At 39.3% G+C, this 72,089-nt stretch overlaps 1 protein-coding gene across 1 annotated transcript; it reads left to right on the top strand.

Moving 5' to 3' along the window:
* Nucleotides 1-42,541: 42,541 nt before the first annotated feature.
* Nucleotides 42,542-48,412, top strand: IRX1 (iroquois homeobox 1). The gene is made up of 4 exons (XM_085220587.1): nt 42,542-42,875; nt 45,199-46,213; nt 46,865-46,931; nt 47,312-48,412. Exons 1-4 carry the CDS (start codon nt 42,612-42,614, stop codon nt 47,367-47,369), a joined length of 1,404 nt encoding a protein of 467 aa, XP_085076713.1. The 5' UTR covers nt 42,542-42,611; the 3' UTR covers nt 47,370-48,412.
* The last annotated feature ends 23,677 nt before the right edge of the window (nt 48,413-72,089 follow it).

Genomic DNA, 72,089 nt, shown 5'->3' on the forward strand with positions numbered 1-72,089 from the left:
CTTTTTGTTGGATGAATTTTATAGATTCATTTTTACCACATTTTTCTTCATCCCCTTCCTTCTTGGTACTATTAATTCCCACTTTTCATTTCATTTTTTTTTCCCTATATCTTGTCAACTCAAAGAGAAATACAGAAGTTCTGTGTATAATATTCTCACTGAAGGAGATTTTATCAGGCCATTCTCTATTCCTATCAAGATCACTTTAATCTTTTCCGGCTTCTTGTTCTACCAGTTGCTCTTTCTTCAGATGATGAGCCCAGAAAACTTGGATGGACTACTCATTTTAGCTGACACAAGATTCAGTGCTTTTTGAGTTGATCTATAATCAATAATTCTTAATTTTTGAAAGGGATAAAAAATATTACCTGATGAATCATCAGACGAAGTTAGCTTAAGATTTTTCAGAAAAATTCACATCTGTATTCTAACCCTCCTTGGAAATTTTTAGCACCAAAATTAAATGAATAGTCCAAAATGAAAAACTCAACTAATTTCAACCAGAATTTGTTAATATATACTATAAAGGAATACATTCTCTTTGCTATGTTTCTTCTCCTTTCTACCACTAATTCTTTTCTCTTTTCTTCCAAACCCTAGAGGTCCTCTCCCCTAGCTGCCAGCTATTAGACTTTCCTGGGTGAATCTTCTGTTGATCCCATTTTAATTTTTCTTGATTCTTACCACAGGGAAGAAAGCAGTTTCACCTTTGAGGTCAGCTACTGAAGCGATATATTCAACAGAAGAACTGCATGAGCATAATATGGGTGCTTCAGTGACCAACTTTGAGGTCCACAGCTCTGTATGTGGCATTCAGAAAGCCAGAATTCAATGTTTGTCTTCTATGTGAAAAATGGGTAGAGGAAAGGAGAGTAGACTGAGGTGGGGGAAAAGAGCTAGATTTGCAGAGAAGCAGTGCATAATGGGAGAGACTTCTAGATCTGGTTGCAGAGCACAAGACAGGAGGTAACTAACCTACTAGATAAGATGTGAAGAGATGACACATTTCTATCCTCCACATTAATTCTGTGTTATATGAACTCCTTTATGGTAGCAGCTTGGGGTACATGATCACTCAGAGAAAGGCAATCACTAAGGAGGCTTTCTTTCTCACAGGATTATTTTTAAGTCAGCATGATTCCGACTGGATGATTTGGCCTAATGCACATTAGCTAGGCAGATGCATTTCTCTGTTCAGCCACTAAACTCATCTTTCTTACCTCAACAACTTTATTTTCTATTGCCTGGATAGCACTTCTTACCGCTTCCTTGCTACATTAGCACTAGAAACTGACTGAACTGAATCTATCAGAATTGGCGAGTCTTTTGTGCTGTTGCTTTTTTAAAACATGAGCACAGCATGCAAAACCACAGCTCAGGAACAGGAATAGAATTAACTGCAATTCCACAGATTTCTACATGGGGCCTACTAGTAAAAACCAAAAAACACTAGAAGTAATTATGCAAGTCATTCTCAATTCATTTTTGTGTGCTTTCCGTAGAAATGAACAAACAAACAAAAATCCCATCTAAGTGGGAACAATGAAGTCTCCCCAGAAATGTAGTAGCCAATAGATTATCAATGATTGTGCTAATGCTAGCATTCCTTTTCTTAATCCTTCTATCATCCAAGACCACAAGGTACAGAAGTAAATCTGGCAAAACATAAAATGGACTTCAACACCCAATTTTGCACAGTCCAAAATTTTGTTTTACATATTAATGGACAACTGCCAAACTGCAGGCAGCCAGCTTCACTGACTCAATAACCTGCTGGAAAAATATCCCCCATGTGGATGACCATCTGCACCCACACAGCTGAGGCGCTAAATTATTTCATCATCGTTCCTGTCAAAATTTTAGCTTCTTGACCTCCACAAAGAAATCTTGTCCCATCCCACCTAAAATCAGCCATCAATTTGTTCAAAATGCTGCATGTGAAGCACTGTGATAGCTAAAAATCTCTCATTAGGCTGAGAGGCTTTCCTGTTTGTCCTGTATGTGAGCTCTAAGAAGCTAAGGGAAGAAGAGGACGGAAGCAATTCTGAAATGTAGCTTAGAGCTCTTCACTCCATCCAGGGATCTGTCTGCAAAAGTTTCCCATCTGCTGTTCTCCATGCAGAGAACATCTAGTTGTTTTGTGTTTGTATACCACCATCACTTTTCTTGATTTACTTCATTGTTTTTCCAATAAATACATACCATTTATTTCCTCTCCTAGTTGTTTGGGTTTGTTTTTTCTAAGTTTTTTTTCTTCTCCTTTTTATGAATATCCTCTCCAACACAAAGAATTGGTTCATTGCCCAAGGTCAGATAAGTCATTACCTTGGGAATCACTTTTTATTCAATGTTTTCTTTACAGCAGCATGTTCAATCTGGATCCAAATTTTACCTCCTGCACAGCTTTAAAATGTTGATCTTTATTCTACTGTTCAGGGGGAAATCATTCACCATTTCATATCTTTTCTGCAAAAGAAGTGACTGCAAACGTTCTCCAACTCTACTATATTCAGTATGATGCTATTCAGAATTTTTGTTCATTAACTTCATAAATGTCACCTCTTTAGTTCCTCCTCAGATTCTTCTTCACCCACTTAACATATAAAGCTTTACATGAGTTTAAAGTTTACCAAAACTAGTTCTATTCTCCCTATTTTTCAATTTATAAAGTTGGCTTCTGATTTTACTCTGCCAGCAACTGAAGCCTGCTCAGACCAGTCAGCCTCTTCTTTAATCACTTTAAGGTTTTCTCCTGCATAACCTTCTGGCCTAGGTAAAAAATAGGAAGCAGACAGGTTATTAAATTCTTTCCCTATCCTCCTCTAAAACTAGTTTTAAATCTAACTTTGTAGTCCCAATGCCTAATAAATCTGATGAACGTGACCCTTCCATATTTTCTCACTTCTACAAAGTCCTTTATTCTTGCTACTTTTTATACAGCTTTCAGTTCCAGTCAGAAGAAAATCTCAATTGATGCCTGCCAACCTTGGCTCATCATAGTCATTTGTGTGCTATTTCATCTTTGCTGTTGTAAGGATGGATATATTACTTGTATTATGACAGAATAAAACAGTAACAAGTTTCATTTTATACCATCACCCTACATTTCAATCTACTTATTACTATGTGTGTTGATTTTGTTTTGGTTTGTTTTACATTCTAAGGATTAGAATTTGCAATATCTTGTCCCTATACAATAATGATTTCTTGAAAACGTCAATTAAAAAAAGGAAAGTACCAGAAGTGGCAAAAAATGTCTTGTTCCTATAGTAAAAAACTTTCCACCATTTTTATTAGATCTGTCACCAAAGCAGAAGTTGTATTTTTCTTGTCACTCATACTTACATTCAAAAAGGGCTTTAATAACAAATATATTTAACTATGTTACAAAAATTTAGCTCTTACATGTTTCTCCATTTTAGCATTTCTGAGCTTCATTTTGGAATTTTTACCCTTACTGATGAGGCTAAATAACTGAGAAATAGTAATAATAGCTCTTATGAGGTAAGAGTAGAAATCAGTTCTGGATTTCAAATGTACTAATTATTCCCTTAGAACATGTTTCTAGGAAGGCTTACTCAGTTAACTTATCCTGAGTTTGAAAATGCAGCCATGTCTCAAACAGCGTGTGAATACTGTCAACACCGTAAGAGCTATACTCTTGTAAAGAAGAAACTCTCACAAACTTACCTGAAATGTCCTGTAATTATGACACAACCAACTAATAATCAAAGTTTCGATCAAGCCAATCCAAAACTGTGGCAAGATCAAAGATTATTAGAAACAAATATACGAGTTCCCTAGTACAGTATCTCTTGCCCCCAAGTTTATGGAAAGACAAAGTACCTGCAGTTCCAAAATATTTAGAACTGTACAACTGTGGAATCTGCTTGTTCCTTTTCAAAAGCTGCCTACTGTGCCTATAGCAACACATATGATATCCCATTATCTGAGGCCACCTAGAGCAGGCTATTTTTTTTGCTCCCTGATTACATTAAGTTGCATAATTCTAATTCTTCCCCAAACAAATTTAGTTCCAAGATTAAACTAATTTTGTTTCCTGATTAAATGTGTCTTGGCTGTGAGCCTGAAATTCACTTTCCATGAATACTAGAAAGAACAAAACTTAACTTGCATGAATTTTCATTAAATGGTAGTGTGTAGAAATTGGAACATAAGAAAAAAGGAATTTTATGCAAACTCCTCAGAGATGTTTGGGAGAAGCATCTCTATTTGCCCTGCTTGAATGTTTCTACATATTTCCCTCCGGGTGTTTCTCAAGATTTTTTGTAGTTGTCTCATTTATATTATTTAGTGTATATGCAACAGCTAGAATAATGCATTAACTACAACAGAGCATGAATCAAAATTATGTGCAAAAAATATATTATGTATAAAAATATATATAAATTAAGAGAAGTAATGGGGCATATGCTCACAACCAGCAAAACATAACTGTTCAGAAATAAATGTATATGATATGTGTTTTAAGAGCAACCGGTACTGTTTTTATTCTGAAGCCCTAGGAAGCATCTTGCTTATGAAAGGAAACCCTTTTTGGAGTCTGCTTCAGCAGTGTCAGCCTTTAAATGATGTGAATCTGTGCCTAGAAGTCTAACTGAAAGCCAAAGAAGTCAATGTGGGTTTCCCAGCTGTCTTAAATCAGCTTAAAATCACAACTGTAAGTTGCGAACAACAGGGTTGATAAGTTAACAGAAAAGGAAATTTAAAAGTAATACACTCGTTACAGTAACACTGGTGTATCAGTGGACCAGCCCACGGTACAGAGAAGACAAATCCTATTAAACTTGGTGGATGAGTGAAAGGAGATCAGTTTGTTTCCTCTCTGAATCCAAATTATTCTCACAGCTGGAGAAGAATCAGTGGCTGATAATGGCCTAACAACCTCTACCACTAACAGATATGACCTCAGGTGGAGTGATAAGAATATATAATTCTGTATTCCCTGAACTTGTCTGTGTCTCCTGGAGAGTGGGAACTCTGTGCCACTCTGAGCAGTAGAATGCTTTAAAATTTAGAAGAGACTGAATATGACTACTTATAGGCCTTTAAAATGCATATTACATTATATGTTGCATTACTAAGGAAAAACTGAAAATAGTTTAATGTGTGTGTTACATAACAGGAATAAAAATTATGCATTCAATTTCTTACTTTGTCCATAATATTACCTATTCTAAAACTATCACACTGACTAGAAGAGTAGGAGTTTTTTTTGGCATTTTGTTTTTCCTGAGAAGAGAAAGAGTTTTGTGACTTTGGAGTCAACAGCAGAACTTCAACTGACTTCAGGAAAATGTGGGCCAAGATCCTGCCTAGATGCATTCAGCACACACTTATGGAGTATCACAGGCTATTTTCCAAGTCATCACCTGCCAGTAGACAACAATTACATCAAATTCACAACAACCATATCACAACAATCTCATCAAGAGGCAGCAGAGAGAAAAACAATGGTCTTTTCTCATTTAGAAACAATAACTCTTAGGTTGTACATATTTAGCTATTTTTAATTAAAATCCATTACAGTTTAAAGGCATGCTTGGTGCTTCCCTAGGGAAAGCAATCACAGCTGTGATCTAGAGCCTAGATAGAAAACAGTAATATGGAGAACGCCCTTTATATTTTAAACAATCCTTCATATATAAATTATTTGCCCCTGCAGAGCAATTAGTAAAGCAAGCTGAATACTTTTATTTCCCATCTTTTCCCTAAATAGGATGGCAGCAAGTGAAATATATATCTATTTTGTTAATATTATCCTTATTTATATTCTGAAATGTTATTGTATTTAAAAAAAAAAAAAAAAAAAGTTTTTCTAATCTTAAAAAAACTAGAATGATCTCTTCAGAGAATATCAATCCTCCAAGGCAGCGACAAGCTGTGGGAAGCAATTCCCTCATGAGTTGCAGGGTTAGGACTCAAAGATTTCTTGCACAGGGAATGTTGCAGCCCTCTGGTGCAATAATTAGACACAGGATGACACAGATACAGTGGCTGAAATCATAGCAGCTGTGGAGAGGCTGTGAAGATGATCTCTGCCTGCCCTTGGGCAGCTGGATGTGAGACATTTGCTGCACAAGCCTCATTGTTCCAGCTGTGCTGTGTTCACACAAACACAGTCTGCCGGAATGCATGCCCAACCAGACTTTCCCATGCTTGGTCTCAGACATGGGATGAAAAGCCTTACAAATGCTGCTGAATTATCATTTGGTTGCTGCGTTTGAACTTCGGGAATGAACAAATGAGTGGAAGGTAGACCCTAAGTCCTAAAATAATTGAGATGATAGAATCACTTTACAAAGCAATATTTCTAATTTTAACCCTAACAATGCTTCTAGTCAGTATGATAATAAAACTGAAGAAAGAAGGGAATGACTGCTATGTCACCTTTTCTTTTTCAAATGCCGAGTCCCATTCAGAACACATCCCTTTAATTTGAGAAAAGCATCAGCTGAAGTAAATTTTGGTAGCCATTAATTCTTACTATCTGTCACCAGTTAGTTTCATCTGCATGAGCAAGTGTAAAGACCTCATGATCTGAATCCCTGGGCTCCTACTCAGAATTATGAACGCAAGCACTCTCACAGGCCTGGATATTTGCAGTGAGATATTAACCCTCAAGAGAGGGAAATCCCTATTGAGGACACTGTAATCTGTGTTGTTCATTAGAAGTAAGTAATCTCCCTTGAAATGTGTTTTCTTAAATCTCATTTACACTGTTGATTACGAGTCTCTTTCTTGTATGTGAGAGTTGTTCCTCCAACCTGCGCTCCAGGCCTTTCATCTGCAGGCGACATTAGATGCAAGTGATGCAGCACTCCAAAGCAAGCAGACCATTGCAATTCCTCAATAAATCCTCAGAGGCTTAGCTGGCTGTTAATCAAATAGAGTAGGAATTCTCTAGCACCATGCAGTGGAAGGATTCTCTCTCAATAACTTAAATTTTGACATAAGCCCTAGAAAAAGAAGTACACTGTCTCAGGATGGAAAACCACCAGACATGCCATAGAAACATGCTGAATAACAACTAAATTCAGCTTAAGAGTGAAAGATAATTGGCATGATTTCTACAGAAGTGCTGGGGAAAAAAAATATAGAAAAGAAAAGAGACCATTTGAGTCTTTCATTCTACTGTGTACAGTTTGGTTTTTACATGAAAAATCAAGATAATACTTTAAGGAGGCAATTACTGTAGCATTTCACATACAGTTACCTACATATAAAAAGCATTAATACTGTAGATTATGCCCAGCTCTGCTTTTATATGACTTTGATTTCTTTCCCTGGGCTTCTTATGTTGAAATACTGTTACACCTTCTGATCTATACCCTTTTACCTTGCACACAAGTACACTTTTCTGGGGTTATAACAAGGAGCATTTTGCATGTTGGTTCCCCACTCTCAGTAATATTTAACAGTTACACCTAATTAAGGGATCAATGAGACCAAAACTTTGCTGTTAAACTTGCATAAATGTTAAGGGGTTGCAGACAGTGCAAATATATTTCAATTACTCCATACAGTAAACCTTAGGTACCTCTTACAAAGCAACAACAACAACAAAAATCCTCTCAGGCAAAGACATATTAAATACAACTTTTATTTACATGGTATTTTACTACGTATTAAGAAAAGAAGAGGGGAAACAAATGCAAAGCCTGTTAGGCACAGGTGACAATTTGTACAATTTTTATCAGCCTATGATTCTCCAAGTTCTCCTGAGCTGCATTAAAAAGACCATTAAAAAAACCATACTGAGGGAGGCTGTCTTCCTCCTTTACTCTGCCCTGGTGAGGCCACATCTGAAATATGGTGTGCAGCTCTGTGCTTCCCACTTCAACAAAGGCAGGGATCTCCCAGGGAGAGTCCAGTGGAGGGCCACAAAGATGATGAGGGGCCTGGGGCATCTTCTATACAAAGAGAGGCTGAGAGACCCAGGGCTATTCAGCCTGAAGCAGAGAAGTCTGAGTGGGGATCTTAGCAATACATGTAAATATCTAATGGGTGAGAGCCAAGCAGATGGGGCCAGGTTCTTTTCATCAGTGCCCAGCAACACAGCAAAGGGCAATGGGAACAAAATGGAACATAGGAAATTCCAAACTAACATGAGAAAAAAAATTATTTGAGGGTGACAGAGCACTGGAACAGGCTGCCCAGAGAGGTAATGGAATCTCTTTCTCTGGAGATAAACAAAATCCACCTTGACACTTTCCTGTATGAAGCTGCTGTAGAGAACCTGCTTTAGCAAAGGGTTGGACTAGGTGATCTTCAGGGGTACCTTCCAACTCCTATAATTCTGTGATTCTGAGAAGTTCTCATCCAGACTGTGTGCTTCTCCAAACTGGAGAGGAGCTGGAACAAGGATAGTTCCGATGAGCCACATCACAGGACAAGTACATTTTAGGTGCTTTTACATATCTTCTGGAGCTCACAGGTGCAATTACTGCAAAATTCCTGCCTGTCAGCTTCTTCACAGAAGTAGAACTTTGCAGCTAATCACCATTATCAATAAGCACTAATGATAAATAATTTCTCTATCCCACACAAAGCAAACACTTGCAACAGACACTCATTTATAACAGTGATCTGGCTAGATACTTCAGGTCAGCTGGCGGGTAAATTATTATAAATTCTGAAGAAGAATTAGTAATCTTTCCATTCCATTTAGTCTATAAGCATGGTAATTAGGTTATTAATATTGCTTGTTTTTCAACTCTGTTGACCAATACAATCCCAAACCTTGTTGCCAAAAGAGAATATTACTATAACATGGAAGGATTACCAATGGGAAAAGTAAGATAACAAAAAGAGCACTAGAAAGCAAGATAGTTCAGAGAAAGGAAGAGTTTCAAAAATTGAATTCCATCCTTACAAGATGCATACTGCATATTTTCTGAAAAGAAATGCGTTCTATTAGATATTACTTTTTCTAATACGGAGCAGATTAAAAAATTTAAGGTGACTTTTACACTCAAGCCAGAAATCAGCAGTCTGGGAACAGGAGAAAATTCCAGAGATAGGACTTGGGAGTCAGATGTTATTGACAGAAATCTAGCATTTTAAAACTAAAAAATAATTTTAAAAAGTCATACTATTATTATTTAAATAGCACAATATATATTGAGTTTTAGACACTGAATAGTTTTTATTCATTTCCACCCATTTTAATGGGATAAAAAATTGAGAAGATAATCTAAATTTGAATTAAACTTTGAACATTCAACTAGTATCTGTGTAGCTTGCTGAATGAGCAGAAGTGTTGTGGGTTTTTTTTCCAATTTCTACACATAAATCATATTGTGTTTTATAGTGGTTGTTCCCAAAGGAAAATCTGGAAACCACTGCTGACTGAGGAAGCTATGGCTGTGTATTCTTTAACTAGTAAGATAACCATGTTAAAGACTACATCTTATGCTTGCATGTCTTTAGATTTGGTAATAAGGATGCATGTAAGTCCATGAGTGGCGCAGTTAGTTGAAATCTCAATTAATACAAAAAAAATGTGAAGTTCACAGTCTGAGAACTGTAGTTCCTAGAACCAAGTATGTCTGAAAAAGAGTAAAGTCTATAGAACATTTTCTTCATTTCATTTAAGCTTGCTCCAAATTTTTATACAGCATTCTGGGGTGGGAATTTTCTTAGTATATACAAGCTAGATGAGAAATAACTATTTTTTTTTCTTATGTAATCCTGTTTGTGAGCACTCTGATTTCTACATAAGTTCACAAAATAGCAACTTGTAGTGAAATGGGATACTCTTGATCTGAAATAAGAATATTAATCCTAAGTCTTGCATCAAACAGTGACAAGTTTGAAACAGATTTTCTTCTCTCAGCTCCACTATGAGAGCAACAAACGTGCTTTTTGCTCATTAATGTGAATAATATATCAAACAGAAATGTCTTTAATTGTTTATTTTGCTAGCTGGAAAAGAAGCTGTGCAATTCCGGGGGAACAAAAAAAAAAAATCAAGTGATATAACTTCCTTTTTTTGCTTTTTCTTTCCTCAGCCTTATTATTATTCCAACAGCACCTCTTTCTTCCCCCAGGTTTTAGAGAAACATCACTCTCTCCATTGTCCCTAGAACTTCTTAGACATTTAAGAGCAAGAGACAAAAAAATGCTACTATAATAACTGCTTCATAAAGCTTGATTATAATTCCTTCTTTCACAAGCAGCAAAAGACTCACAAACGATCCAGCTACACATATAAAACAATGTATAGAACAAAAGTAGAAAAATACACAAAATGTAATACAGAGGGGAACAGAAATCCACCCACTCTCAGAGTAAATCAAAGAGATCTGAAACCCCCCCCACAAACCAGTAGATGGGCAAAATTAGCACCTCATTTTGTAGTTGAAGAAACAGCTGTAAAAAAAATGTGTATTTCTCCCTTTCAATTACAGCAGGAACAGTTTAGGTCCTAATGGATATTTGCCAAGCCATAGAAAAAGTTTGGCTAGATCATAACTTTTATCTTTTGATTTCCATTTCCACTCTCAACCACTAGCTAACAGCCCTAAATTTTGCTGTAGCAGTCTTGACATTCTCTACATTTTGTTTTCAATTTGATTAGCAAACAGACATCAAAAAAGGAAAGATTTAAAAAGGATTACAAAATCCACTTTCAGTCTCCTACAAAGTGGTTTCTGAATTACTACCAGTCAAGCAGCAATGGGCATGAAATATTTTCTGGGCATAGTATAGCTAATATTCCTAAACTATTCCTAAGAGAGACAAAACCTAGAGGTCAAATTCTTTTGTAAGATAAAAGTGCGAAACTCTCGCTGAAACATATGTGAATTGCCCGCATATAAATCTGTCTCATGACAGAATTTGAAGAATTTCCAAGAAGAAACTGTTGGCATAAACACAAGAAAACCAAGAAAACCAATTATTTAAATGGAGGTCTTTTTAGCATATCTTTTTTTTTTTTTTTCCTCTGAAGTAAGATTCAGCATTAATGGAGAGAACAAACTAGATAAACTAAATAAAATGGAAAAGTTATTTGTTTCCATACCCATATGATAACAAAGAAGAGGAGAGTTGGCTGTACTTAGCATCATGCTAAAAATATTTATAAAATGAATAAATAAAAATACCAGATATATGGATTTAATTGGAAGAACCAAGCCTTTTTTCTTGACTCTTTCTGTTCTCATAGACACCACCGTTGCTGAGTAAGAAAACCGATAAAATGCCCTAGAGAAGCTTTACAACTCAACTGGCACTTACACAGCAGATAAGTCTCGCTGATATCAGAGTAATCTTTCCACAAGGATGAACAGCTCTTGAACAATTTCTCTAGGGAACAGTATTAGACACAAACAGACTTTCTCCATCATCAGACATGATATTCAGCCCATATGCACATACACTGCTAGTCAGAGGCTATGCTAGTCACAGACTCTTTGTGTGCTATACACAGTAGTCAATATACTGTTTTTTTATGTTTTAATATCAAGAAATAAACTGATCAATTCTAATTGTACGGTTGTACAAGTATATGAAGGAATGTGTCTGTAGACTGTAGACACATCATCAAAATCAAAAAGCTGAAATATTTTGATCTTGCTTACAGTTCTACGTAACTGAAATTATATATTTTTTTTAATTTCCACCTTTACTTGCCCATTAGTCTGTATCTGTATTAGAGAGCAATTTCTTCAGTTACATTACCAAACACAGTTTTCTTACTTTAAGTTACTTACAACTCAAGCATAAATTATTTTAAAGATTTTAGCTGAAAATGGTTCAACAAATTCTCAAGGCATGGATATTTGTTCACAGAAGTTATTTATCTTCACTCTCAGCACAGACTTCTACACTTAGATATCTGGTCTGCACTGGTCATCTTTGCTCTCCCAGTAATCAATATCAGACAATCCAGCACCTACAGAGGGTATTTTCTTTTAAGTGTTGCCTTGGAACAGAATCAATCGTCTGATCATTGTGTTGACACAAATTTAGGTGAACTGCCTAAATTTGGATACAGTCATATTGAATTAAGACTTTTCTCTGTACTCAGCACTATGCACTGCATTAGCAAAAGAAATGGCATATGTTCTATATACAGAGAACTTTTTTCCTTTATCTATAGCTATGTTCATGAACTGCATTTACACTTCTTTACAGTATGTGTGAAAGGAAGAAAACCTTTATGGGTGAGAGATCTAAGGACAAAATTGTGGAAATGATCCCATTGAGAGATTTAGACTTTGTTTTTTTGTTTGTTTGGTTGGTTTTGTTGGTTTTTGTTTTTGTTTTTGTTTTTGTTTTCAGTGTTCAAAGCTAATTAGGTTTAGATTGGTCAAATTTACTTCAATTTCCAGGGTTAACAATTCTATTCTTCCACAAGTCCTCAGACTTGTACAAATATCCATAGAGTATGAGAAAGCCAGGATTTTTGTTCAACAGGAATGTTACCTGTTATATCTCATAAGATGTTTCTAGTTAGGGCAGAAAGAGTCACACTCTCGGACTGCTTATTTTTCTACATTCCCCTGCCCTATTTACTGCAACGCACAAGGCATAGATACTACAGAAAACTGGTACACAAAGCTGATTCAGAGAAGACACCTTTGACAGTCATTGAGGTATGGGCTAGACGGTTCTGTTCTCTCTTTCAAGTCCTGTGTTTGACCTTACCATTAAAGGCTGTGGAAAATAATTACAGAAAAAAAAAAAAAAATAAAGGACAAAAGTAGGAGCAAGTGCACACATTGAGACAGCATTTTCATGTATCTGGATTTTTGACTGAATAATCTTAATACTCTTCCCACAGATTTGTAAGGACTCTAAAAATGAAACTTCCAAAGTTCTTTGGACTTAATGCTAGCATTAATACATAAGTATTTGGACTCCCGGTATCACAGCACATGCCTCTCCAACTGAGCTAACAGCAAAAGTGCTGGAGATAATACATATGTATTAATCAGCCAATAGAAATTGATTAGATGTACACTTTAACTAGTTAATTTCAAGCCTGTTCACCGACCGCAAGAAGTGTACAGGTTAGCACCTCTGGTTTCTATGACAAGTTTTGGATAGGAAATATTCTTGAATAGTTTTTCCTGTTTATTTTTGTCCAGAATCCTCTCTCTGCTCTTTCTGTGCATTATGCCTCTACCATCTTCTTCCACATTCACAGCTATAGACTCCACTTCTATGCATACACAGATCTCATTCCTTTCCTATCTCTTGTCTTCCCCTATCCTATATTACAGATAGTCCTTCCTCCTTGCACTCTCATTCTTCCATCTTGCCTCAGTCATCTTGCCTCCCAGTCAGCAGAGGGAGAACTGAATGCAAAACCAATCTCATCCAAACCAACCATGAAGATATTCAAAATCTGGATAGACATAATCCTGAGCAACCTGCTCTAGTTGACTCTGCTTGATCAAGAGATCAGGAGATGTCCTTCCCAACCTATAACTCTCTGTTATTCTGTGATCCCTCTCAGTAACAAAGCTAAGCAAAGGTCTAAGCAACTGAAATGTTGGGCAACACCACTGTCATTTCTGGTGCCATTCATGATGCCTTTTGATTTAAATACTGTAATATCATTTCAAACTTGGATATTTTTTGCACAAAAGTTTGAAAGGAACCTGAGAAGATATTTTATGTATTTTCAAATAATCAACATATTGCATATTTCTGACTTTTTTAAAAGGTCCCAGAATTCAATAATCATCTTGGATTTTATATATCTGAGGCTTCTAGCCCTTTTTAAGAAGCAGAATGCAGACAAAAGTGAAAATCAAACTGATATGAAAATTAAAAGCCATTCAACATTTTAATTTGATACAGTTGTTAGTGAATTCAACAATTAAATATTTACATGTCAGTCAGAAAATAAATATGCCAACCAGCCTGCAACAAATTATTTCAGTGATGTAGATTCTGAGATGAGTAGATTCAACGTCTGCCAACCTGAGATTAACCATTTGTCTATTAGGAAGCTAGCAATTAACTTTTGAAATGGCAAATGATTTCAAAATGAGCAAGTAAATAATGCAAACATGGAGGGAATGTTTAGAGTCAAGTGCTTCCACATGACGTAAGTTGGCAAACCAGCAAAGCCTAACTTTGCAACCTGGTCTAGCAAGCCTGCTTTGGCAGAGGGATTGAACTTGATCTCTAGAGGTGTCTTCCAGCGCCTACAATTCTGTGATACTGTAATTCTATGTGATTCTGTGAAAATGACTAACTCCTGAAAGCCAGTGAATTTGAATGGGTGCAAAAGGAAAAGGAAAAGAATTGTAACTGTGAATGGGAAAGAGTTTGGAATTAGTGACTTGAATGAGGAAATGATCAAGAAGAAGAGGGAAGGAAAAATAATCAAGTTCACTGAAGACACAAATATGGGATAGTGAAATCTGGAATGAAAAATTCTTGATATTAATTAGGTTATAAAATGTCAGATGAAATTTGATCTTAATAAAGACAACCATAAGCATAAGAAAAACATGTCTCTGTGTACACAAAGAGAGAGTTTACATTAGTTCTTAAGTAATTACTAAGGGCATCAAAAAACAAGATGTCAATATAAAAATTCTGAAGTTACTGTCTATATTTATATGCATACTGTGCTCAGAGACTATCAGTAGTCTGGAGAATGGAACTGAAAATAATGTAGAAAATACCATTATGATTCCTTGTAAACTCATACTAAAACATGTTAAATGTTTTGTGTGCAGTAAATGTGTGCAGAGTTCAAAAGAGCAAACAAGAAAAACTGGAAAATACCAAAGATTATTAGAAGTACAAGATTATTCCAAAATGGGAAAGATGAAAAAACAGAATTTTCGGCTTGAATGTAACTTTGTCTACACCATCATAAAGAGGATGGAAAAGAGGAACAAAAATAACCATTTGCTATTTATCATTGCAGAAGAGCAAGGGGTATTTAATGAAACTGTCAGGTAGCAGGAAGAACTGTCTTTTACAAAAGTCACAGTTCAGCTGTAGAACTCACTGCCACAGTTATGTCAAAGAAAATAAACTCAGAAAGTGTAATGTAACTTTGTACTCTGGGCTGCTGGAAACAGTAGCTTGTTTAACATATCTGTCCAGTTCCCAGATGCTAGCAGGTTAAGTTAGCACACTCTTTCTCCATCACCTCTTAGTATCTTCTACTCATTATTTACAAGATCTCTGTATGGATTTTCACAAAATGAAGTCAGAATCTTTACCGAGAAGGTGCCACCATCATTTATGTATGAGATAGTGTGGCACTTCCATACAATATGGCACTTCCAACACAAGGTACTATCCCGTTTCAATTACATGATTTCTGAAAAAGGACATTCTTTCAGTTCCAAGTGCTTACCTTGTCACCTCCTGATAAAAATAAACCTTCTAAGGAAGAAAACAGCCTTTTCTCACTGCTTCTTGATTCTCTGCCTGAAGTACACATTCCTTGCCTCATATTGTATTCTTTCTCAATAACCACATGGTTTTCTGCATGGTTTTTTCTACATCAAAGGTTTCAGGGCTTGTCTTTCCTTGATTTTGTTTTTCACTATTCATGCTCCTCAAGAAAAGCAAATCTGTAACACAAGAATACAGCAACAGCAGTTTCACCATTACCCTCATTTTTTTTTGGCTCACAACACCCTTTTACATGTTATTGTTTTGTAAATACCTCAAAATCACTCCAGCAGTTATGGAAAACATATGTGAGCCTTCTGTGATTTTCTTGCAAAACACATACCCAGAAAACCCTTCTGCTGACTCTTGTCATTCTGTTTATGGCTTGTATATCTTGTTGGAGCTGCTGGAACATCACTGCCTCACAAACAAACAAAAAATAACCACATAAAATCCTAGTTTCTAGGATACCAAGATATATAGAAACCTTCTTGAATAGGGGCTACTCCTACAGAAAAAAACTGGGACAGAATGAAGAGCAAGCAGCTACAGTAAAGCTACAAAGATCCCAAGAGCTCATCCACCTTTTTGGTAGTCCCATAAACCTTGCACTTTTACAAGAAGCATGAAATATTTGTTTCCAGGAAACACATAGACATAGCGTTTTAATGCCTAGGGAAGCTGAGATACTTGTTCTACTTTGCCACTTCTATTGAGAACATGAGCCAATAGTGTGCTTTTTCAGAGAAAAAAAAAAAAAAAAGAAAAAGAAAAGAAAAAAGAAAAAGAAAGAGAGAGAGACCAAGAAGGGAGTAGTATTTGCAGTAACCAGTAAAAATGCAGTAGTGAAAGCTGGCATAAAATGCATGCAAGTCACAAAAGTGCATGTTCCCAGAAACAGCTAATTACTTTCAGATCCTAGGAGTAAAAAACTCCCAGGGTGGCTACTGTGCTGGATGATGTTATAACTTTGTGAGTTCAGCCATGTCTCTAGGAATATGAGAAGGAACATGTTTGATTCATCTGTGAACCAAACTATTGGGTTGAAGGATGGGGGAACTCCAGTGTAAAAGGAGACAGGACAATCTGGTCATTGAGGCAGGAACTGGGAAAGAATTTGCAGGATGAAGACTAAAAAATTTTAGAGAAGAAACAGAGCCCCAGGATGAAAACAGGATTATTCTGAACAAGTGAGAGTAGGAAAGTGGTTTGGGGATGGAAAGGAAAGATGCAGTGGGGAAGTCTGGACATTAGGCTGAAAGGTAGTGCGTGGAAGTGTGGGGGCTGTAAGATTGGAAGGGCTGTGGATCAGAAGGTTTCTCAAATGAGAAAATTCTCTCCTTGTCTATTATTTCTCCACACAGACATGTTAGGTACCCCCACAACCCATTTTCAGTTCTGCTGTCAAAAGCACCATAACTCCATGGTTCACACAGTGGTGCTGATGATCTTGTGCAGATGAGCAATGGGGAAGATTGTATGAAAAGCTAAACACAACTTTCCTTCCCTCTGCACTGCTTTCCCATAGCCCATCATACTCCATCATTCTCTCCCTTAAAGGAATAACTTTTTCTTTTCCACAAACTCCAATTCATTTTTTTTTTTATTACTATTCCCTATTGACATAATTAAAAATCAAATTTATGATAAAACCAAAGTGATTCAGTGTTGAACTCTGAGAGTTTCAGCATCTTCCTGTTCAGTACACTATACTATATAAGATGACTTCCAGATCTTAAAGAATTCTGTAGGATGTCAAACTCTTAATATAACTGCTCTGTCACAGTTGGACAGAGGAAATAAATCATGTGCAGACACATGTTTACATATATATATTCATAGTTTTTACCTGCCTTTAATTACAGAATTGAAAGTCTTCATTATTTCCCACAAAATAATTATTTCCTCAAAAGCATACTGAAAGATGACAAAAGAGTAAGAACAAAGAGAAGAAAATAGGCCTACAGGAAGAGGAAAGCAGAAAACAAAACCAGAAAAGCAATGAAGATTGAACTCAAGCCAAAATAAAATAAAGGAAAATAAAACTTAAGAAAGAGAAAAAAAAACAAATTAGAGACAGAAATATTAAAAAATAAAGACAGAAATATGAGGTGCCGGTTTTTTTTTCCTTTGATTTTTGATTTTTACAAGGAAAGAAACTGATCACTTTGAAAGTATAAGTCTAACTAAAAGGTAAGGATCTTCAGGTTTACTTTTAATTGAAATATTACTTTATTTCTAGGTCCCTCAGGGAAACTGCAAAAGTAGAAATTTACAGTAATAATCTACAGAAATTACCTTCAGTTTCCTTTTAACTTCTCTTATTGAAAAGGAATTGAGTAGTGGCAGGGGGGTGGTTTTTACATGCAACGAATGCACTAAAGCCTGATTTTTCACCAGGATGCAAAAATAAATAATATGGAGCACCACATATAGCAGATCCAGTTCCCAAATTAGCCAGCACCAGTCAGGAGTTTCTAGTGAGGTGCGGCCAGTGACATGGAACTTGGAGCCACTTGTGACTTTATGACAAAACTATTTCTCTGCACACGGTTTCTAAATGCAAAATGGTACTGACTGGATTAGAAGTCTGTGTATGTCAGGGAATACGCAGTGTGTATAGAAGTGATGTCTTGAATAGGCTAGGTGAGAAGTATATTCCTTTTGATTGTTGTCTCTTTCTTTTTAATGTTCTCAGAAAACGGCTGTATCTTTCAGAGTCTCTCAAGGATTTTTAGATAAAAAGAGAGGTTTTATCTTTGCATGTCTATAAGCAGTGAAAAACTCCGGAGACTGAAACCTACAGGCAATTCAAATAAACTAAATCCGATCAAGGTAATATCAATGCCAGAATTAGAAGAAAACCCAGAGAGAATATCAATAACAACATTAAAACAGCAGGTTTCAACTGGAATCAATAGGCAGTATAAACAGAAAAAATTAAGTCACAAAGTGATAGTAGATAAAAGCTCCCCACTCATTAAAATTCTGTTTGTCTTTGTGTCTTTTTATCAATGTACCTATATATCTATGCAAGTGTATCAAAGTTTATAATGTAAAAGAATGATGAAATAATCTAATTAATTTCCGGTGTCATTTCACATATTTCTTTCAAGTTAAAACTGCAATATTAATAATGGTTTGCAGTTTAATAAAATATCTCTATGTCCTATTAACTTCTATATCTGCTTGTTATAAAGCCCTTTTTTATCAAATAGCTAAACTTCAAAAGATTTCTACTTTGATCTGAAATGAAAAAATGAGGTTCATTCCATTTGTACAGAATAACCTCACTATATTTTATAGAAAGACAGTTGTCTGTTACTGCCTTTCTGTCTCAAAACACATTTTAACTTGGGCAAGTGAGAGGAAAAGAATACTGGAGAGAGAACACACATAAGAACAGGGCTGAAGATGTGTCTTAAAATTTATGATGACTGGAGCAAGTGAGATATTCTTCCTATTTGAAAACCAATAAAAGTATCAAGAATGAAATGTGTAGGTATTTACAGGTGTGTTTAATGCTCTGGGGTGAGCTTTCATGGTTTATTTCCACTTTCAAAACTGAGATTTTAACAATATGTTAATCTCCTCTGCTTTTCTGACAGCTTTTTCTTTCTCACAGGAAAAAAATTATATATATTAGATTCAGTAAGGGAGAAATATTCTAAATTTGAAGTTATTTAGTGAAAATTATATCACAAATAAACATTTTAGAAGATGTCATCCCAAACTTTCAGAGGGTAAATTTAAAATTCTTTCATGATTGTAACATAAGAGACTGGGCTTAAATTAGACCACATCTAAAAGATACCTGCTTCTTGAATGAATAAGGAAAAAGCCTTTTTATATTCCTAAGCCTAAACCTTTATAAAGAAATAGTGTGAACCACAGTCAACATTATCACTTCAATCAGAACACTGTTTTACTGGATCTCCAAGTGTTGCTGGTAAGTGAATTAGTAGGAAAGTTAAAAAAAAAATGCAGCTAGAACATTAGAGTAGCACAGTATGACAGACAATATGGAAAAAAAAAAAAAAAAAAAGGTGCTTAGGTCTATAGCAAAGGTAGTATTTCTTGTTAGTATATCATCCAAAAAAATCTTTGTGCTGGAGCGTATAAACATCCTTTATCAACAAAGGCCAGCTGTGTCAGTAAAGGTATTTTCATTCACTCGTGCCCATCCCCAGCTCTTCTCCACAGCTTCAATCCCCCTTTATCCATAAGCATACCTCCTCAGATTACCCATGTCGCTAACTTCCAGTATAATTCTTCCATACAGTAATAGCTCCTTGTATGATCTATTTCCTCTCCAAGTAACTCAGCCAAAAAATACAACAGTAAGGGTCAGTTCTCATTAACGTTTCTGTAAATGACCTGGATGAAGGACTCAAATGCATACTAAGTTTGCAGATTATACTAAGTCAGGAGTTGTGCCCTCTGTGACTGTAGAGAGGCCTCAAGGTTGGTGTGCCCAAGCAGCCAAAAGGACCAAGCACAGCTTGGGTGCATCAGACCCAGCACTGCCAGCTGGGCTAGGAAAAGATTGTCCTACTCTGCTCTGCGCTGATGTGACCTCACCTCAAGCACTGCGTGCAGCATTGGGCACCACAATATAAGAAGGATGATGAGTGTCCAAAAGAGGGCTACAAAGACAGGGAAGGGTCTGGAAGGCAAGGTGTATGAGGAACAGCAGAAGTCTTTGTATTGGCTCAGCCTGGAGCAGAGGAGCTGAGGGGAGTCTTCATGGAAGTTGCAGCTCCTCACAGGGAACAAGGGGCAGCGCTGAGCTCTGCTCTGTGTGACATCTACGGGACCCGAGGGAATGGCATGGAGCTGTGTCAGGGGAGGGGCAACTGGGGGTAAGGGAAAGAATCTGCACCAGAGAGTGTCCAGGCACTGGAACAGGCTGTCCAAGACAGTGGTCACAGCCCCAAGCAGCTGAAGTTTTGGGAGTGTTTGGCCAATTCTCTCTGTGCTTGGCTTGATTTTCAGGTTGTCCTATGTTCAGGCAGGAATTGAACTCAATGAATCTTGTGAGTCCCTTTCAACTTGGGATATTCTATGATTCTAACACATCTACTGCTCCGTGCTTACCTCTGTTTGCACTGCCAACCCAAATGCATTTACAGCAATTTATGTATTAACAGCCAAGTAGTTGCCGCCTCTCAACCACTGGGTCAGATTAAACATTTGGGAACTGATGTATCTTTCAAATTCTACATTTTCCATGCTTAGATGGAAGTCTGATCTAATGGGTCACCTAAATTTTTAATTTCTTGCATTGAAATTCTGAAGGAGTGTCATGCAGTAAAGATGTACGCGTTGCAAAAGTGATAGCTAGAGAAGATTTGAGGAGCAACTGTAAATAAAAGCTGAGGAATTTCTGCTTCTTGGCATCCATTACTCTAAGCAAAACCAGACATAATGCAGCTAAATGAAATAAAGTATCATGGCAGTTTACAGTTCATATATGAATGTGTTCACATTTAAATATATTTATCTGTTCAAAACCAGATGTTAGATTACTCAACTATAATGACAAACTCATGAAAATAGAAAGGAAAACTGCATCCAGTGCAAGGGAGGTCTTTCAGAAGGTCATGTTTTTCTGGTCACTAAACAGACTGATGACTTGGCATTTTTAAACTGCAAAAGTCTGAGTGCAATTTTCCTGGAAGAGTGTGTTCAGAACTGATTTCCAAGAGGATAGACAATGAAGAGTAGTAAAAAGGGAGACATGGTGGCTGCTATATTAGAATCTAATAAGTTTTTAATCGGATCTTCATAAAATCTCAGTTCTTCATGCCACATTCAGGAGAAACAGTGAGATAAAGTGCTACATAACTTTTCTAACCCTCTGTATCACCTATCATTAGCATTCCTTGGAAACAGATTGTCATGATGGAGATGCTTAGCATGGAACATACAATTGAATTAATGGTTGATTTAAACTTCTGGGGTTTTTTGCACTTAATAATGGTTTAAAGTTAACTGATGTAGATTTGTTAATTAACTGTCCAGAGGAAGTTTTACAGTTGATGCTGTTGTTTTCCCTGGAAATAGTACATTTTGTGGAAGAAAAAAGATCAGCTGTACAATGTGCTGCTGTTGTCAGTTTATCTATTTGTTTTATCTCATAAGAGAATAACCATTAACATTCTGAGTCAGATGTTCTCATTAATGTGATTCCCATCACAAAACTGAAAATACACAAGACACCAACAGTTCCAAATGTCTCTTTGTTCAAATCACAAACATATTCTTAAGAGTGCCAGTCCCACAAAATTTGTGAATATTCTTACTGAGAGTAAGTCTTACTTGCCTAAGGACAGGAAAATAATGGTGCAAAAGTCCTGAAATATCTACTGCAGATTTTGAGCATTTCCTCCAGAATCAAGAACTTCTAAACCTCTACTATCCCCATCCTAACACAAATGTATCCACAGGTCCCATATGCCTAAACATATATCCATATACTTCATTTGGCCCAGATTAAAAAGTTTTGGGAAAATGCCCTCTGAATCAAATTGTAACAAAACACAAGCCAGGGGAACAAATATCTCTTTTACATAAAGAATAGTTTCAGTTGAAATTGTTCAACCATTTGAGAGAATAAGAGCCAAAAAGAAAAAAAAAAAATGTCAATTTGGACTTGACATCAGGAAAACATTATCACTTTGAATACAGTCAAGACTGTGAATAGGTCACCCAGAGAGGCTCTTTCTTTGGGAGGTTTCAGGGCCTAAGAAGATAAAGCCTCAAACAGGCTGATTTGATCTCACTACTGATCCTTCTTTTAGCAGGAATCTAGACTAGGGATCTCTTGAGGTCCCGTATAACCTGTATTATTCTTCACCTGCATGGTTTTTAAACATTACTTCTTACTGGTTGCTTGGTGCCAACTTTTACAGGATTCTCAAATATGTTTTGAGGTAGGAAACAGGAACGCAGAAGGGGATGGTACTGTGGTCTGCTGCCCCTTAAAAAATAATTTAAGCTTGACTGAGATTTAAGGCTCTGAAGATCATTACTGAATATCAGCAACTGAGATTCTTAAAAATGGAATAGTAAGCTCTCTAGACGGTCCTTCTACCTGGACTACATTAGAATGAAATGACCTCTCCATTATTATTGGAAGTCTTTCTAGCTACTGTCTCCCATGTTTAAACAGTTTCTGATATTTTCCACAAAATTATGCAAATTTCTGATCTTGAAATTGATTCAGGTAATATTTCACACCACTTGAAATGCTTAGTCAGTTGCTAAATAAAGTATTTCTCTTTATAAGTAAACATAGCAGAATCTGACTCAGAGCAAATTACTTATTTAATATATTTAGCCCTACATTCTGCTTACAAATTTTCCTTGAAACAAATGTATAGCATTTAAATAAGAAATACTGTCTCTCTCCTGGTGGCATTTGAGCTCATGTTATCTCCCCAGTTGGTTAATGATAAATGAACACCCCTGACAGATGGTGCTGCATGCAAAGCTTCACATCAGTAAAGGCTGGGGCATTTGAAGGAAGCTGCTTACCAGTGCTATTATTATCATATGCAGCTATTTATAGTAGAGAGTAGATTGACTATGTCCCCAACTCCAAAAAAAAATTAAAAAAAAAACAAAACAAAACACAGGAGAAAGAATGAATTTTGTCAGGTTCTACAAGTGAGAACTGGGAAAAATAGTTAGTGTTTAGGCAGTCAGCTCAGTCACAGAGAAAGGATTTGAGGAGGACATTCTTCTGTGTTTCACCATAGTTCCTTGGTAAAAACACAGACATTGAGGATAACCATCAGAATCCAGCATCACAAGTTCACTGGAGGACTGTCTAAAAATACAATCTCTTGACTTTTGAAAAGAAGACTCTAGCCAGCAGTGCAGTCCTTAATTCTCTTCTGTCAAGGCCCTGACCTGGATTGTATGATAGAAAAAATACAAGAATTGATGAAAGTATATTTGTGGAATCATAACAAGTTAAGGGAAGATAAATAACTGATTCATTGTAAAACATGTGGTATGTTTCTACCATCCTAAATGCAATATTTAAACTTTCATATTTATTTCATCTCTATGCTCAAACCTTACTATTTCTTAAGCAGTGACTACACAAAAGAACACTTTCAATGTAATGGATGTAGTCTTTGCTATCTGAATAACAGACACAGTGAATGCATGGTACACTGGAAAAGCAGAGGGGAAAATAACTTACTTATCTCTTAATATATCTTAATAACTAATTTCTTATTGTTATAATGGAAATAACAAAAAACTTTTTCTTTTTATGTGCCCTTATTATCAGACAACACTGCTATCATCTAAACAGAAGACGTATTGAAAACTACATCTGTCACACAGAAGACAACCAGTATTTCACCAAGAAATCACATGATTCATGGAAATTATACTTCCTTCCTGCCTTACTGCAAAGCCATCGGAGATTCTGTTAATGCTATCTTTTTTCCAAGAATGGCTCTGCTTTAGCTGAAACCTCAAAGTATGTTGAATAGTATATAAATTAGAATATTCTGTGAAAGTATTCATGACCAATAAAGAGTGGACACAAAACTTTGCTTACAGTCTCTTGAAGATCTGCAAAACAGTTTAAGATCTTCATTTAAGTATAATCTATCTTCATATGTGATCACTAATATCACACAGTCAGTGGCATGGGATGGTACTGCCAATTACATCCCTAACATTCCAATTCCTCTGTGAAATGGGTAGTTTCAGACTGTTCCCACACCAATACCATAAAGTGGGGCAACTGCCAAAACTGTTTACTATTCATTATCTCATATAGGAGGATACAAAGTTGAAGTTCTGAGTTTGAACAGAACCCACTGAAGGTAGTATGGACAGCAAAATTTTAATCCCAGAAACAGATAACATTTTTGTACTTTTCATCTAGCGTCTTTCTAACTTTTCTCACAAGAGGGGAACAAGCTGTGTGCAACATGGGAATTTTTCTAGAAATGTATTACAACCTTTGTTTATTTATGCAAAACATTGGTTTGGCGTCTGACTAAGTCATAAGACTTAGTTATTAGCCACTATCCATTATAAGCTGCCTCCTAGAGGGAACTGGAATGCACTAGTCATACTTAACATTGCATGAGATTGCCTGCAGGTACTCTAGAGCCAACCCTTGGCCAAATTATAAGCATTGTTGGAGTTGTGTTTTCCTGTAGTCTTGCAGTACTCATCTTTTGTTTGTAAACCAAAAGAAAATCTTCCTTGGCTTCCCATGATGCCAGACCAGTTTGTATCAAAATAGGTTAAGTCTAGTAGTTCATATTTATATTACAGTTTTATCTGATATATCTTTTCTCTAACTAGGACGTATGCATATTGCCACAAATGGAGCCCAGTGTTACAGTGGCCATCTCTGTTAAGTCATCCAAGAGATAACCGATAACTCCAGTGAGGTGAAAAACAAGGCACAGCATTCCTGGAGTAAATCTTAAGATACGCTTTTTCAAAATTACATTTCTCATATTTCCGGCAGTTGTTTTTGAAGTGTTTGGTAATCATGAGAAGATCCAGAGAACAATAAGCTCTGCAAAGTGTTGAGACACACACATCAGATTTGTACTAGTATCTTTTCACAGTTTTCAGTTGAATTGAATGTACGTCATTCAAATCATAATAAAAATCTGTGAGAGGTAAATGAGGTAAATTCTTTATGTCCAATTACCATGATAATTATTTTAAGAGTGCTATTTGCTGACTTAACATAGAATCTCAGCAAACAAACATTTATTTAGACAGTCATATAACCTTACTTGTATTGCTTATGTTCACTTTCCAATAAGTTGGAAACTAAATAAGAATTAAACTTCTAGTCACTATCATGATTTAAACTTTTTTGGAATTTTATCTTAGAATTCATATTTTCTTGGTAACAGTCATTAAAAAAGAAATGATATATGTTAGAATTGATTATTGTAATTTATATCAGACAAGAATTTGTGATCCTTGAAATTCCCTACTGCTTGATTTACAATGCTCTTTTTCATTATATCATCCTTAATTTTACACAATCACTGTTTGAAAGATTTCCTGTTATGGCTGCTGCCATAATGAACTAAGGTTCTTTATCTGCTCGGAATGTTTGTTCCTATTGTAGTGATTTTTGTGCACGTTAAGAGACTCAGTACTATGTAATTGCTTGTTTGCTTGCCTGCTCTTTTGAATCTGTCTTTCATACATTATTGAGCTTTAGAAATCAATAGAATTTCAGGTGTCCAACAGCCATGTAACGATTTGTGAATATTGAGTGTTGGTGTATTTCCCAGATACATAGTGGCCAGCATGTTTATCTAATCCTTTGATTCCAAGGACAGCTTTTGAAAACATTTCACACACTCAATTATATTTATTTCCTTTTGAACATGGCAATAAATATGTAAATATCTGGATTTGTACGAGTTTTATAACTTAACTTTTTCTATTCTATGTGTTCTTGATTTTTGTTTGTTCCAGAAATAAATAAGATAGTTTTTAAAATATAGATCTCCTTGCTGTGTTTTCCTACTAAATTTAAGGTGGTTTTTTTTCTCTTTTCCTTTCTTTTTTTTTTCCTTTTTGCTATTTAGAATCCTCTTCATTCTTCACACATATTATCTATCATGTGACTTGAGGATAAACTGCCTCAATAAATCCCATTATTCTGAAGAACAATAGAAATTACAAATTGATGACACTACAACAATGATAAATAGCATGTTTTATTTTCTTACGTTGTTAGAATCTCATTCTTTCTCTTCTGAATTGACTCCATTTCACAGTGCTGTCAGACTAGGCAAGCACTACCTGTGTTGTTTTCGTTAAAGAAAAAGATGTTTCTGAACATTAGGATTTGTTAAATTCCAAATCTTGTTTAGCCAATTAGTGTAACCCATGTTATCTCTGAATGTGCTATTGAAGAAGTAAATGAATAGCACATATCAAATGCGCCCATGTTTCCTGAAACAGAGGATCTTATCTGGGAGATGCTATTTGAAGATGTGTACAGGACTGTAGCATCATGCCTCTCCTCTGATGCCATGAAAATAATCTTCTGTGGCAGTTTTGATGGTTGTGGATCCCTGAGTTGCTGAAGGTAGTTAGGTTGGAGAAGTTTTTCTTCAGGAGAAAGCATATGAACTAAATATATTTGAAATGACATTCACAATGATTGCAGCCATCATGATTAAAGTTGTGAGCCCATGGTTAGCTATATTTTACCTGTCTAGAATCTTCAAACAAATGCATAAAGTGTCAAGACTGGCAAATCCACCTAGGGCAAAGATAAACATTTTACTCCAAGGTTCAAAAGCTGAATGTCATCTTACGTTACAAGAAAAGGAAAGAGACAAAAAAAAGCAAAAGGCCAAGATACAGAGAGCAGTCATTCAACCCTCAATTCCTTCTACAGGAGACACAGAAATGATAATATTGAATATAAATATTTGATATAAATATTTTCTTTACTAACTAGGCTCAGTGACTAAGTACAAAGTAATGGAATAAGGAGAATTGGTAAAGTCAGGAAAATATTACTAAAAAATCACCCCTTTCTTCCCAACATGTTAACAGTGACTAACAGTGGTGGCCCAGATGCATGTTGCATTTTCACAGGTCTGCGCAATAAATAGAAATGTAGAAAGTGAAATCATCTTCCTCCTGCTGTTCATAAAAGCACAACCATCAACTTCAGTGTGATCAGAGTCATTCATGCTTTCCTTTGCCCAGCTTGATCTGCTGCCTAATCATGAGCCTGAAGGTTCCTCTTTGCATCTTCTCACCTGTCAGGTGCTGCACCTTCTGGCAAAATGTCCACCAGTTACTCTTTTTCTCAGATTACTGATCAGCCACTGTTCCATATGCTTACCAAGGCCCTGAGGGCACTGATATCCTGGTCCTCAAGTAGGTTTCCTTCACAACCCTGCCCCAGGGGCTCAGCTTGGGGTCATTAGTCCTTCCCTGAGATATGCTGTAGAATGCATATCTCCACCTCTGTCATGGTCACGCCTGGCCATGCACTCTGCTAATACAGACCTTGACCCATGGATTGACTTCACAGCTTAACTTCAGAGCTGTCTTATTGCTATGGACCTGTTCAGATGTCAACAGGCTGACTGCAGCCCTGGTTACTGCTGCCAGACCTGATCCTACTTTGCTAACTTACATTTCTGTCTCAACTTGAGACCCACTTCAGGCTTGAGTGATGATCTGGACTCTCCTTTCACCTTCACTGCCATGTCCAGAACTGCACAGTTTTCTTTGCTTGGGAAATGTATCCCCACCTCATTGACTCTGCACCCGTGCTTGGCCATTCCCCACCTGATGCATGTCTTGTGGCTCATGGTAGTGGATATATCTCACAGTGCCTACGGCTCTCTCAAGACTGGAAAATTCACAGAGCACCCTCAGCAATCTGGCCTGCTATCAGTGTTTCAGATGAAGGCATCCTGTTGTAGAATGCTGAAGGACTGCCTGGCTTGGTTCCAACAGGTGGTCAGTGCACACAGGTAAGTAGTCCCAAAAATGCGGTTGTCATTCTGCTTATAAATATGAGGAAATCACAAAGAAAGGAAGGACACAGATACATTGAAATTGGAAAGAAGTGGACAGGGAAGAAGAGAAGACAGGAAAAAAAAGTATTTTCAGAAGCTCTTTTCAGATGGTTTTTACTATTCCAGTCCTTACTAAATCAGGTCTAGGATATTTCTGTGTTTTTTTGCCTTATAGTTTTGCAACAATGTAATAAGAGCAATTCACCTGCCATTACTGCACCTGTTTGTACAGTTTAAATTAAAACCAGAAACACTGCAAATCCCACTTCACAATGTCTTTCAGTGTTCAAGATTCTGAATTAAAGGTCTTCATTGTTTAGGAGGATTATTTCATTGCCTTCACTGGCTTCAAAGAAATAAGAATCTTCACTCACTTTTCTATTGATCCCCGCTGATCAGATTAACTTTGTTTTGGATTCCTACTGAAACAAAAGACAAATGGAAATGTTTTGAACAATTACGTGTACAGTTTTGTTTAGTTCATGATTCTATTACATATTACAAAGATGATTACTGGTTAGACAAAGAAAGAATAAGGGAGTTACTGTGAATTACGTTCACTAAACACCATTACTTTAAACAATTACAAAATTATGAAATATTTCAGAATGCCATGTAATTATGATTAATTCCACAAGTAAGTGTATATTTTTTAGCAGCATTTGTTCTTTCATAAACAATAACTAGGATTAAGAAAGGTCAAAGAACACTCCCATTTCAAAAACTTTTAAATCCGTTCTTGTTCCCACAGCCCCTTCATGCATTTGATATTCGTTGACATTCTCTTTGTTTTTTTGTAACATATGACAAAGGATCTTAATCTTGGAATAGGCCATGAGGCTCTCCTGGGACACTGCAAGCCAAGAGAGATAAATTGCATTAGCCTTACCATAGACAAAAACTCTTCTTCTAGAAGGAGTTATTTTCCCATATCCTTCTCTTACTTACTTGTGTGCTCAGAAAAAAAATATATACTAAGAAGTATAGTATATGATAATAACTGGTTCACTTTCTCAATGCTTTCCTGCACATCTACAAGCAAATTTGCTTCTTGTATATTCCCTGAAGCAGGCCATTAAAGAATCAGCTGTGTAGAAAACCCAGTTAATCAACTGGATGATGATAATACCTCAGGTCTTAGTCACTTCTTTCCTCCCTTCTCTTCATTCTTTCTTGGACATGGAAATGACTTTCTGATTAAGATGGCACAGTTCTTGCCAGATCTCACTAGCTTGATATAGACCTCACTGTATCTGACAATTTTTTTCTTAGCTATCATGCCTATATATATATGAGTTCTGCTGTATACCCATGACAAAAAAATAAGTGCTATTACATAGTGTATTCTGATGATACTGCAAAATTAGGAACTAAATATATCAATAATCAATACAATTGATGAATTACTGCTACATCCTTTACTGTAATGTGAACAAGGATGTTAATTCCACTCTTCTGGTGCTATGAGTTCATCTACTACAAAATCATGCAATAATTTGTATCAATTGTTTGCACCCTCCTTTCAAAGTAAGACCAACTACGATTTTTTTTGAGCCTTGTCAGTACTTTCTTTTAAATCTAATCAAAATTTCCTATACATCAATCTGTGTCTTCTCTTCCTCATCCTGCCACCTCTAAAAAGAGTCTGTTTCAATCTTTTTCACACCTTACCATGGAGTACCCAAGAAGAGCAGTAAGATCTGTCATTAACTTGTTTTTGGTACAGCCCCCACAGTTTTCTCAATCTCGCTAGTCCATGTGCACTAGTCTTCTAATCATCTTGGTAATCCCTTGACTACGCTGACTGCAATATGCCAACATCTGTTTTTTACTAGGAAACCTCAAAAATGAAAAAAAAAAAAAACCTTTGTATGGGACCTCACAAGTTTAAAATAGAGAAGAGCCACTACCTTCCACTTGCTGGTGACACACTGTTACTGCTCATTTCACAGTTGACCACCTTCCCCACAGCTGTTGCTTACTGCTGGCTCTGTTCCTCCTGCTGTCCACTTAGATCCACAGGTCATTTTTCACAAGCTGCTTTTCAGCCAGTTGATGCAAAGCCTTGATCACAATGTCTTCCCAAACTAGGGCTAGGACTTTGCATTCACCTGTACCGAATCTTCCGAGATTGCTGCTGATATCTTTCTGCAGTCTACTGACATCCTCCTGAATAACAACCTGTCCTCTGGTGAGAGAGGCACTCCCATCCAAGGTGGTGTGATCTGCAAACTTTGCTAGAGGTGCACTCTTCCTAAGTTCCTAGGTTGTTAAGAAACAATATGGCTTCTCACATGAACTTATGGGGGTCTCCACTAGTAACTTTCTCCCAGAAGAAATTACTTCCACAGTCACAACCCTTGGAGCTTTATATGCTAGTCAGTGTTCTGCTCACCTTGAGCCTTTTTGGGTTTAGGATCTGAACTGGAGAGTGGTCTTTGCAGTGCCTCCATCTCTCTTTCCACATATAAGCATGAAGAATATAGGGATGCTGCTTTCAGTAAAAACAGCCAAAAGAGCATGAGTGGTTTTAATGTAGAGTCAAATATGGAGTTGAGAAAAATGAGCTGGAGGAGATGAATAAATAGAAACACAGAAGATGGAAAGAAAGAAGGAAAAAATGGCAATACATGGGAAAAGGATTAGAAAAGGAGAATGCCTGAAGAGGAATGATGAAAAATAAAGTACAATTAGGAGAAAAATGCTGTATTCCAGAAGAAACTAACTAGTAATGTTCAAGTTTTATCTGTCACTGCAAGTGACATTACAAGCAGCACTATTGGTCAGTAGAAACCAAGAGCCCTACATTGTTCTCAATGCTGTGCTGTTCCTTCCCCCAGGAAAGGACTATTCTTCTGCTTCTGCACCATATTGAAAGAAAATAATCTGGATGTTCTGCTTCCAGGACTTCAAGGCTTCACTCATAACAATTTGCAACAAAAGGAAACAAGCAAACAAAACAGGAGTGCAATTGAGATGGCAAGGAATCTTGACCACATTCTTCCAGTGAATAATTCAGTTTCTGCTAGAAAGGTCTTTTTCACATCCACAGAGCTTGTCACAGTTTAAAAGAGTGAATAAACTTGTAACAGTGCGAGAAAGTCTCAGCAAACCTCTGTGCATGTGGAAATTATTTGTTATATTAACACAAGTTTGTTTGTCAAAAACTCAGTGGCACTGCATTATGGGGAAGCTTCCCAACAAATCCTAAAATAGATTCATGGAGCGGTGATTAGTCAGAGCTCCAATCAATATCTGGAAAGATTATTTTATTTGAACTAAATGTGCTGGTATTCATCACTATATGAAGCAACAAGTGGTTCAGAATAAGTGAATAATGTGAAGAAGAAGGAAATTGAATAGAGAGGCTTTGTAAGGATTGTGAGATTATTGTGAATTATGCTGGCAGTATCTACTACACCAGTGCAACTGCTTCCATGAAGTATTGGAATTATTAAGGTTACTATAGGAATGTTTATGGTAACAGTGTTCCAGGTTAGTGCAGTTGCAGCAATGATGCCAAGCACAGTATGAACTACTGTAAATGCTTGCACTTGTTGATCTAGACAAGGAGAGAGAGAGAAAAGAAAACACACCTGCAAAAAATTGAATGATTTTATTGTGGTCTATGATACCCATGGAAAAGCTGAGGGAATAAATAAAAAGAGAAACAAAAGTAAATATTTTCCTACCTGTTATCAGCCCAGTTCTGCAGGATACGGCCTTTTACTTTCCTTACCTTCCAAACATTCGCTGTTGTGCTTAGGGTTTTTTTTACCTGACTTTATTCAAGTATCTCAGAATCTTCCAAAAAAGTCCAGGTGTCATTTGTTTGAATTTATGGATAGAGGTCCAGATGCTACTATCTATACTCACATTGACCAATATTTTATTTCACTGGTAGCCTCTTTAACTTGAGGGTGAACATTCATTGAGTACATAGTTCCTTACATATTTTCTCTTTTCATGTGGTAATTAACCTCAGAAAGTTTCCAGCTGCTAAACTTAGGATCTTAATTTGGGCCTGTTGTGTTTATAAATCCTCATAATTTCTGACTGTTCTTAATAATGTCTGTAAGTCTCTGAACATCATGACTTAGACTTCTAAAATTTATCTTGTCTGGGAGCAATGCAAAACATATGAGGAAACAGTAGAATGCATGTGGAAAAAAATAATCATAACAACTACTATATATCTATCCATACTGTCTTATAAATTGAAGCAGCCTAGTTATGCATGAAAAATTAACGCGAGATGTGATGCTCTTATTATTATTTGAGTGTTTTCAACCCCAGGCAAAATTTAAAAAAAAATGCCATCTCTGTTAGAGTAGTACCATGCTTAAATAAAGTGTAACTTATGAGATGGGGAACAGCAGTTTCAGGAAAGAAAAAATGCAATGAATCAATAAAATAAACTCAGTGCTACTTTGTAGAATACAATGCTGCAGACTGTGGCTGCATATTAAGTTTTAGTCATTGCACAGTAATTTCACTACCATGGAAAACCTGTTCTAAATAGGAAGAAAAAAAAGAAAATTGAACCGTCTGGTTTTCTGTTTCTCAGAGCAGCTAAACAAATCATTCAGCAAAGGACTTCCTTGATAAGAAAAATTGTATTCTTAATCCACCAGTCAATATTTGTTCTAAGCAACAAATATGTCAGAATATTCTCACAATGTTGTATTTCAGTAAAAGTGTTTTCACTAAATTACTCTTATTTTTTAAACTCCTTCATTTCTGATCTCACTGTTATCCTGATGCAATGATTTTAATGGACTAGTGCTGTTTCATACAGACCAGGCTTAAACTCTGTTGACATTAAAGTGTATTTTTGTGTTATTAGAAAAAACAAATCCAAAAGGTATGGGTTTCATGGACTTCAACATTTTAATGTAGAGGAGAGAAACAGAATAAGAAAACTAATTATAGTTCAGCAAGCCTATACAAAGGAATTCATGCAAGTGTATTAACGCCTAAAAATGAATAGTCTGATCTGAGTGTAGATCTTTCAGAAGAAAGAAGTCTTGCCCAGGTCTACACTGATCATTAAAAAACAAAGCAACAGCTCACATCTGCACTTAGAATACAATCCAAGAAATCTTATTAAAAAAAATATTATTGGATAAAACAAAAAGTCATCATTAAAATGCAGCATACATCAGTGGAGGCATAAGTCAATTATATTAGTCAAAAGACTGACTATACATCTAAGGAAAAGGAAAGCAAAGCAAAGAAAGAAAATACACCAACTGCTACTAATGCTGAAATGTAAGAAGAAAGCTATAGAAGAAGTGGAGTGATGTTGTAATTTAAGTTGTTTATACAATATTAGAAAGAATCCAATGAGCTTGTGTGAAGAATTTCAATTCAACAAATTCCAGTTTAAGGTTTATTTAATAGTTTGTCCTGTCGTAACTGCATGAATTAAATGGTAGTGCTGTATTTTATCAATAATAATACAGTGGAAATGCACACACCTTCCAAAGTGGGCAAGAATAAATACACACAGCCAAATACGATCTGTTAATATATGTGTTTCATTATCAAAATAAATGGAGTAAGCAATATTGTGTGGATGTGCTGTGACTACTGTACTCATAACTTTAAGAAAAGCACAGGCCTTCAAGAATTAAAATGCCAAGCCTACAGATCTATAATGCCCATAACATCTTTGAGTCATTACAAAAATTCAGGTGGAATTGCCAGTGGATTCTAACTACACTGTGTGCAAAGAACACACAGTAGAGGAGAGCAATGTGTTCATCTCATTTTGGCTGTGAGAAATGTTAATAGTTTTGCTGCAAGACTTGGAAATGACTGAAGTGTCAGCTTTGAATGTCTTATACATTTTTATTTTAATAGTGAGATTTGATGTTTTTGGAGGCCTATACACCACATGTAATAGACCTGAGATGACTCTTGGGTTTAGGATGTGGCATAGCTACTTGCAAACATGAAATGAAGATTAGACCCAAGTACTTCTGGCACCAATAAATCTGAGTTGAGATGCTGATGAGCACATAATTTTCACTGCTGCCTTGATGCTGTTGGTTCATGTATCCTGTTCTTTTCAGTAGATCTTCAAAAATCAGGACACCCTTGGAAATGGAGAAGATAGAGAAAGGGAAGGCCAGGAGTTTCCACTCTGCTCCTGCCTGACATACAGTGCACTCCCAGACCGCCAAGCACAATCTGTAACTGAGGGTCTCTGGAGGCTGCCCCATTGCTGCCCTGGCTGAGGTTGAGTGTAGCAGCACAGTGTTGTAATTCAGCACTGCACAAGCAGCTCTGCAGTGGATAGAGGACTTAAACAGACATGTCTGCTGCGAGCTGGCCAACTGGTGTGGATGTGAATATCCAGCCTTACCCCTATGGATGCACTTCCTCTCAGATGGTACATGCACCTTTGGGCTAACTGGTCATGTGGAACTGCCCAAGAAGATCTTCAGTGCCACTTCTTGGGGACCCCCAAACACTATGTGTGTCCTAGTTCAAACTAGTGCCTCTACACTACTGAAGATCAGTTTTAAGCTTGCTTCTTCTTCCACGCTCTTTTCCTATGATTTAAAAGTACCAACACTGTGCTTTCCCTATTATTGCTGTTTCCTAAACAGAAACATTTGATAGTTAAGAGGGAGAAATACCCCCTTGGCTACCTCCAAAGATACCATTTAATGCCTATTCCCTGTTCTGAAAGTGATCATATATGGTGCCAGAGCATCACTGTGGTGTGGAGAGAGATGAGTCTGAGCCCTTGATGCCCCCTGACCTCCGGTGTGGGCCTAGTAGTGCTGAGGGGAGGAGAGATCAAAAGTGTCTGTTCTGAGCAACAGGTAGCCAGATTCATAGAGCTTCCTTTGACAGGTCACACTGACAAATCCTGTAGAAGGAAAAGAAAGAGAGAAAGAGAGAAGGAGAGAAAGAGAGAAAGGGAGAAAGAGAGGAAGGGAGAAAGAGAGGAAGGAAGGAAGGGAGAAAGAGAGGAAGGAAGGAAGGAAGGGAGGAAGGAAGGAAGGAAGGAAGGAAGGAAGGAAGAAAGGAAGGAAGGAAGGAAGGAAGGAAGGAAAAAAATGAGAGAAAAAATATATCTACTTTTAGGGATCAAGTTTTGCTGCAGAAATTTAGTAGAATGCATTAAGCAGAGATTGTCTTGAATTAAAAAAATATACATATATTTATATTCTTTACTTACTTATGCATTTTACTATCTATCTATCTATCTATCTATCTATCTATCCATCTATCTATCTATCTATCTATTTATTTTGCTGGGGAGGATAATGGTTAGACTGGATGGTCTTAGTAGTCTTTTCCAACCTTAATGGTTAAATGATTCTATGATACTATAACCCCAGTGTGGCGGGGTGGTTTTGGACAACTCTGACAAGTGCTGCAGCTCACCTCTGCTCGTATTGTATCTTAGAAACAAACAGTTCGGTGGCTGGAAAACTTGAGAATCAAGGAGAAAGGTCAAGGGCAGCGAGGCTAGTCAGTTTTTGGTTGTCTTGGATGAAGAATTATAAATAATTAAATGGTTGTCATTGGCTGCGCTGTTCATGAGAAAGAAGAAAAGGAGGAAAAGAGAGAAAAAAAAAAAAAAAAGAATAAAATAAAGCAAAAGGGTGACTGCTTTGCACCCTGATGCTCTCTGGCAACTTCCCGCAGCCTCCTGCACCCCCGGAGTCGCTTTCCGAGCCGCAACGGCGCTTGTCCCGGAACCTCACCCGGCTCAGCCCCCGCGCACCGCCGCTCCCCCGTCCGGCCCCTCTCGCCGCGTTGGGGCGGTGCGCGTTGGTTGAGCGGGGCCACTGCAGGGAGCCGAGGGGAGAGGATGGGAGCCCTGCCTGCTGCGGCTCACGGTCGGCTGGCTGAACCAAAGAGTTAAAATATAAAAGACCAGAATGTTTTTTTTAAATATTAATGTTCTTATAACGGAAGTTCTTATCAGTGGGTTGCACTGTACTTGGCAAACAAGGCTTTTTACCTTTTAAACAAATAATTCATTAGGTAATTAAATTCAAGTGAGATTACTCTAATTAAATATACACTGCTGTTGAATCATAATTTCTATGTGGCCTAGTTAAAGATGAACGATCTCTTATTCCTGGGGAAAAAAAAAAAAAAAAAAGAAAGAAAGAAAGAAAAAGAAAAAAAAAAGAAGAAAAAAAAAAAAAGGAAAGCTTTAAAAGAATTCCCCAGTGACTGGAATAATAGATTTATACACCACCATACAGAGGTCATTTCAAGAAAGAAGAGACACCAAGCACAACATAAAGGGACTTTTCATGTCTGGAGATACTAGAATTTCAGGTTTTATAGCTGTGAGTTCTATTAAAAGACTTTGTGGAACCTAGGAGGAAATCAAAATTATCTTTCAAAAGGCGATAAGTTATATAAATACGTGCACAAACAGAAATGTGTCTCTGAAGGTATTAGTTCTGCATAATTTCAGATGAGTAGCTACTAGGCCTCAAAGGAAACAGTGCATCTCGAAATGCTCTGAAGGCTTACACTGGCCAAAAGAAGGCAGGACTTTAGCGAAATTAAAAGTAACTTTGTAGCCAACGATGTGCTGTATGTCCTGGTTCCCTTTAATAGCATTAGGCGTTCAGACCATAAAGACTAATCTGGAGAGTAGAAGTTCCTGCTCTCTGCTTTGATCTCCTTCCTCTTGGCTGTTTAAAGCTGACAGTTTGGCTGAATGGCATTCGCCGCTTTCATTTGTAAGACACGAGTTTCCTAGTGTTCCAGAGCTAGCAGCTACACCTGTACCGCAGGAATTTACATCGCATTGCTCCAGGATGGCATTGATTTGGGACGGGCGAAATACAAACACAAACTAATTAAAACCTGCATAATGCGGCCCTACAGGAACAAGACAGAAAAACAAATAAATACAACTGCAGCTGGCACAGCAATTGTGCCTCTGCCCCCGAGCAACAGTCTGGTGACATCAAATTACAAACCTTAAAAATCTCCCGTAATTGCAGTTGATCATTTCGGAGACAAAATGGAAATCGTGTTGTTAATTAAATTCGGGTCCGTAAAACATAGGTGGGCAGACGGACGGACAGACAGATACTGAGAGGTTGATGACTCATCCTATAGGTTTGTCGGCTTGTTTATACAGGCCCGTGTGCAGAGCTCGAACAATTCATATGCAAAAGCGCTAAGGAAGAGCTCCGCGCTCCCTTTGCTATCAGAAATAAATACGAGTTGCAACCGATAAAGGATTAATCAGAACACACTGCCAAGACACTGAGGGGGAAAAAAGAAAAAAAAAAAAAAGAATATTTTTTCTTAGTTTGCTAAAATATACAGATAGAGAGAGAAATGCCCGTAATATTTGTAATGCCCTCTTTGTCTGAATAACAACGTCTTTGTAAACGCCTTATCAGCTGTTACCTCGACTGCAGTCAAACGTTTCAGACTTCGATCCCTCCCTGCACTACCCATACCTACGTGCTCCCATTTAGGGAATCCACCAGGTATGCAACTTTGTGCTTGTCTGGACAAAACAAACCATTCGCTTGCACGATCAGAGGGCTGGAGGCTGCTGTTGCTATGAGTTAAATTTACCAAAAGAGAGCGAGATTTTTTTTTCTTTTCTTTTTTTTCCCCCTCTTTTCACATAAATGTCCCTCGGATTGGGCTTGAAGGGGAGGGAGAGGGAACGCGGCGCTCCGGAGACACATCGCCTCTCCGCCTATAATTGTTTGACACATGCCCTGTTGTCACAAAGTGGGGTTGTTTCCCAGACCCTGCTGGAAAAAGGTGCAAAGTCATAATGACTGTTTAACAAGGCTCATAAATCAGCGCTGATGAGCCGCGCTCGGGACGGGCGCTCGGAGGAGCGGGGCCTGGCGGCGGGCGGCCCCGGAGGGCGGTGCGGGGGGAGCGGCTCTGCCCGTACCCCAAAAGCCGACAAACGCGACCGGGTCCCGCGCTGGATCAGATAGAGAGCTCTTCTTAATGAAAATTCAGTCAAGTGATCCAAATAGTCGACAGTCGGGGCGTAATTATAATCTAGGCGAGATATATTAAATTAATGGATTCACTCCTGCACAGGCGTATCATTAAAATGAATAGGATTGATACTTAACATGGTACAGTTGTTTTAAACTTACACATTAAAAAGAGAGCAAGGAAAAGGGCAGAGAAACTCGGCGGTAAGAACAGTGAGAAAATGAGCATCGCACGGATAATCTATTTTTTTGGCAGATTCTCTCCTGCGCGTTCTTTCCACAGGAAAGAAAATTAAAACTGTCCAATAACTGAAGTGATCGTCTGAAATCTCTTCTTCTGCTACCGGTGCGAGCTCAAAATCAAGAGAGGATTTGCAGGAGAACTCGTTGCCAGGATGTTTCAAAGAAGAATTAAAGGAAAACTTTTTTCTTCTCCAGCCCTAAACCAGGCGCTGTAGCGCTTAAGCTTCTCTTTCTTTTTGGGTCGATTTATTAAGAGCGCCGCGTTTTGCTCGCAGCTCCGTGCGCACGTGTATCCCTATGCAGATACAGCACAAAATGCATGGAAATTACGCGGCTGAAGCGTAGCCTAATAAATATCAGAGCTCCATTCTCAAATTGTGCTCTGCTCAGTATCTTATCCTCCCCATAGTTAGGTGTCTCCTTTCAACGTCTCTGTCATCTCCATTTGAAGATATTTTCAGCGGTTTATCACTGCCATCTCCAGCCCTGCACATTTGCAGCAGGTTATCACAATTGCCAGTCCCCTCTGGCTGATGTGTTGTGCTGATTACCATCAGTGCCCTGAGATATTTGGTGCGGATTCCCAGCACTGCAATATCCACTCTTAGGACATCTGGAGCAGATCAAAATCACTGACTTCATTTTTTAGTAGAGTCAGTGTTCGAGCTCCGCAGACATCGCCTTCAGTCAGTTCCTGCAGAACCAGCCTTTGGTTAAAATTCGGCCAAGCAGCGACCCCTATGTCTGGATTTGCATTTCTTATCGGACCCCTATCTCAACTGATTTGTTCATAATAAAAAGAAAATCTCTTGGCAGCAGATGCATCGCCTTAAGAAACTGGAAGGAGCCCACTGTCTTAGCAAACCGCTTCTCGAGAAAGGCTCTTTAAGGAGAACTTTATCTACCCAATGATCTCTGAATTATACGAGCGTGGCCATTTAGGTCGATTTACTTTAAACAGTATACAATTTATTTTAAGCGATTACCTTAGGTGTAATCACATTACACCCAGCGCCGCTATCTATTTCTCTCCCGCTTGTTTTCAGACGGGCGTCCGCTCCCCAGCGGAAAGGTGACAGAGTCCCATTCTGGTCCCAGTTCCTCTTTCGCTACGGGACTCCTCGGCGCTAATGAGTTGGCACCGCGCTCCTTTTCCTTAGGATCTGCCGAAAGTTAAGGAGACACTGGAGCATCTAAAACACGGGGCTCAGGAGAAAAATGATAATTAGAAGGAAGAAGCTGCATATATATCTATAACCCGAATTATGTTTAAAATCACCGTTTCGTAGGCAGTATTCCATCTCTTGAAAATTTCAAGCGAATTTATGGGGAGAGGAGTGATCACACCAACCTTTTGGACTGTTTAGCATTAGGGAGAGGTTTTCCCCATGCTTTCCGGCAGCAGCTTATGTTGTTTTCAGTTTTCCGTACAGTTTAGTTCTTTGTGCTCTTCTCTGATTAAGCTCCAGCTATTGGTCCTGTATGGGGGGGGAGGGGGTGGGGTGGGAAGGGGAATGGGGGGAGAATAAACCCAGGATCTACAGACTTCGCTAAACTGATTTTCAACCTAAGTAGCTTAGTATAGCGACTCTAGTCCCTGCTTACTTGCACAAGGGGGAAAAAATTAAAAAGACTTCGAAAGGTTTTCTGAGAAAGTGGCTTAATAACCCGTCAGGAAAATGGGCACTGTCCAATACAGGAGCGGGAGCTGCGCGCTGAGGGCTTCGCCTTTACGGAGCACAGCGTAATGAATGGCTCTCGCCGGACCCCGCTCTTTACCCCGCACCGGGAACTTTGCAAATGAGAAACAAAGGTCTCCTCCCAGCCCTGCAACTTGTCCCTTCTCGGCGGGTTCCCTTCCTTTTTCTTTCTTAATTTCATCCTTCCTATTTTGTCCTCTTTCTTTTTTTTTTCTTCTTCTTCTTTTTTTTTTTTTTTTTTTTTTTTTTTTTCCATCTTTACCAAACCACTGCTCCAGATATTCCACACTTTCTTTACTTGCTCTGTTTCTAGATGAAGAATAGCACAGTTCACCCCAAAAGATTCTGGGCTGATAGAAAAGCAACTGATACTTTTTTTCTTTCTTCTTTTTTCTTTTGAGCGGGATGGGAGCGGATGGGGGAGGGGGTGATTCACATTTCTTAAGCCTCTGAGTGGAAACCTTTTCTGGATTCCACCCAGATCTAAAGCGCTAAGAAGATTTCGGCAGCGGCAGTGCATTCTCCCACCTTCCTTTACCTGCAGCCCTTGTAACGTGACTCTGCCGGCCGCCAAACCTCGCTGCAGTTCCCAAGCCCCACTCAGCTTTGTCTGAGGGTCGCTCTCCTGCTCTGAGGGTGAGATTTTGGAGCCAGGGGAGAGCAGTGTGGGGGTGGTTCCTCTCTCCTGTTGGGCATACGGAGGTGAAAGCTCACTGCGTCCAGCTGGTGGAGAAGAGAAGTTGAGCTAACTCTCAGAGACGGAAAGGATTCCTGCAGGCAGTGTTACAGCTAACCCCTCTCCCCTCCCCCGTGCCTCGAGCAAGAGATGTGCGGCTAAGCCCCCGGGCTGGGGACAATCGCCCCTCGTCCCTTCGTTGTGTTCCGCCAGGCTTCCCCCGGGCAGCGCCTCTAGGCTAAAAGGGTCGGGGCGACCGCGTTCCCCATCCAAGACTTGGAAAATTGGCGAAGCCGCCGGCCCCAGCGCGGTTGGGGCGAGCCACGTCGAGGAAGCCGGTGTAACAAGGGGGCAAGTCACAATGACAGCTCGTTTCCTTCAGGGAGGCCGAGTCCCTCGGTCCCTCCTCGAGGGGTCCTTTGTCTGCCGCTGCACCTTCCACCCGGCGCTGCGGGGACAGGGGGAAGAGAAGGAAAACGCATCCCCGCCGCTGGTCGCTGCCGCTAATGACGACGGAGGCAGCAGCCCGCTGGGTCCTCCCCCCGCGGCCCAACACTTCCTTTGCTTTGGAAGTTTGGACAGCCCTGAGCCCTCCAGACCCCCCCGCCCGGGGGTGAGGGCTGGGGGTGCTCTGAGCCTTTCGCGCTACCGTTGATTTGCGGGATTATTTCTCAGCGAGACACCGGGGACTGTCGCAATGCCTCTGATAGTTGTCGCCGAGTGTGGGTCGGTCGGCTGAACATGAGAGGAGTGGCAGGGGAAGGTGGGGTTAGGGTTAGAGGGGCATCGCTGCGGGTCGTTTTTTTTCTCTTTATAACTAAAGATTTCTGTGAAGTACAGCTCGAAGCCTTTCGACTTTCAGCAAAGTTATGGGGGCTGTGTGGCGTTGATGGATTGCTAGAGGCAGCCACCCTTTATCTATTTACTTATCTGCTTTGCTGCTTTCTTTTTTTTTCTTTTTTTTTTAAATATATATTTTTTGTAATTTCTTTTTTGATGGTAAATTGTTCCAAACCGCCCGTCTGCAAAGCCCCTTTTCCTCTCACGATCGCTCTCATTTGTTCCCAAGTCCAACAACGACGACAAGGGGGACTCAATGTTAAAGGTGGTGGAAAAAAAAAAAAAAAAAAAAAAAAAGGAAGAAAGAAAGAAAGAAAGAAAACAGAAACACACTTGTTTTTGTTAAAAGGGGACACACTGAGGCTGCGAAACAGCAAAACCCCAATGTTGGACAGCTGTAAAATCGTGTAGACAGGTTGTCATACAGCAGTGGGGGCTTTTCTGAAAGGAGCCCATTGCTAAACATTAAATACACACACGGCACGGCAGCTGCGCGGACACACACACACACGCACACACACACACGCACTCACACACGGAGGAAAGTGGCCCGGGCTGAGCTGCGCACCACGTGCTGCGCCGAGGGGGGCGCGGGGGGGCGTGGGGCGGCGCTTGCGGCTCAAGTGGATGCCAATCAAAACATCAACTTCAAATTGTATCTGAAAGATCAGCCTAGGACCTAAGGGCAGACACATCAGTTGGAGCTCAATTGTTGATCAGATCACATCTAAGGGATTTAGGAGCACAGAAGAGCCGAGATTTGAGGACAGACACCCCACTGCATCCCGCCACACTCCTCCACACCTAGAGCGCAGTATCTCTCTGACAGAAAGAAATCAGAACGAAAAAAGAAAATTACCGGCTTGATTCCTGTCCTCTCGACTCCATTAAAGAGAGGGGGGGGTGGGGGGGAAGGAAAAAAAAAAGGAAAAAAAAAAGGAGAGAGAGAGACAGAGAGAGAAAGAAAGAGATCCAAGGGAGCCCGGGTTTGTTCTGCTCCCCTCCCCGGCTGTTTCAGGCTCCCTCCTCCCCCTTCTTCTTCTTCTCTCTCTCTCTCTCTCTCTCTCTTTTTTTTTTTTTTTTTTTTTTTTAGTATAATTCCTCCCCCCTCCCTTCCTTCCCCCCTCCCCCTCCGTTTTTTTTTTTTTTTTTTTTTTTTTTTTTCTATATTTCTGCCGCTCCTGCCGCCGACGCCAGTGCCGCCAGTGCCGCCGCCCCGGAGATGTCCTTCCCCCAGCTGGGCTACCCGCAGTACCTCAGCGCCAGCCAGGCGGTGTACGGCAGCGAGCGGCCCGGGGTGCTGGCCGCAGCCGCCGCAGCCGCCGCCGCCGCCGCCGCCGCCTCGGGCCGGCCCACGGGCGCCGAACTGGGCAGCGGCTCGGCCGCTGTCACCTCGGTGCTGGGCATGTACGCGGGGCCCTACAGCGCCCCCAACTACAGCGCTTTCCTGCCCTACACCGCCGACCTCGGCCTCTTCTCGCAGATGGTGAGTGCGCTCCGCCGGGCCCCGGGCTGAGAGCGGGGTGGGAGCGAAGGGTGCGTGAGGGGTACGGGGCAGCGGAACTCCGCCGAGTTTGTTCGTGCCGCGCCCGTGAGATCGGCCCGGCGACTCGGCTTCTCTGCTGCGGACAGGGGGTGGATAGCGCTGGGGCTGGCGGCTCGGCGCGCTCCGTTTCCCCACTGCTCGTTCTCTGCCCGCGGAGCCGTGAACAGGTTCCGCCCGAAAGGCCAAAGTGCGTTGGGGAGCCGCAGTAGGGAGCCGCGGTGTCCGTTTATTTTAAGGTGTTTTCTCGAAGCCTCAAACCCGGTCCGCTCAGTTCCCTCAACTTTTCATCCGCCGATTAAGGCGAATTTGCATCCGGCGAAGGAGGGCATCCACATTCCATTATCCGCCTCGGAGCAGAAAGGCATACTGGCATGAACCTTAAAGCAAATGACCCCCGATCGCCCTCGGATTTTTTTTTTTTTTTCTTTCTCTTATAGAATATGATAGGAGAAAAAAAATGTGAAATGTTTTATACTCACAGCTTTTCCTCTCCGGCGCCGCTGAAGCGTTTTCGTTGCTCCGTGTCTGCGGATTGCTCAGCGGCGAAGAGCAGAGGCTACACTTCATCTCTCAGTGCCCCGCTATGATCTCTTCCGAAAAGGAAAAGAGTGGAGGTGCATGCTAGGCACGGTTGGTGAGGGGCTTCAGTACGTGCGTGCATATATGTGTGTAGGTCGGCAGTCAGATGCGCTGCTGAACGAGGTCAGCGGCGGAACACAGATCAGTTTGTGCTGCAAACATTTCCTACGAAGGCAGCGTTAGCAGCACGCGTCCCTTTCTTTTATTTTTAACCTTGATTTTGGAGATGCGCGAAAAGTTGACACAGAGGCAGCGAGTGATTTACAAGTGGCTCCTTCAAAAGAATTCCCAGCAGAGATTGCGGGGAAAAAAAATATAATTTCAGCAACAATAACAAAAGGGATAAAGGGAGTGCAGAAAGCCCGCTCTGTAACACATTATAAAAATTACATCGGGCTTCTCTTCGTGTGTACGCTTTGCCTCTGAACTTGAAATGCACGTTCATTTATAAATGTTTGACAAAGTTAGCTCAGTTTCGCTGCGGCCACTATTGAAGGGATCATTTTTAAGCCTGACACCATTTCGTAAGATTCACCCTGCGAGTATATTTCTGAACCAAAAGAAAGTGACATTGTGATAGGAAAGGGAGAGGGAAAAAAAAAAAAAAAAAAGAGAGAAAGAAAACGGCTGTGTCAGGTATTCAGCAACAGTTTCCTTTCCTACTTGCAAAGGCATCCCGGTGTTTTACTACAGTAATTCACCATGGTGGCGATATTTGGAAATCGATTCTAAAAATTCCGAGCATTAGGAAATCCGGAGCTAAAATATGAAGTTAATATCTCGGCAATTTGCGGTCATAATGAGGCCTAACGAGCTCGCTAGAAAGATAAAATGTTATTTACCAAAACACCTGATGGGATAATGTGACTTGCTGTGTTTTACTACCGATGATAAAAAGAATATTGATTGCAAATAAATCACCGTCTCTAAACGCTTGTAAACAGTTTGTGTTTGCTCTGCTCACATCAAAGTAAAACTTATGAGATAAAGTCTCTGCATATGCATTTTCCGCGCTGCAAAGATCGCCTTTCATTGCAGAGGTAGGGCTTTCCCAAACTTGGGAGTTAATATTTCATGCCAGATTCTCGGGGCACCATCGCGGTGTGTTGGGGGGAAGGTTTGTGTGTGCAAAGCCCTCGCTCAGAAGTGGCTCCGCGCTGAAGTTGCGCATTGCCACGCCAACCGCCTCTCACACCAACTCCTTTTAAAGGCAGAGCTGGGGCCAAAGGAGAGTGCTCTGCTTGCGTGATATCCCCCCGGATATTTGGCGGATAAACCCAACGCTGAGCGCGGGCATCAGTTGTTAGCTGTGCTGTGCTACCTGTTTTCCCTTCCTAAGGTCGTTTGGAGTGCACAGCAAATTGTCGTGGTGGAATGTGAATTTAGTGCCTTCCCATCGTTCGGTTCGCTTTGGTTTGAAGAGAAAATCTGCGTTCTGTCCGACAGATCCCAGCTCGGTCCCTCTTCTTCTTTCTCTGCAAGAAGCAGGGGTCACTCGGGAACCCTTCTGCCTGCTCCAAACGTGAGGGAGCCCGGAGTGGGGAGGGCCGTATTGGAGTGTGAAGCTCCGTGCCCCTCTCTGAAGCGCGTTCCGGCTCCCGGAGCAGCCTATTCAGGTCTGGGAGAGACGCTAACGAGATAATTGATGTGCTTTTTCCTCTCCGCTTGCCTGAATGTGTTACAGGGCTCCCAGTACGAGCTGAAAGATAATCCGGGTGTCCACCCTGCTACCTTCGCAGCCCACACCGCCCCCGGCTATTATCCCTACGGACAATTCCAGTACGGGGACCCGGGTCGACCCAAAAATGCCACCCGGGAGAGCACCAGCACCCTCAAGGCCTGGCTCAACGAACACCGCAAGAATCCCTACCCCACCAAGGGTGAGAAGATCATGCTGGCCATCATCACCAAGATGACCCTCACCCAGGTCTCCACCTGGTTCGCCAACGCCCGCCGCCGTCTCAAGAAGGAGAACAAGGTGACCTGGGGTTCCAGGAGTAAGGACCAAGAAGATGCCAACCTTTTTGGCAGCGATAACGAGGGGGACCCTGAGAAGACCGAAGACGATGAGGAGATTGACCTGGAGAGCATAGACATAGATAAAATTGATGAAAACGATGGGGAACAGAGCAATGAGGAAGAGGAGGAGAAGCCTGAGCTCCTGAGACAAAGCAGTGAAGAGGAGCGCTTGGAAAAAGACAAGGATTTGGCACTATCAGGATCTGAAGGACTGAATCCCAAAGATGCTTTGGCCATGGTGAAGGAGGCCTCTGATAACAGCACGCGGATCATCAGCCCCGGGGGACAGAGCAATTTACAGATGCCATCTCACAGCAAACCCAAGATCTGGTCTTTGGCAGAGACTGCGACAAGCCCCGATGGTGCCCTGAAATCCTCCCCCCCACCACCACCCCCTGCCCAGGTCACCCACACTTCGCCACAGATCCAGCATCCCGCTTTTCTCCCCAGCCATGGACTCTACACGTGCCAGATTGGCAAGTTTCACAACTGGACAAATGGGGCTTTCCTCACACAGAGTTCCCTGCTAAATGTGAGGTCGTTTTTGGGAGTAAATCACCATCATGCCACTCACCACAATCACCACCTCCAGGCCCAGCAGCAGCCTTCTGTTTTAACAGCCACCTTGGGAGCCCTAAGCGGTGAAAAGCCTTCAGAGAAGACCAGTCCCAAACACATAGGTAATGCCCCTGGCAGCCAACTCCCTTCTGCCCCACCATGCACACACAAACTTCTCCTTGAAGGACAGAGTCAGAGCCAGCCCTGGTGCAACTGATTGCTTTAACAGCATTGCAGAGGGTTTAGCTTAGCATTCAGTTTTTCCTGCAGCATGGAGAGGGTATGCATTAAGCCCATTTTGTGTGGGCTATTATATTCTCATCCTGTATGCCCATCAGACAACTTAAGAATGCCAAAACAGTGCTGCCAAACATATTCTTTAAGTTTTGCTTTCCTTCCCTCCTTCATAGAATCTTAGAATCACAGAAGGGCTTAGGTTGGAAGGGACATTAAAGATCATCAGTGCACATGATGAGTATCCTTCCAGACTCTTATCTCCAAGTCATGACTTATCAATGATAGTCCAAAATGTGGCAAAAAAAAAAAAAAAGCTTACATAATCCCTAAATATTGAAAGTATAATTGTGCACACCTGTGTACCTGCGCTATACGCACACACCTACATGTGACTGAACAAGGGGGACAGAGGGAGGTGCACCCTGCACACTGTACTGATTTTCTGCACGCTGTGCTGATGTCAATTAGTTTGATGCTCAACTGGCTCTCCTATTTTTATTCTGTGTGTGTGTGTTTTGTTTTCTTTCTCCTTCCAGAAAATGTCCCAAGAAACGATTCCCCACCTCAGCCACTCAAATCGCCCTTCCAGCCTGTCGGTGACAAGTGAGTTTGTTTGTTTGTTTTCACTGCAGGAATGTTACTTATGCGAAACAGAGCGTTTGAATAATAAAGACTAATTATAGCACCTAATCAGTGCCAGAATAATACATACAGAGAACAAGAGCAACAGAGAAGTTGCTGTAATCTTTTCAAAGTTAGGCTAAATTATAATTGTACATTAACCAGCCTGTAACTTTTCTGGAACTTAACAGACCTCAAAAGAGCTTGTGTTAATGACACTAACGACAAAGATTTCTGTGCAGTTAACTAACAGTAGGATGCTATAGCAATAGACAGGTAGTTATAGGAAAGGATTTTTTTTTTTAACTGAAAGATTATTACGTCTTTTTTTTTTCTCCCCCCCTCTCCCCCACCCCCCACAGCTCTTTGCCTCAGCAAGAGGGAACACCGAGAATTTTAACAGCTCTCCCTTCCGCTTGATTAAATGGTTTGCTGAAAAACAAAATATTACAGAGACTGGTCTTAAGGACAGGAAAAAAAAAAAAAAAAAAAAAAAAAAAAAAAAAAAGGAAACGATATAAACGACTCTCATCCATCTCTTTTTTGCAATAAGGTGGTGCAAATCCATAAAGGCGATTAAACAATTCTGTAGATGGATCCCCTCCTTCATTGTACCATTTCAGATCGTGTTATTCTAACCATTCTTGGATTATTTGTTTGGTAAATGTTTCCCATGTGTTTGTGTTATTTCTGTATATAGAGTGATTTCAGACTGTAAATAGCGCGTCAGCAAAACTTGTCTAAATCATATATTTTTGTCTAATAAACTAAATGAAATTATGACCTCTTTCAGGTATGTATTCTTGAAAATATATTACAAATCTAGTCAAACATTTCGAACTTGCTTTCTTAAAACTCGAGACTTTTTGCCTTCGGGTAGCTGAAACTCAGTATGCCAAATCCCATCTGTTGGTAGCCCTCCAGCTATCCTCTCAACAGCTAACAGCGAGTTCCCTTTTCACCCACGTAAATCTAAGCAGAGCGAAGCTGACCCCTGAGTAGTGAATTTAGTTATTTTAACCATTATGATGAATCAGGCGTGTTCCACACTATCCATTTTTTGGATATAAATGGACCCTACTTCCACTGCAGGGAATGCATTTCCCAATGCCGTAAAATGCATTCTTGAAAATGAAAAGGAGAAGGCTTCTCACAGTTCCCTACGTATATAACTTTGCTGTCCAGACCATTTTCTATGCTGGATGAAGAGCTCTAGTGCTGCAGCACACATTCTGACCGAAGCCAGAAAATAATAGATTAGGACATAATTTGTAACAATTTACTCATTACATAAATACAGAGGAAATGTGACGGTGAAAGATCTTTCCCCACGAGATGAAGCACGATCGTAGCATAGAGAAGTGGCAGCTCTGGCACTTCCAGAAGAAAGTTCTCAGATTCCAATCTGTCGGTTAAAAAGAGACTGAAACAATCTATCAGTTTATAAAGGCATTAATCTTCCAAGGACTGTCCGTTAAAATGTGTAATATTTTGAGTGTTTCCTTCTTTTTTTTCCTCCTAAATGAGAACACTAAATGAGCATTGAGGTGCTAATAAGATACCAGATGGTTGTTGATGGTGGAAAATGGAAAGAAGCAGCTGGGAAAGTCATTAAGAAATAATGTGGTGACGCCCTAACCAAACCGAACCAACCTCAAACCAGGGCTTGTCGGAAACAAGATGAGATTGTCGAATAAATATAATAATAAAATTCGGCTCGGAGATCAGAATATTGATCTTGATTTAGCTTCCCAGCTCGCAAGTACGGACGGGTGTTGGTGAGCTATCACTGCGGGATCTGTTGGCAAAGGGGTGAACGTCTGCTGTCGCATTTTTCACACGGATCGGGGCATAGAGCAGAGGGATTTGTACGAAGAGGGCTGAGATACTCAGCGCTGTCGTTCTGCGGAGGTCCCGTTTGACAGCACAGCATCAGCTGCTTCGCTTTCTGTACGAGACTTATTTTCTTTTTCCTAAATCACAGGTAGCTTTTGCAGTGGTAACGGTGCCAACAAAAGAACAGAATGCAGTTTTAAGCAAACTGTAATAACGCGGTTTTCAGCGGGAAAAGGAAGAAAGAAGATGTTCTTAAAAAAAAAAAAAAAAAAAAGAAAAAGAAAAGAAAAGAAAAAAAGATCTCACATCTGTAACTCCGAACCACGCGTCAGATCGGTACTGGTGTGAACGTGACCGAAGCGCTCTCTCTCCTCTTATTTGCAGAGCAGCCCCGCACCTCCTTGGGGCCCTTCCCCAGCCCCGGCGCAGAGTCGTGGATGGGATCGGGCCCCTCTGGAGCCCTCGACGGGCACTTTCCGTCCGGAGGGCGAAACGAAAGAGCACACCGCGGCTCTCTGTGAGGCTGAGCTAACACGGCGGTGCAAAATTGGCTTGAGGGGCGAGGAGAGGCGATTCCTTCGCGGCACATTAACGTAAGAAGGGACTTGGCGCAGAGCAAGGGGGTGCGGGTGCGCGCCGGGTGTTACCGCGCGGGGCCGAGCTCCGGGCTCCGGATTTTGGGCGGGTTCGCAGCGCCCTCTGTGGGCTGCGGACGGCGGAGTCCCCTCGCCCGACGCGGGGCGGCCGTGATGCCCCCGGCCCGGCGCAGCCCCCGGCTCTGCCTCTCCGCAGGTGTGCGCCCGGGCGGCCCTGCGGCACGGTTGGAAACGAGAGGGGAATCCGGGGGGGGGGGTGGGATCCGCGTTTCCCGGCTTTCTCGCGTCATGTGAGAGATGCGAGGAATGATCGTTGACGTCACCTTGGCAAGAAAATAATTTGTAGTTTTTCGGTCATATTTTCCATTTTTCATCGAGATCCACTCTGGCAGCCGCACACCAGCGAATACCACGGGGTTGGGAGAATAATAAAGGGAGAGCTTAAGCTAAACGATTTGCCTTAATTGGGAATGCGTCGGGCTGATAAGAGTAAATTGGAAAGTCCTCGGTTCTACTTCTTTTTTTTTCTTCTTTCCCCGCCATGACGGGACCGAATCTGATCACAAAGTCAATAGGAATTGGATGGGCAATACTTCTTTTAGAACAAGCACCAAGTGCCAGGATACATTTTCTCGCTATTTAAACCGGCGGCAGAAGGCATTTTTCATACGTTTGCACAATCTTCCACCGTCCCCTAGTGAAAACGCGCTGGCTTTCTTGCTGCTATTCGTCATTTCGTCTTAGCAGAAGAATGACAGGCATCTGTGAGGAAACAACGCCGAAAAGTTGATAGAATCCCGAGTTCAGCAAACTCTGCAATTAGCAGTTGCCAGAACACGCTGAAAGCAAACGGGAGCTTTACGGGGATTTGGCTTTGTCACACAGACATAGTTAGGGAACGTGCTCCTTGGTATGCGTGCCTCATTTCTTATTCTTTTTCGATTTTATTTTGAAAAGAAGTCTATTTTTAACTAGGAAAAAAAAAATCCAAAAAAAACCAAGCAACCTGGAGAAAGGGAAAATTAGCAGTGTGCGTATGCTTAAGCCCTAAGATCGTTATCGTTCACGGTTCCTGTCATCCCTTTTGTTGCTTTCGTCGAGTTTTTGACGTGCTCGCTCCGAAACTCGAGCAGCCCCGCGGACGCGGAGCCGCTGCCGACAACCCCAAGGCGCTCCCGCGGAGACGCTCCGTGATGCGGCTGCCCGGGCCCACGGGGTCTCGGCCGGAGCCCCACGCCGTGCCGAGCAGCTCCGAGCCGGGCCGAGCCAAGTCCTCATCGCGTTAGATCGCCCGATAACTTTCATTGTGTTTTCCTGCCGTCCCCTTCCCCCCACCCCTTCCCCCCTTTTCATGGGCGCCGATCAATTATTCAGAAGCACATTTATCTCCCCTGCAATATGGAGAATTCATATTCATATCTCTGTTTTAGTGGCCTGACACTGATTAATGTAATATGCACCGCGGCTCCGAGCGTAGACCCTCTCTATGAATCATGCACTATAAAGTTTCAATCGTCCTTGCGGATGAGACTATTACAAAGAGTGCGAAGCCGAGGGGGCGGGGAGGCTGTGGCGAGGAGAAAATGGCTCTGTGCCGTTGCCCGGTGTTAGACAGCCTCTCGTTCACAGGGCACAGGGCGGACCGGCTTCGGTGGGCTCATACGGGCTCGGGTGAGGGACAGGGCTGCCCCGAAGCGCTCCAGACCAGGACCTGGAGGCCGGGTCCTCGTTGTGGCTCGGGGAATAAGGCGTTAAAGAGAGACTCTAGTTCTAGTCTTGTTCTCTATATATATTTATATATTGGTATTTTTATTTTTTAATTCCCAAATGTCCTTAAAAGGAGAGGTGTAAAGGAGCTGGCAGAGGCGTGCTGGAAAGGCTACAGGCACTCAGACATCACAGGGAGAGAACTAACGAGTGCTTTGAGAAGGGATTGTCTGAACATGAGCCTCTGAGAGTCTTGTGTGGTGCTCCTCGTCACTGGTCAGACTTTGGGGATGGAGCTATCCTATGATTTCACTCTCAAATCTCACATTTTGAACCACCTACCTTCTCACCATTCCAGTTGCAACACTGAGATCAAAGGGGAGTTGCTAGGCCCATTCATACCCACTCAAGTTGGATACTAGGAAAAAATTATTCTCTGCAAGTGTGGTGAGGCATTGGCATTGGAACAGGCTGCCCAGGTAGGTGGTGGAATCACTGCCTTTGAAGATGCTCAAGACATGTAGATGTGGCACTAAGGGACATAGTTAGTGGGCATGGGGGGGGTGGGCTGACAATTGGATCAGGTGATCTTAGAGATATTTTCCAACCTTAACGATTCTATGATTCTGTGCCACCCTGGTGTTCTCCCTGAATAAAGCTATCATGGCCCAAAATGGACAGAGTATGTCCTGGTGTCCCTGCACGGAATGCCAGGTGGATGCGGGCACACCGAGCTACATTCCCTGTCCCCACCAGGAGCTGCCACGGGGGCCTGGCGAGGAGGCACGTGAGGCTCAATTCCAGATTTAGAGCTGCAAAGTTTTATGTTTCAGCAGTAAATTTTACCTGGGACTAACAAATCAAGTAAAACAGTGGAACATGTAATAAACATGGCCTGCGTGACATGTTTGCCAGTGAAACGTCACATAAATGACTCCTGGCGAGGTTGGTGTTCCCAATTGTGTGGTGCCACCATGCAGTTTTGTTCATAGCCTGCCCATAAAACTGGCCATGTGGGCAGGAATCGCTAGAAGTACCAGGAGACTGAGAACCCCACAGAAATAGGTATTCAAAATTTAAGACTCAGAAAATATGAGCTCTTAAAACTAAACAATGTACTTCTGTGAGGAATTAATTTACTCGAGTCCCGTCACCATTATTAATATTAGTTTTGGCTTCTCTTTTGTGTATGAAGAGAATACATGCATGAGTGTTTGTTAAAGAAAAAAAAAAAAAAAGTGGAGAAAAAACACATCTTTTATCTGTTTTTACTTACTTTAACTAGCATTACAGATATCCTTCATTTCTGACAGCAGAACTTGTTTCCCAACATGTTAATTTGGAATCAAGCTAATGCAAAAATGCACACTCAGGCGCACACTGAACACTGGTCTTGCGTCTCCGGAGAGAAGAGAAAGAGCCAGCGTAAACTCCTTGCAGAATTAAAGGCGAGTTTAAAAAGTAACATTTATTTTTATTCCAGATTTATGGCTGACCCGTTGATAATTAAAGGTTTTATTTTGAGCTGTTGGCCCCACACAATACATTGTCCTTTGTTGCTGTGCAAGTAGCGCTTTCCCTGTGCTGCCTACGGTTCAAAAACAATGAAGCAATCCATTTATTTTGTTGGTCAATTGTAGCACAAAGTGAGGTGGTCAGTGTGGAAAGTTTATCACTGTCTTGTCCCTTTGGAAGAGGCAGAGCATTCACACACCCTCTGCCCTAGTGCACAAATGTCAGTCTTTTTGCAGGCTGCTGTTTTCCTTTTGAAGATGCCGATGGTGTCTCTGATCCACTAATCCATTTATCCAGTTTCATGAGTGCATTGGCTGAATACGTTCACAATAGCCTTGCCCAGCTGGAAACAAGAAGTCAGTGAGTGCAGCCGGCACACCCACCAATGCCTGACACCACTCTTAGATGAGGCTCAAGAGCTCGTCTCAAAAAACACCCATCTCGGCCCAAAACAGCTGCCCAACTTGCTGCAATGCACCCAACCCTATGATTCCACCCTCCCCTAGAACAGAGGTATTTTTAGCGCTGTCTATAGCATGCTATGGGCTTGAATTATTTTTATGATATTTGGCTATGTCAGTGGAGGCTGAAGCATGCTTGAAGAAAAAAAAAAAAATGCCTCTAGGACTGTGCAAACAAGTGCACATTAAAGAAACTGGTCAGTTGCTGCCAAAGGGGAGGGGGCACAGGAGAGGCAGTGGGCAGCAGGCCTCCATTTGTATTTAGTGCCGTGCTGTTATTTGCCAGCTTTTTATTACATTTTAAATGTATGTTTAATTAGCAGTGTTATTGGTAATAACAGAATGTTTGAAAATATTAAATACATTTGTGGGCTTGTGTGAAAAAGAAGTTAAAAGGTGCTCGGTACGCAGAATGCTAAAAAGATCTCACAATGAAGTGATTAACATTTTTATGAATAAAATTAATCACGCATTAACTCTGCAGCTCAATACATCTGAATGCCAAATGTTGCACAGCAGCCCTTTCCCCTAAACCCAAGAATTCTGGATGCAGTGTTGACCCACATCAAACACTTGCCAATTGGTAATGGCAGTGTTGTTATGAAAAGATACTTTAATAACGTACATTTACATTTGAGGCTAGCAAATAAAAGGGAGAAAATAAATTGGGGGTATTTTGTCAGGGTTTGTGAGGACTGGTAGGCACGTAAAATACATTAGGAGGCAGCCAATGGGGGCAACTGTTTGGAGAAAAAAGAAGTTTATGTGGCAAATAGTAAAGTTGCCATAGTAAACAGATGCCGATGGATTGTGCCTAGCTCTCATTGGCTCTTATTAGTGCACTCATTGTTCTGAGCAAAGCTTATTAGGTTTTAAGATGGGAGCTTACCATTATTAAAATTTCCACTGTGTCAGATAATAAAATGTGATCTCTCTCTCCTTCCCTCTTTCTCTGTCTTCCTATGTGTGTGTGTGCGCGCGTGTGTGTGTTTTCTAATCTCTTGCCACTGTGGTTTTGGGATTATTCCAGCAGGCTGTACAAAGGGAAGCAAAGGCATCTGAAGTGTCACTCTACAGCTGTGGCAAAGTAACAGAATTTCCATTTTGTTGATGCTCCCAGCACATGTGTGCAGCAGAAGGTGATATCAAAGGAGCCGTTCTTCCTCAGTTCTGCACATTATTTTTCACTGCTGTGGCGAATCTCTCTGAGCTCCGTGAACCAATAAAACAACGGTCCCTGTTTGAGTTGATATATTAATATTTACTGAGGATTTGCAAGGTCGGGGCTAAATGTCAGCAGATTGCTGGGGCAGTACTGTGGGGAATAATTAAACAAATCTCACAGCAGTTCAGCCTCCTAACATCTTTATTAATCTTTTTTCTTTCTTTCTTTCTTTCCTTCTTTTTTTTTTTTTTCTGAAACAGTACACTGAAATATTGCTTTTTCAACCTTAGTGAAGATTTGGGAGAAGTTTAATGATAAAATCCTCATTTGGAAGTATTTGTTTTTGACAGTCCCTTGGCCTACTCCCTCGCAGATGTTAGTTAGTTGGGAAGGCTATGATGTGTGAATTATCACCCAGCTGCTGGGATTCTCACCTGCCTCTCCATCAAATTCATCTTGACCAGTCTGCCAAGCACAATAACGCTGCTGTGATAAATGGAGACCCAAACTGGCTTCATTAAGCAGTGGGTCCACTTGTCTAAGAGAAGAAACTGGAGGACCCCAGTTCGGTCTGTATGTCTTCCTTAACGCGATTATAGCATGCACTTTAGTACAACTTAGACAATTCTCTTTAATAAGCTTCATAATTAGTGTTGGGATGCCTCATTACAAGTCATTGCCTGTAGCAGTCCTAGGCCAAACAGCCCTTCTCAATCTGATTTATTTATTTTTTATTTTTTTTATCAGGCAGCAGGAGCTGTCTAGAGCTTTTTGTTTGTATAATGGGGACTTGCATTAAGCCTCCAGTGTAAAAATACCACAAGGAAATTAATTGCTTCTGTGCAGATTCACCACAGATGTGTCCTGTTATGGGGAATGGTATATTTCTGACATTGCTATACTGTAGTTTGTTGAGAGAAAAAAAAAAAGTCTGGAAAATGTACAAATGCAAACATATTAGCATCCATAGATTCCTTATGTTGTAGCTGAAAACAAGGAGATTTTTAAAGTGTGTCAGAACCTTAAAGCCTTTTTTGAAAAAAAAAAAAAGATTTTTTTCTGTTCCCCTCCCGAATACTCAAAATCTACTAATAAAATACACATGGCCACGTATTCCATTTGGTACTGGCTGATAAATGCGCTACTTAAAATAACACACACGAGGAGTGCGGTGACTCAATGCAATAAGAAGGCTGACACACAAAGCCGCCCTCAAGGTCAGTGGTTTGTTATCTATCACTGTTGGTCAGGTTGTGAATCACAGCTGCAAGTTTCAGCAAGTTAAGGGGAGGAGGAGCATTTAGAGTGCTTGCCCTGTGGAAAAGAAAAGCTGAGCTGGTGGTTTGTTAGCTGCGTCTGAACATCACCCTGCAGCTTCTGGGTAATGCCCATTCCCCTGTCACTAAAGCAAAGCTGGAAAGTGCCTTGATCCAGATACAAGTGCTTTGATTTACTTGTTAGAATTCAGGTGGAAGGGTTTAGGGTTAGCAAGTCCACCACAGCAGAGCCTCATAGTACTGCCCTCTCTTTATTCAGATCGATTTCTTTCATCTCATTCCTTGTAAACTTCAGTTTTGACTTTGGGCTGATCCCTCTGATACAGTTGCATTTGCCTAGTGACATCACTATTGATAATCAAATATTAGCGATTCACCTCACAGCAGTTGCAAGAATGAACATCCATTTAGAATAATATAATGTAGGAACTGTGGCAGTTGGCTGGAAAGAAATGTTTGCACTCATTGTGATTGCAAAGGGGATTTTGGCATGTATTAATTCTAGGTGCTGTAAAGTAAAATGAAAATAATGATAAAAAATAAATAACAAGCAGTTCTGCTATTCAAATTCAGATTATTTTCTGTCTGATAGAAATACTGTAGCTGAAGGCCTTAAAAATATGTTTGTTAGCATGCTTTCAAGAAACGCGATACATTAACTGCAAGCAGTAGTGGGAATATGCAAGTTGCACGATTGCACACTGTGAATCAGTTTTACCACACTGCATTTCCTAGGGTCTTTTATCAGCTCTTGCAGAACAAAAGACAAGACATACCACATAAACTACCCTACAATGTTTCAATGTCTTATTTTTAAATTAAGGATCTTTTTTTTTTCTTTTTTTCTTATGTCTCTCTCTTTTTTTTTCCCCCATTATTTTTCATTCTCAACAATCAGTTTTTGGTTCTGCTATAATAGTAGCACTTTCCCCAAATAAAAACATTCTACTTTTTTTTTTTTTTTTTTTTAGGCTATCAAAGACCAAACAGCTCTGACACACAATCCCAGGGGGAATGATTAGTATTTTGCTGTGTTTTGCAGCAACAGTACCTGGAATCTGCGTAAAAATGGCAACGTATAACATAGAAGAAATTTGCTGTCCTAGAAGAGGAGAAATTCTATAAGATGAGATCTGAACAGTAGGTAGCAAAGAAATACTGCCTCTGTGATAGTAGCAGGAGACAGAAGCACAGAGGTAGAGAAGTGGTTTCCTCAAGTTACCTCATTTGTTTATAGCAGAAATGAGAATCTGAGCCTGAAAATTAGGATTTTCAGTCCACGGAGACTCAGGTACTCAGGAGATGTTTCAAAGATTTGCAGGGGCTGCAGCTGTCTAGTGGAGCCAGAGCCAGTATCTTTAAACTGAACCTATCAGCCTTGTAATATGTTCAGAACAGTATAATCAGCTCCCAAAACATAGCTTCAAACATTGTAACTGATGTGAGCAAAAGCAATGTGATATTTACTAGTTATGCTTGCTGTCACTGAAATCAATATGAGGGACTTCCTTTAGACTTAGGTCTTATGATCAAGTTGTTTACTTTTTTTTGGATTATTTTTAGACATTCAAGAATGTTTTTGAAATTACTGTATGTATTTCAGTGATTATGAATGGACCGAGAAAACTATAGTTGGTCTCAATATATTGAAAATTGTGTTGTATATTGACTGAAACCAGAATCTAAAAAAGATGCAGTTGGGCTTGTTTAAAAATATAAACATGCTTTTTAATGAACAATTTTCTATTAATGCCAAACAAATCCTTCCAGTTTTTGAATAAAAGTATAATAATTTGCTATTTCATGTGCAGAGCTATATGTAAAATAATATGACTTTAGAAAATGAAAAGCTTGTTTTAGAAGAGATTTTAAACCTTTTTAAAAATCCCGTTGCCAAGTGAGGTTATGATAATTATATCCACACGTGGTATTCCTATACATACAGAGGAAAAGGGAAAATGGATGCTTTCTTCATCTGAGCCAGGCATGTTTTAGGTTGTGTGATGTGGGAGGTTTAGGAGGATTTAAAAAAAAAACACTATTTCTCAGATTGTCGGCAGTTTGGAACCTGCTTGAGAAAATTAATTAAATAATACTGATAAATTTAACAGAACGAAACCCTCTTCCCCCTCCTTTTAAGAACAAAAGAGAACAAAACAGGGTGTCATTTTGAAAAAGAGAGTGGAAAACAATGAAGAAATTATCAGAGAAGATGTCTCAAGGTAGAATTAAAATACTGGAATGCTAAGGAAAAAGATTAATATCTTTTGAAAGGAATCAGTTATGGACATGTATAACCTCTGTGTCTTCTGTGGCTTACATCTTAGAACCTGAAGGGCATAATGATGCTTTCATTCAGCATCCTTCTTAGGAGAGTAGTAACTGGAGGGCATATATACGTTCCTTCTCAAGTTCCATTTTCTCTGTATACAAGAAATGAAAACAGTAAAACAGAAGAGGAAACAACTGATTCATGACACCAACTATTTATTTTTTTTTTAAATTTATGTAGTCTTCTATTGTTGTATATGTGTATACGTGTATGTTTGAGAGGAAAGAAATTATTCCCTCAGGCCTTGCTCAGAATAAGTTATCTGTGAGTCTAAGCAATTACATGTAAACAAGAGGTAAGAGGAGATGATTTACTGTGAACACAGGAAATTTGTATATTTCTGGTAATCTGTGGTAAACGCACCAGGAAGCTCACAAAGCCTGATCATGCCTTACATTTTGTGTGGCTGCTATCTGGATATGAAGATTGTGTCAGAAGCAGTGTGAAACCAGGATTGGTGAGCTCCTCAGAATGCCCAGATTTGTACCATTCTTAGGCAGAGCAAGGCTGACAGTCTTCCTATGCCCACTCTTTACTAATTTTTGCGAGATGTATATAGGGTCAGAGAAATGTAAGAGAAATGCTGTTCTTACTAGCAAATCTGTTTCTGTTGATTGCTTTCACTTGTAAGCGGTGTGTGTGTTTATTCTCATCCTTACCACTGAATGTTGGTTTTGCATTTTTTTTTTCCCTTTTTAAATTAATATTTTGGCTTATAGTATTGAGTCTATCTAAATTTGTTTGATAAACTTATAAGCTTTGAGAAAACAATTACGTTCGATCACATCTCTGCAGAAAGAACCCTTGGATACTATATGATATCCATGCCTGCAACTCAGGTCCTTGGAGTCTTGGGCACAATCACCCACATAAAATGCAAGGTTTCTCACTTGTATCATTGGCATTGACTCTTACCTTCAAAGTTCAGTCTGTCTAGATTTCTCCTGACAATAAAAACTCATATTTTTACGTTCCTTGACCTTGGATGTTGCTTCAGTAGTGCTCCTGAAATGGAAGAACTGCAGCTAAAGACTGTTGGTATAAGTCTTTATTGATCAACTTCATTACCTTTCTTGGGGGCTATTCCTAGCTTCAAGACTTCTATCTCAGATTTTACCTTCCCTTTCAGATATTATTCTCATTTTCTACCTACCCCTCCTTTGCGTCCTTTCAGCAGATAGGAGATTTTCCATTGTTACTGTCAGAACAGCATTCTGTCCTCTACACCAGGCCTTCATGTCTACATGCTCCTACACACCTTTCCCTGCTCCAAACTAAAACAGTCTCTACTTCCTCTCTTGAAACAAATTGCATTTTAGAACTTTATTTGAACCTATAAGAAAAAAAAAATTCTCCACTGACTGCTGGCCTCCATCATCCCTCTACTTCAGGAAACATACTCTTTAACTCACTCTTGAGGGTATATGGATGTCATTTGATGGAATTTTTGGGAGAGGATGACTAATAGAATGCTGCTCCCAAATCATCACTGCAGGCATACAGCCTGTCAAGTTGGCCAGTTTGCTGCTAGTCTTGATCCATGCAGAAAAATAAAAGAATATTGCTGCTTTGCCTGACAATATTTGCTCATTACATCAGTTCCAGAGCCTGGCAGAAAGGTGCTGTTTTTGCTCCTCTCAGTTGAAGGAAGCACAGCTTCTCATATCCCTGATTCCAGACAGAACTTCTGTTGCACTTGACTGCCACCTCTTTCTAAACTGTCCTTGGAATTAGACATGAGGCTCACAGGTTGTCTCACAGGTTGTCTCTGAGAGACCATTCACAAACCTGAATGTGCAGAAGTTCTCATCTACCAGGATCATAGCTTGTGGATACAGATCTCACAGAGAAGACAGGGGAAACTGCAGCAGAATTAAGAGTAGTCCCAAAGGACCTTAAAGGCCAGAGAACAAACATATGTTGGAAAGCACAAAAATATTTTATTGTTGTCAAATGTATAAACCTGATGTGCAATTCTAACCAGATCAGGCTTTGGGCAGTTTGCCCAGTTACTCATAAGAAAGTGTCCAGAATGGATAAGGTTGTGAGATTCTCCTGGGACACAGCTCTTGATCTGGTTATTTCTCGTTGAATTTGATAATCCACAGTTCTTTGCCAGAGAAAATTCTGGGCTTATGTCCATGTTCATCCTCATGTTCAGGCAGCAGGGACAAGACTAGTTGTGGAAGTGTGGTATACATACATCAAGAGTACCTCTGAAGGATGAGGAAATTGAATGAAGTCTGGTCTGATAAGCTCGATCCTTCCCTCTGCCTTCTTTTGTGCATAATGGGCACTGTCTTGTGATTTTCTATAATAAGACACCATTCCTTTAAAGATGTGGTCATCTTACTTCCCTAGAGATGTTGAGAAAGTTTGCAATATGGGTTTTTCAGATGTATGTGTAGGTGTAGTAGAACAGTCTCAGAGAATAACTCATGTCTGGCTTGTGAATAGTGCCCTCTGATAAACTGGAGGAAGGATATCTTATATGAGCATGAGAGAATAGGTTGCTGCATTGGAAGCATGTTGCTGGACAAGTGAGCATCTTTGTGACTACTGTAAGAGGTGCCTTTCTTGATTGGAAGTAGTTATGAAGCTACTGGTTGGAACCTGTGGCAAGAGGTCACTCATAGGCTTGTGAGCTTGTCATTGTTTTACTTTGTGTCTAGAAGTATCCTTCTTTTGGAGATATTACCTTCAGTCTGACTTTCCTCCTTCATATTTTGTGTTACTAGTTTGGAGATCAGTCTTCACCTCTTCCATCCCCAAAATAAATCTGCACAGTAGTCTGTGATGATGGGCCTCCTTATTTGTAGCTCCTTTCCAAACAGTTACTGTTTTTGTTTTGGTTTTAGATCTCCGTCAGCTTTTCTTCTTTACTGCATCACTACTTTCCACTTCACATTAAATTGACTTGGTCCAGGTTTTCAATGCTCTCCAAAGAATTACAATTGTTGCAATTGAGTTCTCTGGACCATACTCATAAACTAAATCTCTTCAGATTTTGTGCTGATTTATTGATTTTCCAGAGGTAGTATACTATCATTTCCCTGTGCTCCTTATCTACAGATAAGAGGCCTATGTATGTCATGACTTTTTGAAGAGATATATTGTGTGGAGAAATTAAAAATGGGATGGGTATGAAATGTAGGTTTCATGATATTGTGCTGCAAAGCCTTCAGAGGAAGGTGTAGGTAGGCTTTTCAGGAAGGTCAATACAGTGCACAGGTATTGAAGATGTATGGGGGAATGTACTAGAGGCAATAGACACTCCCATGGTTTTCTCCCAGCCATTTCCTTTTCCAGCTGCAGCATATATATCACGCATCAGAGGGCATTCCAAAAGATGGATGCATCAAGATAGAAGCAGTGAGGGAATTTGATGAGGGAATTTTTCCTTAAGGTTGCCTAGAGAACCAAATTACAACAGGATAGTGCAGACAGATTTTCCGGTTGGCAAGTCTCTACCACAGTTAAAAATAATAAATATTTTTGCTAAGAAAAGAGGCCACAGAAGAATATCAGAGGCTATCTGTGCAGGTTTTTTGAGAAGTTAAGTGTTCAAGGGCATTTCAGTGTCCATACTATTTGAATAGATTCTGTCATCTCAAGTGTCATTCATTAAAGTACAGATAAAGTTCATGGAAATAGTAAATGCTATTTTAGGTTCACAGAACTTCGTAAGTACACACAGATTTATTGCTGCAGCTGAAAGACATTCAAAGTTGTTCTAAAGTGCAAGACTTAACAGCAGTTTATCTATTTTGTTCTTGCAATCTAGTGAAACATTTGACGTTCTTTTTCATATTTCACTTATTAGTCATTCACAGTCACTCTGAGTTCAGGCATGCCATCTTTACTCATACAAGTAACATGTCAGATATAGCAAGTGTCACTGACTTTCAGGAGCATTCACAGAAGTTTGAATAGAAAAGCCAATCCTAGTATGCACTCGAGCATATCTTGCTGTTTTAAATTTTAGTATAGGATCATTCTTCCACAACTCTTATATTTTAAGACAGATAAAGGAGAATTTTTAGGTGGCTGATGGTGACACATGTGGAATGTACAGGACATCTTACCAATGTTTCAGAGAAAATATGCAATTTCCCATGTCAGAAATTATGATCCGTATTTTTTTTCTGCAACTGCTATTGCTGGACAAAATGATGTATATATTCAGGCCACAGGCAGTGCTTGTAATCTTACCTAATTAAGTGACATATTAATGTTATATTGATTATACTATTGCGTGCAAATCCTGTTGCTTAATAAAGTGGGCAATAGTTTTGCAGTAAAGTTGTGCTTGTAGTCAATTAATGGCTGTCGGGGGGAAAATGGACGAAATTTTAGAAATATTGGTGCAAAGTGGAAAGCATGGTACTGGAACTTCTAGTTTAAAACTATGAAATATGAATGCTTGGTTCAAGAGAAAAAAAGAGAAACAGTATGTGTATGTATTTAGCCTCTGCTCAGTACACTGGTTCATGGTTTTCTTTTAGGTCCAACAGAAAAAGCGGCATTGTGCAAAGCATCTGCACATGAATACAGGGCAGGATAATATTTGATTTAAAAATACAAGTAAACGATAACTGCCAATATTGAGACCATGTGAAGGCAAAGGAACAAAGCATACTTTCATTGCTAATCATGTTAACATCAAAGTTTGAAGAGTACATTCGCCTATTCAGAGGAAATGCCATCACACTTCTGACGATCACATCTGCCACTAATATCATCCGGCATGTGGTCAGGTCTCTGTTCTGACTTTTATCTCTCTACCAAAATTTCATGTCTTGATTTTAACATCTGATGTTAAATTCAGGTCACTACAAAATAAGTAGAACTTTTATTTCTTTTCCACTTTCATGATGTTTTGAAGAGATGCATTTTAAAATTGGTATGGAATATGAATAAAATCCCTTTTATTTTTTTTTCTTGCAAAATATTTTTTATTTTATGTTCTTCTGTCTGTTTGTTTCCCAAACTTGCCTTAGAAAACAACATACTAGACCTGCAGGAAATGCAGAAATCTGATTTACTGTTACAGTACTTTCCTTTCATGCCAGAAATCAATGAAATATATTCTGTGTAAAAGTGGAGTAGTATACTCATACTGCATACATTTTTAATCTTGAGGGTTTCAAACATTGATTCACAAGTCTATGAGAGATAGACTTTTTAACTTTTCTGAAGATTTAACTTGATAATATATATCTGACTAAGTATATGCTGATGGTAAGATCACATAAAAATATTTGTTAATTGGTAGTCATGAATAGGTATGTCCCTGATGTTAAAAACGGCTTGTTTTTGTTGAGGGAGTAAACTCCAGATCTCTCCTCCTTGCCTTCAAGATGTTTAAATGGGGAAAAAAATATTCCTACAGATATATTTCAATATCCTTTTACATACAGAATCCCTGCTGTATTCTAAGAAATATGGCTTAATAATGACTACCTAAATAAGAAAGAAGATCGTTCCCTGTTTTTAAAAATACAGTCCATTCAGAAATTTCTGAGCATATGAAACAAACGTGTATGTCAATAGTTTTCCTTTCCATTCCGATATAATTTCTCTTTAGTCTGGAAAATAAATTCTCATTTCAAAGTGAAGAAACTCAGTGCTGAAAATGAAGTGGAATAAGGGGCAATGCTGCATGTCTTTATTTGTTCAAGAAACCCTTCCTGTTATATTAGGTATATATCTCTTTTATGCTTGTGTAAGGAGATCCCTTTGGTAGAAGATAAGAGCTCTCTCTGGTTTGTCAAAGCAGAGGAAGAAGAACTCTATCATATTGGTTCAGGTTTTCTTAAAGAACTGATTGTAATGATGCTATGCGTATTTTAGTTTCGTTAACTGTTAATACTTTGTTTGATGTGTTTACCTTCACAGCTGCTGTAATATCAGCTCGAATAATTGTGAAGAGCTTTGACTGGAAATTCTTTGATTGTGAAAGATACTGTAACATTTCAATTGAATTCTTCCTGCCTCTTCAGTTAAATTTGGTCTTCTTGTTAGGTCTTCTACCATGTTCTTTCAGGCAACTTCTTTCTGTTCAACCCTTCATTTTCCATACAGAAAGTCATAAAAATCCTTGGATCATAGCAGATGAGCTCACAAAAGTGTCCATTTTTTGTTCCTCAGCTAAAACTTCCCAAAAATAATTGATCAAAAATATTTTCAGAATGATTTTTTCCTTTTTTTTTTTCCAACTACACCAAATATATCTGCTTTACATGCCAGTGATTAGCTTACACACAAGCAGACTTTTTTCCTCTAAAATCAAGACCAATGTAAATATACAGTTATAATAATTAAAGTATATTTTCCCATTGCTATTACAACAAATATATTGCCTATGTTTCTTTGTATGTTTGCATAAAACTGATTTTTAAATTTTCTGCTTCTTAGTAATGATAGAAACTATATAATTCCACTATTCTACCTCATTTAAAACACAGTTTTGTAAGGTTATCATTCTAGAAGTTGGAGTCTTGTTGTATAATTTCTCTTATGCAGTTAATAAAGCAGGGTGGAGTATTAATTTAGAAACAATATATTGCAATTCATTAGAATGTGCTTTTATTAATGCATGAAACAAACTATTACTATCCAGCATTTATCTTCAAGAAGTTTCTGCCATTGATGTGAAATATTTTAGATGCCAGATATGTTTTGGATGTCACTGATTTAAGTAATATTGATAGTTAAATACAGTACACTCTAATATAGAAACAAAAACAAAAACAAAAATGAAAAAACACTTATAAATTTGGTCTGCCTTATGTTGAGTGTTTGTTAATTACCAGTACAAAATGAGATATAAAAATATAGAAGTCTAGGTCATGAGTAATCAGCATTTTCTCATTGAGAAAAAAAAACCTTTCTAGATAGATAATAATATATTGTAAAATAAAAGTGATATGAATTAAAATCAGAACTTTGAAAATATAATTGTAAAATATCTTTTTCTTCAGTGTCTTGGTTTTGACCCTAAACCCACTCAGTGAGTGTCTTCAACAGAGAACTCAAATCCTTGAGGCAGGAAATAGAGATGCTCCATCTCTGCTCTTGCTGTCACTAGACTCCTGGCAACCCACATTGGGTAACCCATTATTCTGCAGCCCCTAAAAGAAAGCTGCATCCATGACTGACCCCTCAGTTTGCTGAGTGTGTCGTCCCTGTGATCACTGAGGGATCTTAGAGCAGGCAGGATTGTAAAAGAGGGGAAAAGGAGCTATTGCGAGATCGGAGTGTGAAGAACTTTGCATCAACTTTTTGAAGAATGAAAATTTTCCCAGAGATAAGCCCAGCTCAGGAAAGATTGGCAGGTGTCTGCCCCATTAATTAAGTCTTTCAAAAAACAACTTGATTAGTGTCCATAACAATTCCACCAGAAGTGGGAGAAAGGCCCTGGGATGCAGCAGTAGGCTTCTAACACTTCCTAGAAAAGTGATTCCAACTCAACTAGCTGCCTATCAAGCCTAGATATGTGAAAAAGAAAAAGACTGGAGGAGGAAGGATATGGAGAACACATGAGAAGAACATGTGGTGCAAAACACCTTTGCTGTACCAGGTCACTGGTGCCTAGACTTATGGGATAATGATATGACTATAAGAGATGCTGAAGGGATTCCAGGAGATGCATCTGCTGCCTACGTACATGACCTTGGCAGAATTTATCTAGAGAAATAGGCAGAAAATTTATTGCAGAAAGGCGAAGTTCATTACTTCCAATCTCCTACAGTCACTGAAAGCATGTGTAGCTCACAGTCTCACTTTTCTGGGGCCTCATCTCTTGAAGTAGTGCAAAGTGGCTTAGACAGCTTAGGGTAGCTGGGATGGGGGACACAGAGGTGCGTTGGAGGCAGGCACTAGGCTTGCCAAACTGAACACTGTCTCCCTGTGATCACAAATTCAATCCTGCTATTTCAAGCCTTCTGGCTTGATTCCAGCTTAAGGCTTCTGTTTCTGAAGGAAGCTAACAAAAGTTAGTCATCATCCCAGAGAAACTGATAGCTACAGGTGCCTGCTCTAGAGACAAACAAGGCCAAGTTCCAGCTAGGAGCGTAGGATGAGGAGAAATAAACTTAATCACAAATCGTCACAACCTCTGCATGCTTCCACATGGTCATTTTTGTCCCACGCTGGAGCAGGCAGCATACTTCCAGCTGTGGCCAATTCTGCAACCAAAATACTTCTGAAGAAAACTGAAGAGAATGTCTAGACAAAGGGAAGTGGTAAGCTGACTACGGCAGTTACAGGTGAAATGAAGCATTAGTATTCTTCTGCACAGCACTGGGGAAGACTGTGTCCACTTGGTTTTCTCAGTCAGTGTAATTAGGCAGTGAGATTTTTTTTTTTTTTTTTAAAGTATTTTCAAACACAGGAAATGACAGGGATTTTTGGAATTCTCTGTCTGTGGAGATACTCAAAACTCAGCTGGGCAAATCATCAAGCAACCTGATTCTAGTTGGCCTTGCTGGACTAGATCACCTCCAGAGGTTCATTCCACTAAATTATTTTAGGACTCTATGAAATGCGTTAGCAGACTTGTCACAGTGCCAGAATTTGATACATAAAAAGCAAGAGTGTATGGTAATGCTTAAGTTATACTTACCAGCTTACAAGCAGCAGGTGACCCTACCTGGTGTTTATTTAATCACTACTATGGTTAGGAGTACTGTGCAAATTATCTACTTTTTTCAAGTGGTATTATATTGATTATTTTTGCCTCCTTAGGAAGCACTGCTATAAAAATCTTTATACTCCCGCAAGTCTTTTAGCAAAGAGGATAAAAATCAAATTTCACAGCTGTGCTAACATTAGGCACAGACCCTTTTCAGTGCATATTAAATATAAAATGTTAAAATAACACTAAAAGCCTAATTTAAACTGACAAGGGAAAGAAATCAGAATTTGGATGAAAAAAAGATGAAAAGGAAAGTAACCTATCTCTAGACATATATACACCTACCTACTCAAGCTTTTAAAATAAAATTTATATTTTTTTTGGAAAAAAATGTAGTATCTCTGGGACTATTAGGGAACAAATAACATGGGACATTTTCCAAAATAATCTGTTGTAATTCATGATTTTCGTACATTTTAAAATATTAAATACAATTACTAAATCGTAACATATCAGATTAAGGACATTGCTCCTTTTATGTTTCAATTAAATCCTTTGGAGTTTTCATATTTGGAATAGTGCATAATAAAAAACTTATAACATTACATGCAGTTAAATGTGCATCAACAAAATCACTTGAATGGTTTTCACGGCAGTTTCTTCTCAAACATAAAGAGTTCTTATTCATTGTTTATTTGAGGGAGAGAAGTAGATCAGGAAGTTCAGCTAGTTCAAGTGTATTTTTAGAGAAAGACGCTGTCAGAATGCCTTGTGTTAATACAACAATGGGAGTTGCAAAGGCATCCCATGACTAGCTTGCAGGAAAATGAGGACAAGAATGAAATACAGTAAAAAGGCTTAATTGTTATGGATGGTTAGGAACATCATTTTTGCCTTCTAGATGTATCTATAACTCACAGAAAAAGTTATTTTTGTATTAGATGGCATTCTGCAGATTTTGGCAGAAAAGTAGATTGATGGGCCGTTTCCCATCTTCTTTGTATGTTACAGGTATATATGCATTGCGAGATATATTTAGGTTCCTTTTGAAACTCCCTTTTGTATTGAAAAGCATGTACAGAAATGTTACTGTTGAACACACTATATGTAAATACAAACACAAGTGCTTTGGAGTAAGGTATGTCAAAAATAGATGAAGTTTGATCTGAGGACACCAGTTACAATCATCTGTTGAGTAGTCTCTGGTGTGCTATACTGCTGGGTTTTGTCATATGCTTTGTAGCTGGAAGAGGAGGCTGCCATCTGAAGTTCCAGCCTTTGTTGTCATAAGCAAGTGACCTTTCAAAAAATATGATAAGTCAAGGTCTTCTAATAATCTATCAATACAGTATTGTCTCAGAATTCTCCAGCTGATCTCAGATATTGTATCTCTCTGTGTCTTTTTTATCCTGTGAATATAGCTTTTTCCCACAAGAAAACACTTATTTTCATTCTCAAACAAAGGCACACTTTAACCAAGTGGAAAGGAGTAATTCTTAGCTTATCTTTAAAAATATGTTCTGTAATATATTTGTGTGAGAAAGACATACATTTAACATTGAAGCAATGAGGCATATTGAATGAAAACAGTAGTAGATAAAAAAACCTCTATATTAAAGCTAACAAATAAAACAGCATTCTACTTCAAAGGGCTCAGCAATAGTCAATAAAAGAAAAAATTAGTGGATTTTGTTTATTTTTCTATATAGACTGAAAGAGATGGAAGAACTGGAATGAAAAGCTAGGAAAGAGGTTCTGAAATAAGAACTATGAACTGGAAAAAAAAAAAAAAACCTTTTGCAAATCTGCTATTTGTCTCCAAAGGCACATGTTCTACTTGATTATTTTTCCCCACCTAAAAGTGGTCAGTTGATGTCATCCCCCCTCTGCTGATTCTTGTAGTGTTATCACAAGATTAGTGTCTGTTCACGTCAAAAAGTTACATGCCTGTGCCACTTTTCACAGCTGCAGAGAGAGCAAAAATCAATTTAGAACATCAGAAGATTTGTGGCTACAACCTCTGGTGACCTTATTTAGATTGTGAATCATGTTTTACTTAGTGTCTATCATGGTTTTTATAGTGTGAGATGTTGCATTATATTAGACTACAATCCAGAATCATTTGGAGATAATCTGGAAAGGCTTTGCATCTGAATTTCATACTCTTCATTAGACTTGTCATCAGAGTTTATTTATTTGTTTTTACTAATAAAAGAGCAGAAATCAAATCAAAGCAACATAATAAATAAATAAATAAATGAAATCAGAAACCTAATAGCTAAGCAGTTTTGGGTCCAGAGGAGGGCCACCAAGATGATCAGAGAACTGAAGCACCTCTCCTGTGAAGACATGCTGAGGGAACTGGGCTTGTCCAGCCTGTATTAAAGAAGACAATGGGGAAACCTCATTGTGGTCTTCCGAAAATTAAAGGTAGCTTTTATAATCAGGAGAGAAATCAACTTTTTACACAGGTAGATAGTGATAGGATAATGGCTTCAAACTAAAATAAGGGAGATTTAGATTAGATGTCATTGGGGAATTTTTTCACTGTGAGGATGGCAAGGCACAGGATGGCCTGAGAAGTTGTGAATGCCTCAAGCCTGAAGGTGTTCAAGGCCAGGCAAGATGGGGCCCTGGGCAACCTGATCTTGGCAAGGGATTGGAGCTAGATAACCTTTGAAGTCTTTTAGAAAGTACAGTATATGTAGATTAATCCAAGGGAGAAAGACAAAATATATTCATGTTTAAATGAATTGGTTCAATAGTCATAATAAGAATACAGGTTTTTTTACTATCCTACATCTAAGTGTTTGAACATGAAAATGGATCATGACTTTTGTTTTCAGAGAAAAGTAAAAGAAACAAACAAACAAACAATAACAACAAAAACCCACAAAGCAAAACCAAAAATCTAAAGGGGTAAAGCTGCATAGCAAGTTCCTAGTGAATTTGTCCGCACAGGCATATATAGTGCAGTTGAATATATAGTTTCAGGGGTAGTTTTCAAAAATATCAATCATGTACATATTTTATAAGTCCACATCACTTAGTAGTTTTGACAGTTTTATAAAAATCACCCCAAAGCCAAAGCGTCAATGGACATTCATGCCCACTAGAAGATGTGTTTTACAGCTATCTAAGCTTAGGAAAGGAAACCTGTTGAAGCTACATTCTTACAGGCCAATCAAAAATGCATACTTATCAAATAATCTCCTTTTCTTATATTTGTACATTGCTACATTATAATATTTTTTTCCCCCTAGCACAGATGTTACAACACTTTTTTTTTTTTGTATCAAAGATAATGTTAACATCCAAATCTTCACATTGCCCGCAGTGAGAACCTCTATAGCAGAGGTTATTCATCCTGGTCATTGCATAAGAAGATTTTTTTTTTATACCTTTCCATATATTTTCCTGCAAGGAACTGGATTACAACATTCTTCCCTCTCATTCTCTATGTTCTCTTCAGCTTGTATATAAACACTGTGCAATTTTCCCGTATAATGAATCTGTCTAGCAAGAGCCAAAATTAGGAATAACTACCTATATGATTTCAGTGCAGGGGATTGTTGCTGCAACTGCTGCCTGCTTCCTCATTTTCCAAAACTTTAACAGCAGGTCAGCAGATTTAAGATTTAGATAAAAGTCACCTAATTGCATTCCTTAGTTTGAGAAAAATAAACTTACAAAAAAACCTCATCTGTCTTGACTACAAAGTGAGTTTACAAAAGAATTTTAGTACAAAAAATACTGGACAGGGTTCTGAATAGTTTTATTATTACAGTATTTATATAAACTACTTTTAAAAGCATAAGGACTGTTTTTCCTCTTCATACATTTGTAGCATAAATATCATCAGTGGTGGTAGGAATGATATGCATGTTTGGAAAATAAAGCCTTTAAAGACTGCGACTGAAACATACAGAACTAGAAAAAAAAAAAACCCTTAAAGGGGAAATATTGCATTAATGAATGCTCACAAGTATTAAAAACTAACAATGATAAAATAGTTGAAGTCACTGTTTCTAGATTCTAAAGTCTGTTAGCAGATGGAAAGGGAAGGGAAAGGAAGTGGAAGGGAAAGTAAGGGGTGGGGGAAGAAGGGAAGGGCATCTGGAATCTTGTCATAGGACTATTGCTGATGCAGGTGATGAATTAAAAATATTGCACTGTGAGGTGCTGTTGCGTGGGGACTTGTGAGTGCTATTGTTCTAGCATATACTAATGAATTGATTTTTTTTTTGGTGGCAGGTTTTGTTGTCTGTCTCTGCAAAGGACAAAACATTTAAATTAAATATTAAAATGAGAATATGCATTTAGTTCAGCTGAAAGCTCCATCACTACAGAGATAAATAGGTTTTATAGACCTTTCTATTTAGACTTACTGAAGGCAAAAGACTTTGCTTTTGGAAGTTCTGAATTAAATAATAAGCAGACAAGCCAATTTCTTGAGACAGTCCAGTCTGCAACTTCAACTGTGTAACTGATTCTGTAGCTTATTAGCTAAATGTTGATGCATTAAAAAAATTGTTGAAAAAATTACTTCATCAGAAACACATTGCTAAATCCTGAATGCTGACAAAATAAGCAAACTTCATACGTTTAGTCTGCAATAACCACGATAGTCTCCTTTATAACTACAATAGGTTTAAAACTTACATGCTGCTTGTTTGAGGAAATCAGAGAAGACAATCCTAAGAAGAAACAAGCTTGAATTTGCAGTAATATTAATGGCAGTTGTATGATGTGATCAGTACATTGACTGACTGGGTTCACAGCTCAACCTTTTGTTAACAAAATGAAATATAATTCTACCAGGAGAACCTTCACAATGTTGGAAAAACCGTACAGTGTCTTACAGTACCTTTGGTCTAGATCACATATAAGTTTTATCCTTTCACTTATGCTCTTAGCTATTGAACTCAAGATCTTTCAGTCACGTGTCAAAATAAATACTGTCTGACAGCTAAAGAATACCTTTATCATCTCCCATTGCTCACTGACTTCATAGAAGCATACCTTTAGTCTTCACAAGAAAAAAGGAGACTGTGATCTCAATATTTCAACACTTTTATTTACCTTATCTGTAATATAATTAATAGATGACTGCATAAAGATCAAGGTGGCTATCAAAGAAAATGAGACAGCTTCATATGAAACTTGCTCTTTTGAATCAGTCTAGGACTCTATCAAAGCATGTGTGATAATTTCATGTAAATCCCGGTGTTCTGAATCTGTATCTTTTAACCTGTACATACCATTTTTAACACACTACATTTCAAAGACATTCAAAGCTGATCTAATTTGTATTACAGAATTACATTATAATCTGCAAGCAGCACATCATACTGATTTCTTAAAATTAATGTGGAAGCTCATTATAAAGACATCTACAGAAGGCTCATGTAGTCTTTCTCAAAAATACTGTGACTTAAAACAACCACATTCTGTATTTAAAGCGCACCTTTTTTTTTTTTTCTAGCCAGTCAGATCCTTTCTCTGAAGTCTAAACTCTGCATTTTGTGCATAAAACTCAGATCAAAATATTCATTGGCATCCAGGATTGTCATCTGTAAAAAGAAACAGAAATTCTGGTGTTGAAATATACAT

Source organism: Meleagris gallopavo, chromosome 3, assembly GCF_905368555.1.
Source record: "Meleagris gallopavo chromosome 3, MGAL_WU_HG_1.1, whole genome shotgun sequence".
NCBI classification, from domain to species: Eukaryota; Metazoa; Chordata; class Aves; order Galliformes; family Phasianidae; genus Meleagris; species Meleagris gallopavo.

What these genes read in the sequence shown, in the direction of transcription:
- IRX1 (XM_085220587.1), top strand. Translation starts at nt 42,612, where the DNA reads ATGTCCTTCCCCCAGCTGGGCTACCCGCAGTACCTCAGCGCCAGCCAG. An exon ending in GACCAGTCCCAAACACATAG is followed by an intron (nt 46,214 to 46,864) that starts GTAATGCCCCTG and finishes TTCTCCTTCCAG; the next exon opens with AAAATGTCCCAAGAAACGAT. An exon ending in TTCCAGCCTGTCGGTGACAA is followed by an intron (nt 46,932 to 47,311) that starts GTGAGTTTGTTT and finishes CACCCCCCACAG; the next exon opens with CTCTTTGCCTCAGCAAGAGG.